Source organism: Nelumbo nucifera, chromosome 4 (genome assembly GCF_055504915.1).
Source record: "Nelumbo nucifera cultivar China Antique chromosome 4, China Antique-T2T, whole genome shotgun sequence".
Classification (NCBI taxonomy): domain Eukaryota; kingdom Viridiplantae; phylum Streptophyta; class Magnoliopsida; order Proteales; family Nelumbonaceae; genus Nelumbo; species Nelumbo nucifera.
In genome coordinates, this window is record NC_142652.1 from 10,010,266 (window position 1) to 10,072,171 (window position 61,906).

General features: G+C 36.5%; 4 protein-coding genes and 1 pseudogene across 19 annotated transcripts; all 5 read left to right on the forward strand.

Annotated features, from left to right (window-relative positions):
• Positions 1–3,572: 3,572 nt before the first annotated feature.
• Positions 3,573–7,337, forward strand: NRT2.5 (nitrate transporter2.5). The gene is made up of 2 exons (XM_010250269.3): positions 3,573–5,278; positions 6,588–7,337. Exons 1-2 carry the CDS (start codon positions 4,134–4,136, stop codon positions 6,961–6,963), a joined length of 1,521 nt encoding a protein of 506 aa, XP_010248571.1. The 5' UTR covers positions 3,573–4,133; the 3' UTR covers positions 6,964–7,337.
• Positions 7,338–17,287: 9,950 nt separating this feature from the next.
• On the forward strand, positions 17,288–32,789 carry LOC104591438 (G patch domain protein). 5 transcript variants are annotated; one of them, XM_010250265.3, is made up of 6 exons: positions 17,288–17,616; positions 17,924–17,990; positions 22,009–22,063; positions 28,939–29,113; positions 31,790–32,087; positions 32,254–32,789. In XM_010250265.3, exons 4-6 carry the CDS (start codon positions 28,945–28,947, stop codon positions 32,570–32,572), a joined length of 786 nt encoding a protein of 261 aa, XP_010248567.1. In that variant the 5' UTR covers positions 17,288–17,616; positions 17,924–17,990; positions 22,009–22,063; positions 28,939–28,944; the 3' UTR covers positions 32,573–32,789. The 5 variants fall into 5 exon arrangements, with proteins under 5 accessions (XP_010248567.1, XP_010248569.1, XP_010248568.1 ...); XM_010250267.3 differs by lacking the exon at positions 22,009–22,063 and having other exon boundaries at positions 17,294–17,616; XM_010250266.3 differs by lacking the exon at positions 17,924–17,990 and having other exon boundaries at positions 17,295–17,616.
• Positions 32,790–36,258: 3,469 nt separating this feature from the next.
• On the forward strand, positions 36,259–39,927 carry LOC104591437 (uncharacterized). Of its 9 annotated transcripts, none has more exons than XR_734254.2 (6): positions 36,261–36,620; positions 37,341–37,407; positions 37,801–37,928; positions 38,484–38,918; positions 39,190–39,664; positions 39,755–39,927. XR_734254.2 is itself a non-coding variant. In XM_010250261.3 (6 exons), exons 3-6 carry the CDS (start codon positions 37,381–37,383, stop codon positions 39,590–39,592), a joined length of 993 nt encoding a protein of 330 aa, XP_010248563.1. In that variant the 5' UTR covers positions 36,261–36,441; positions 36,520–36,620; positions 37,341–37,380; the 3' UTR covers positions 39,593–39,927. The 9 variants fall into 9 exon arrangements, 7 of the variants coding, with proteins under 7 accessions (XP_088758617.1, XP_088758620.1, XP_010248563.1 ...); XM_010250261.3 differs by having other exon boundaries at positions 36,261–36,441; positions 36,520–36,620; positions 39,190–39,927; XM_088902491.1 differs by having other exon boundaries at positions 36,259–36,620; positions 38,529–38,918; positions 39,190–39,927.
• A 1,945-nt stretch (positions 39,928–41,872) lies between these two features.
• Positions 41,873–53,576, forward strand: LOC104591436 (uncharacterized). Of its 3 annotated transcripts, none has more exons than XM_010250257.3 (5): positions 41,873–42,457; positions 49,633–49,702; positions 50,337–50,747; positions 51,408–51,748; positions 52,801–53,576. In XM_010250257.3, the coding sequence occupies exons 1-5, from the start codon at positions 42,380–42,382 to the stop codon at positions 53,011–53,013; spliced, it is 1,113 nt and encodes a 370-aa protein (XP_010248559.1). In that variant the 5' UTR covers positions 41,873–42,379; the 3' UTR covers positions 53,014–53,576. The 3 variants fall into 3 exon arrangements, with proteins under 3 accessions (XP_010248559.1, XP_010248560.1, XP_010248561.1); XM_010250258.3 differs by having other exon boundaries at positions 42,167–42,457; positions 49,633–49,784; XM_010250259.3 differs by lacking the exon at positions 41,873–42,457 and having other exon boundaries at positions 49,672–49,788.
• A 2,404-nt stretch (positions 53,577–55,980) lies between these two features.
• On the forward strand, positions 55,981–59,078 carry LOC104591435 (pentatricopeptide repeat-containing protein At2g13600 pseudogene; annotated as a pseudogene). The gene has a single exon (XR_016085998.1). The product of XR_016085998.1 is annotated as a pentatricopeptide repeat-containing protein At2g13600 pseudogene (transcript).
• The last annotated feature ends 2,828 nt before the right edge of the window (positions 59,079–61,906 follow it).

Consider the following 61,906-nt stretch of genomic DNA (forward strand, 5'->3'; position numbering starts at 1 on the left):
TTATCTTTCACCATACAACCAAATCAAAACACAAATTTTGCATTATAATTATTGGAGAAAATGGAAAATTTCAAAATTATGTGTTTTGGAGTCTGATTCATGCTCCTTAAATAATTTGTGAAGATGTACGAGGAAAAGGTATGTACTGGTTTAGAGAAGGCACCTTGAAGTCATAATTTCAAACATTGTGACTATTTAAAAAGTAGTTAACAGTTAGTGACTGTTAACTTTGAATTGTGCCTCTTGATCACATTCGATCAAATCATGACCGTCAGCAACGCACCAAAACCAAAGCCACCCATCACGAGAAGTGCAAGTAAAGTGCACCTCTAAAGTGCCTCATTGCGTCGCACACACGCATATGCGTGTATTACACGGTATCGAATCCCCATACTCTCCTCTACTAATTCTAAGTGGTGTAAATCAGCTCCTATTAAAATACTGAAAACAAAGCTTATAATTTTCCAATGTGAGACAAGTTCAAAACTGAATTTTATAAGAAAAAAATCAGTTTTTTCAATCAAATGTACAAGTGCAATTTCTCATGTAATTGACCAATCAAACTCATTGAATTTAATCTCTTATGAGATTAAAATCCAATAATAATCATCCGACAATACTTTTTTCATCATCGAATGCATTGATTGTATGCAAATATCAAGTTCTTCACTTTTGCTCAAATCTGGATCTGGTGTGCCATTAATTTCTTGTTCTTTCACTTAGGAATCGTCAATTTCCAGAGTAAGCCCATTTGTGGCTTGACCAAAAGAACAGGATATCTGAGAAAGTAGTACTCGCCGGTCTTCATGGAGCCATTTCCGGTGGCGTAGATTGTGACTGGGGAGAAGTGCTTCCATTGCATGCCTGGAAGCTTCTATGGTTCATTTGCAAAACTTAAGAGCAAACTCTAGAAAATCATCTCTTCTTTATCTTATGTTTCAACAAATGAACCAGATGAACGTTTATAAGCCATAAACCATACAAATCATCATTTGTATTTCAGAAAATCTGCCGAAAATCATAGACTTAACAAATATAGTATCTCCCCCGCTAGAAGCTATTTCTACACAGCTGGGGTTCTTCAGAATTCCTTGGTTGGTGGCAACTAGTTTCCTTGTTCAGCGCCTCAGCGGTGATCATAGATAGATAGAGAGAAGGGAAATTCTGAACACTTTTGACATTTTAAATCGGAATTTCGTATCCGTATTTTAACCCAGAATTGAAAAACTTACAATCCGTTAAAAAGGCAGAATTTAAAATCAATATCTCGAAACTTATCTCTGTCTTTTTATGTTTTTTGATGGGTAACTGAGACTTGTGGTTGTGGAGTTAGCCTCCTCAATTCCTTTCTCAAGGAGAAGACAAAACTAAGCCAAACACCAAATTTAAGAAGCTTTTTATGTTGAATAAAAAACTCCAAAGCCCATAAATAATATAAATCATATTTGTTCTAAAATCAAAAGAAAATAAATATATGTATGGTTTCTATGCATCCTATATTTGGATTAATTGCAGGTAGGACAAGTTACAGGAAAAGGCACAACAGCATTGGACAAATCTGGCATGGTAAAAGATAAAAGCTCGGAGTTGGAAAGGTGAGAAGGAAACTCGCCAAATGTGTTTGTTTTTCATCTATTTTTATTTATTTTTTCTTTTGAAAGAAAATAAAAATACTTTTATTTAATTGGAGATTTCACTGTTTTGGTCGATTGTGGGTTTAATACAACCTAGTAATCCTTAACGTGTCAAAATATTACTAAATTGGAAGAGAAAATCCTTTCGAGGCCAAACGCACTGATCTGGTCTGCAAAACATCCATGTACTATAACTTACTCCACCAAGCTCATGTACAGTTTTCTCTTTAACTAGTAATGAATAATGGAAGTTGCTTTTTTGCCAAAAAAAAAGGAAATTTTTCTAATCAGAACCCTGTATTTTGGCTTGAGTGATAGTTTGGTCCCCCAACATTAAAATACAATAATTCAGTAATAGAACTTTCAAAACAATTCAGTCGTTAACTAGTTTATTAATAAGCTGTTAAGTGACATTTAAAAAGTTAAAAATGCTAAATAATTATATTTATCAACCATTCAAATATTAACGATAAAATAAATAATCCTAAATTCTAAATTTTTCTAAATATTCATCAACTTTTTTAAATAGAAAATGTTAAAATTTGAGACTGTTCAGTTTTTTATCAAATAGTTGATGATTGATAAAAAGAATTAAATGACATTTAAAGACATTTTTTACTTTTCAAATGTCATTGACGAAACAATTAAAGACAGCTACTGGATTCTCACATTCTGAACTTTCAAATATTAGATTCTCACATTTTGAAATTTCTAATACTAGATTATCCATTTTAAAGTTTTTTTGGGACCGAACTGTCACTCGAGCCGAAATGAATAATGTTCCCAAAAAGGAAAATTAAAGGAAAGCGTTCGTCAGGAAACCGGTTGCCAGAAAATCCACTCCCCTGTCAAATCTCAATAAATTACCGGAAAGATTCCGAGTTGAGTGTTCGTCAAGCCAAGCGGAGAAGGCTTATTCGTTATTACTGTTCCCGAGTTAAGTACGGAATCTTTTCGGGGGCATCACATGGATGCCAAACTTGTGGGAGGTACACGACGACAGCTCAAGAAATCTACAAAAGTTAAATATAAGATCGATTGCTCGATTGAGGTTGGATATTATTTCTGTCCTTTTCAATCATATCTTATGAATGTCCTCATTCGCTTTACCAAAAATAAAATAAAATAAATGTCCATTCTTACAAAATGACGAAAACATCCTTATATCGTACCAACTCTACTGCTGTGCTGCCTTAATGTGCCCCAGTCGAACCCATATTTACAATACAGTGGGAGCCACCATAGCATCTAAATCATGCCCAAATGCAAAAGATCCGACGATTCAAATAACCCAATTCAGGAGATGGATGGAAATGAGTGGTCAGTCACTAGTCAGGAGAAAAAGAGTGAGGGGCGTTTTAGTCAAATGAAAAAGGGGAAGGGAGATCACAATCGCATCCCAAAGTCAGGGTTCAAAAACCAAAAAATCACGCCGCCTCCGCAGTTCACAGACTGTGGGCGAGAGAGATGCAAGAAAGTCAAAACTTCACAACTAGCTTGGGGGGTCCCTTATCTCCAACATTTATTACTATACCTCTTCAGAAGAGCTGTTGAGTGTTGACCCTCTTCAGAAATCTTTAGATTAGAATCTTTAATCCCTGGGATTTCTACAGTAGGCCTACGCTCCATCGTAGGCAATGTAGTGGACTCTGTGTACCTGCCAAGATTCGATCTCTGAAACCTAAGGGTTCTGCAATGCAGATTCTGTAGAACGCTACACAGAAGTCATTGTCTACAGTACTGTGCCATTAATTCCCGATAAAAAGATTCAAATCCAATGGTCTTACTAGAGAATCTATACCTCTGGTTGTAGATAGATTCTAGGACTACTGAATAACCTCCCCAGTCCCTCCCATGCCCCATCTTTTCGTACTGAATTAGAGAATTGACGCAAACATTTGTAGTTTATGGGCTGTATGCAATTAAACTGACATTAGACTCCGAAGTCCGAACCAAACCAACCCCCACCCTGAATTTCAACTTCTTCTTCTTCCCCTTCCGAAGCCAAAAGGATCATTGAGACTCCGCAGCGGCTTGGTTTCAACTCTCCACAGCTCTCTTCTCACCCTCAAAAGGCCACAAGTTCAAATAAAGAATTCAAATCTCGGACGCAGAAAAGAAAACGTCGACGGAATCTTAATCTCTCCAACCATCAAAAGGCAGAGAATACTTTTTAAATATTCAGTAAGCTCCTAAATAATGGTTGCTTCGTCTTCTGTCATTAAAAATGATATAGAAATTAGAATCAGCGGGGACTTTTCATGAAGAATTTGTGCAATATATATTGAATGACTGAGAGCTGTTGATTCCATCTCCTCTTCTGCACAAGGAGGAAGAAACCGTACATTCATTGCTAGAGTAGAAGTAGAGAGAGAGAGAGAGGAGATAGCTTAAACACAAATTCAAGAGCTTACTATCTTTTGTTCGTCTCCCAATAACTCAATTCTTATATTATATTTCTCTTTGTAAGCCAATTCCATTCATTCGATCCGTCCAAACATGGGCGAATCGAGTCTGCAAATGGACTCTGAGCGTCTGAAATTTGCTCTTCCAGTCGATTCCGAGCTCAAGGCAACTGAATTGAGAATATTCTCTGTGGCGAAACCCCACATGCGAACCTTCCATCTCTCTTGGATAGGTTTCTTTGCTTGCTTTGTGTCCACTTTCGCAGCCCCTCCGCTCCTCCCTGTCATACGAGACAACCTCAACCTCACCGCAACTGACATTGGCAATGCAGGGATTGCATCGGTCTCTGGTGCGGTCTTTGCCCGACTGGCCATGGGGACTGCATGTGATCTCTTTGGTCCACGTCTGGCCTCTGCTTCACTCATCTTCCTTACTGCCCCTGCGGTTTACTTAAGTTCCATTGCTTCCTCTGCGACCTCATTCCTTCTGGTTCGTTTCTTCACAGGCTTCTCCCTCGCCACTTTTGTCTCAACCCAGTTTTGGATGAGTTCCATGTTCTCCGCTCGGGTTGTTGGTTCCGCCAACGGTGTTGCCGCCGGCTGGGGAAACCTTGGTGGTGGGGCCACCCAGCTGATTATGCCCCTTGTATACGACCTCATCCGAGATATCGGTGCCACCCAGTTCACCGCCTGGCGCATTGCATTCTTCATTCCTGCCCTGTTTCAAACTCTATCAGCTTTCGCCATCTTGATATTTGGCCAAGATCTGCCGGCTGGAAACTTCAGGCGGCTACAGAAATCCGGGGAGAAGCCAAAAGATAAGCTCTCAAAGGTTTTCTATCATGGTCTCACTAATTACAGAGGTTGGATCCTGGCCTTGACTTATGGCTATTGTTTTGGGGTGGAGCTGACAGTGGACAACATAATTGCGGAATACTTCTACGACAGGTTCAATCTGAAACTGCATACTGCCGGAATTATTGCAGCAACCTTTGGGTTAGCAAATCTGTTCTCTCGACCGGCAGGAGGAGTTCTCTCCGACATACTGGCAAGGAGATTTGGGATGAGGGGAAGGCTTTGGGGCTTGTGGGTGGTGCAGACATTGGGCGGAGTATTATGTGTCATATTGGGGCGAGTGGGGTCTCTGGGTGCATCCATCACTGTGATGATTGCGTTCTCATTTTTCGTTCAAGCCGCGTGTGGACTGACATTTGGAATAGTTCCATTCGTCTCCAGAAGGTAAGTGATCTGATGCTGCTTATATTCCTATTTCTGGTTCTTCATGTTACAGAAACTTCAGAACCTGGTTTTGGTAAATATATAGATATTCAGAACACCCATCTCTTCTGGTTCAGAAAATACCTTACTAAGTTATAGTGCTTGGATTAGCCTCTCTACACAAACAAGTACTGACAAGGAATTGTCATATCTAACACAAAGATTCCTAGAGTTCATCAAGAGATTATATGGTAAAACACATGCTGATAAACCATATCTAAGATACCAAAGAACAATGTCAACTGAATGAATAATAGAAATTGTTATTAGATACCAACAGATTATCGTCAATAAAAGGAGGTAGTAAGAAGAAATTATAAGAATAAATTTGATACTAGTAGAGGAAGTATATACTGTAGTAAGAGACTCCAAAATGCCACCATACTTCCTCTAATCAGATATATCCATTCAATTCTGTGAGTCATCAGTTTGATCCAGTTGATTGGCACTTCATGGCCTCGTGAAATTGTCCAGTGGCGGGGTAACCCCAAGCATCTGATAGCCAGAAGGTGAGAAAAAATCACTAGAATCATCACATCGGTGTCACATGGGGCTAAAGCAAGTTCAAATTTAGCCTCTGAACTACTGAAATGCCCAAGAAGGTGGAAAACCTCTCCCTGTACCCCTGGCTCTTTGGAAAATCTCAAAAGGTAGAAACATCTATGCAACTTATTTCTTGTGTTCTGACATATTCCTAGCCCCCTGATCCAGTTGATTGGCACTTCATGGCCTCGTGAAATTGTCCAGTGGCGGGGTAACCCCAAGCATCTGATAGCCAGAAGGTGAGAAAAAGTCACTAGAATCATCACATCGGTGTCACATGGGGCTAAAGCAAGTTCAAATTTAGCCTCTGAACTACTGAAATGCCCAAGAAGGTGGAAAACCTCTCCCTGTACCCCTGGCTCTTTGGAAAATCTCAAAAGGTAGAAACATCTATGCAACTTATTTCTTGTGTTCTGACATATTCCTAGCCCCCCCCCCCGCCCCCCCCCGCCCGAGTTGTGAAATGCGTTTTTTTCTCTTTTTGGTTGGGGGAAGGGAGATGCTACTTAAGGGCTTTCCCTCTCTCTCTCCATTTAATTACACCACTTCTTTTGAAGCTGTATCCCTTTATCCCTATTTAAAGTCCATAGGGAGTTCTTTTTTCCCCCCTTCCATTTAAGTTTTCCTCTTTCATTTGGAATAGTAGAATTGTTTCATCTTCCTCTATTATTTCTCTATGTCTAAATTATAGTTCTTTCTTCCTTGGTGTTTTACTTTCACCTTCCAGGTCATTGGGATTAATATCAGGAATGACAGGAGGTGGTGGAAATGTTGGTGCAGTTTTGACCCAATTAATTTTCTTCAGAGGATCCAGATATTCAAAGGAAACAGGATTATTTCTCATGGGTATTATGATTATATGCTGCACTATCCCTATATGTTTGATCTACTTCCCACAGTGGGGAGGGATGTTTTTTGGTCCAACAACCAAAGAGAAGATCACAGAAGAAGATTATTACTTATCTGAATGGAGTTCCACAGAGAAAGAACAAGGTTACCATTTAGCAAGCTTGAAATTTGCAGATAACAGTAGAAGTGAAAGAGGTGGAAAAGTAGACTCCGTACCCACACCCTCTGATGGAACTCCACCAATACATGTTTGAATATACCAGAGTATGTGAAGCCATGCCAAAATCCTCCATAAGGCTTTGCAAGGAAATTGTTTCCAGAAGGTGTATGCAAGTCAAATTTTCACTGTTTGCACTTTAGATTTCAGAATAGGACATAGATTGCAAGTATTGTAAGTCGCGCAGAAATCTCGTTGTGGTGAACTAGTATTATGAAAATGTAGCTCAGTCTATTGTTTATATGAGCTTTTATTAGTTTTTTATTTTGCAATCCTCATTGTTTTTTGAGTTTCTCAGTTTGTAAAACGAAAATACAATTATATGGCTTTCCAGAAGAATGTCAAAAAGTAGCAAGAGTTGTAGCAAATTGATGAAGAAAGCAAGTAAGTGCAAAGGGGTTTGGCTTTTTTTTGTTGTTGTTGTTGTTGTTGTAGTTTTCTATGTACCTGTCTTTATTTTCTACATCTATCCATTTATTTATTTATTTTATTCTTCTCTCACCACACATTTGGTATCACAACAAGCGATGTTTTCGAATAAAAAAAAAGATATTTGTGGGTATTTCATAGGAAACTTCAGAAAATGCATTTTTTTTAATATGAAAAACACTACAGATGACGAAATCTTGCAAATTTTCTGGTCAGTATTATATTCTATTTTGTTTTGCAATTAAGCATAGATGGATACCAACTAAACAACTTTGACTCCATTAACCACCACTTATCTAATGATTTTTCAGATTACACCCCTTATCACATGTCTTGGATTAACCTAATCCATCAATACAAATAGTTCATGCTGAAAATTCAGTTATTTGTGTCTTGGTCTCTTGGAGGATTGGCAGTACAAACTGTTCGATTTTACCCATCAGTGTCATCATGGGGGTCTCTAAACCCATTATATGAAATATCAGAGAGATCCAAAGAAGTAAATTAGGACATGTTTGTTTTCTCTTAATTCTTATCTCTTAAGAGGAATCTTACAGCTTTAATAGGAAATTGAGTGTTCGTTTCCTCTTATCTCTTATCTCTTAAAAAAGAATCTTACAACTTTTTGTTTTCCAATGACACCCCCAAAACACAAACAAAAATTCTCATATATGGGGTTAAAATAGATATTTGACAATTTTCAGAATTTAGAATTCAGAATAACATTCTCTGCATTCAGAGTTCAGAGGAAAGAAAAGTTCACCAATACCAATATACCTCTTAATGTAATTGTTGCACTTTTAGACATCAGATGTTAGAGCAAACTAACAGGCCCTTAGTGTTAAAGAATCGTTGTCATCTCCTCTCTGATCCAACCAATAACCTTTTGAGAATCTCCCTTCACCTCAATTTATGAAAACTTATCAAGTATATCACCTTGAACTTTAATAATTGAGCCAATCTCCACACTGATAAAGACACTATAGCCAGTATGATCACAGAACTTCAGATCTTATTTGCTAGAGTTAGTTTTACTGTTTTAATTTATCTAGTTTAGTTACTGTAATTCCTTTGATAAGTATCTTCTCTAAGTACTGTATAGAGATAGTACATTTATTTGCTTTGATATGCAAAGGCTGTATTTAGGGAACCCCATCACAATTAGTTAATTACGATAGCTGAAAACCTATGAGTTATACAAGTTAGAAGGTGCTGATATTGCCTGCACACTGTGATATTATGATCTGGTTATAAGCCTCATTAGATATTTTAAAAAGAGTGAAAGCTTCCTGCTTTAACGTGATTCCTAATTTTGGTCCCAAAGGTCTGTTCATTTGATCCAAAGGACTTGCACACTTAACCACTACTAGGTTTCCTCAGTTTTCATCTCCTCAAAATATCTGTTCGGGAGTGCCAGGTAAATTCAAAAGGTTGCAGATGACTACATAGGCTTGTATATAATAGCACAGATACTAAAAGCAATCAAGAGCTCTTTTATATGGGGAGCATCAAATTTTGTTTATGAGCATCTTAATAGAAACATTGAAATTGTAATCCTTGGATTCCTTTAAGTTCTTGTCACAGAAAATGATGGGAGACATTCGTGTATCATGTTATTATACATCTGTACCATAATTCGTTCTTTCATATTCTTTTATTTGTATATTTTGCTTATGCCTGAGAAGAGTATTCATATAGTTGTACATATCTTTTGCCCATAAAATAAAGAGATGGTTTGGTTGTCACTACTTCTGAGTTCTGACACTATCTATGCATCAAATTGACAACGTGTACTCATTGGAACCAGGTATACCGTTTTGCCTTCATTGTCAATGGTTTCAAACTTCCCAAGTATACTAATTGAAACCCAGGTCTACCGTTTTGCCTACATTGCCAATGGTTTGCAAACTTCAAAAGTCCATATACAGTTTAAAAAAGCTTCAAAGGCGTGGTTGGAACATTTCAATTGAAAGCCATTACTGGTGCTGGACATGTTCAGAACTTCTCTATTTGTAGTTTAATACATCACCACAAACATTTGGAAATTATCCTTTCCCTGTCCTCCCAAAGACCCCATTATAACGGCATAACTTAGCCCTTTACATAGCTAAGACTTCTAAGTTGCAGATGTATTTGCAGAAGAATTAACTCACACTTGATAATTCCCTAGTTGACAAATTGATGTTATCACCTCATCAGTTTTAACAGAAAGTATAAAACAATAAATAACTGGTATATATTAATTTATCACCTATTATGTACTATATCTATCTATCTATAAAAGTACGAACATATGTGGTTGGGTTTTGGAATTTCCACTAGACTAAAATACCCCATCTCTAAGGTTTGAATCAGTGAAGAGCAATTGTAAATATGTAATTTTGTTTTCTCCTTTAGTGCTTAACAGGAAATGACTCATCTTTCTCATTTAGTGCTTATTATAAAAAATACACGAAACTCCATTCCTTTTGTTCATAAGTGTAAAACAAGTCAAAGGCAAAAATGTTATTTAACATTACCATTTAATGCTTGTTAAGGAAAATACACACATATCCTTCTTTTTGTTCAATAATTGGAAAGCAAACCATGGTAATTGCTGAAATCTCCCTTGAAGTTATTGACCATTGCCCAAACCTCCCCTAAAGTTTGGTAATTATAATCACATCCCCTAAACTTCTTAACACATTTTCAAGTAGACCCCCTTTATAAAGTCTTTTAAAAAGAGGCATGAAAATGTCCAAAATACCCATGTAATTATTATTGAGGTTGGTTTATACACAAAAAACAATATAAACGTTATTAATAACAAAAAAAGAGAGTTTAAAATTGCAATTTTACCTTTAAGCAATTGATATGGAGAGCAACTTTGAAAAATACATCAATCCCGAAAAAAGAGATTAGAAGGGATTGGGGTAGTGACTGATATGAAGAAAAAATCTGGAAAATAAATATTTTGGTCAAAAATAACTATATGGGTAATTTGGACATTTTTATGCTTTTTGTTAGAATATTCTAACTGATGGTCTACTTGTAATTATGTCAAAAAGTTCATGGGAGGTGATTGCATTTACCAAACTTTAGGGGGCTTCATCAATGATCACAAATTTTACAGGAGGTTTTAGCAATTTACCCTTTCATTTATTTAAATTAAAAAAAAAAAACGAAAGTGCATCTTATGTTCTCAATAGCCAATGTTGGGCCACATTAACCACCATTAAAAGATTTCCAACTTGCAAATGGATGATCAATTTATTCTTTAAACTATTTTCTTGTTTTTTTTTAATATTTTTAACCTATTTTCATTAGTTAAGTTCTTGACCATTAAGGTATCAAATGGTTTTCTCTTCTTTATTCCCACCATATAGTGGGTTGATTTTTCACTTCCTTTACCTTAAAGTCCACATCATTAGATGGCAAGATATCTGTAAGAATAAGTGATATTTTTTATAACAGATCATTGTAAGGTTTTCAGCAGTTGAACTTGGATTTATCATATAGAAGTTAATTCTTGCAAAGGTAACAAGAATTCAAATAAAATCCTGACGAAGATAAACGATAGAAACTATTAATTTTATTAATGAACCATAATAAACAAGAATAATAAGAATTTTATTAACGATAAATAAGAATAATAAGAATTTTATTTGGACATATCTTTAAATTAATGAACCATAATAAATGTGATAAATAAGAATAATTTTTATAGATGTAAAAATATAAAAATTTGCAAAAAAATAAAAATATATTATATACTATCATCATCATAGTATTTGTCACATGCAAAATACGTACATAAAAACTAGTATATATATAACAGAAACCTAGGTCTACTTTTCTGCTAAGATTGTCAATGAAGCACTGATATTCCAAAAGTCCAAGGAGCCTAGTAGAATAGTAAACGTGCTTACTTAAGTTTGAAAAGTTTAAAATCTTGATATGAGTCTTGTGCTCTCTTTCTCTCTCTCTCTCTCTATCTATCTATATATATATATTTATATTTATATTTATATTTATATTTATATAACAGAAACCTAGGCCTACTTTTCTGCTAAGATTGTCAATGAAGCATTGATATTCCAAAAGTTCAAGAAGCCTACTAGAATAGTAAACGTGCTTACTTAAGTTTGAAAAGTTTAAAATTTTGATATGAGTCTTGTGCTTTCTGCAACCCAATCTCCACTTCAAAGACCAAGACTATTACAGGGGAACATTGATTTGGTGGTTCAACTATGAATTTATCCATTTGGTTTGCAGTCGGAATTGGAATTGAAATCCTTCGGAATCGGAATGGCCTATTCCCATAGTCTGTTTGGTTCAAATAGGAATGGGAGTGAGAATTGGAATCAGTATGAATGAAATTTCATTCCCAATGGAGGGGTAGGGAATGACCATTCTCTCAAATAGGGGAATGCCATTCCAGCAAGAATGAGAATGGGGTTCCAATTCTGCCCAACCAAACAGCTAGAATCTGAATAGTCCATTCCAATTCTAGACCCCTATTCCTGCAAACCAAACGGGGGCCTAAGTCTTCCAAAGACATGTATTAGTGAGCTTATTAACGTTATCAAGTGCATCATCCTACAACTATAAGTAGGGCTGCAAGTCGGGCCGGGTTAAGTCGGGTTGAGGCCAACCCTATGTTCTAAACCCCCAACCCTAACCCAACCCAACCTACTCAACCCTAACTAATTCCTTCAATCCTAACCCAACCCGATGTCAACTTTGGGTTAGGTTGGGCCCAACCCAACCTTCCCATCCCTTAAAATCTAGTAGAAAAATAAGTATTTATTTATCATGAGTTATGACCTATGACAGAATTTTTCTCAAAAATATAAATTCATGAAATTAACAATAATGAAACATAAAATTATGGAAATAAAATCACTAATAACAATTCATAGGATGAAGCAAATAATTTGAATCTATTTGATAGGTCACACATAAAAATTACAAGATAAAAGAAAAAGACAAGTAGTCAAGTACATGTGAATAACTTAAATAAAGAAAGGCATGATAGTATGTAGGGGGGGCTAACTATCATACATCAAAACAAATCAGTGTATATTATATTATATATATATATATGACATGTAGTAGAGTTATAGACTAGTAGTCTAGTACTATAGGGGGTCGGGTTTAAGAATTTCAACCCTAACCCTTACCTGATCATCAACCCAGCCCAACCCAATCCAACTTTTTCGGGTTGGGTTCGGGCCAACCCAGCCCAAGTTGCAGCCCTAACTATAAGTGAAGCCGTTTGTTAATAATAGACAATAGTAGCTTGCTGATGTAAGAGTATAATGCTTTTTTCTATCTCATACATACTTGAGACAACATGTGTTTAACATTACCCATTATGAATTCAACTTGCTCGAAAATGATGAATGACCTTCCGCCACTGTAATTTTGCAATTGCATGCAAACCTTAAATTGTAGATAGTCAAGTAGGCTGATATATGCGGTAGGAAATGCAGGAGAGTAATAATTTTACCTTGTCATAATGGACAGGATTTTTCAATTTGTAGTTTGGACAGGTTAATATGTTGTTATGGGCAACGACTTTCTTCAAGATTCATTCATACCAAAATCCTTGGTGGTATTTGTTTATTGTTAGGAGGCTTTTTAGCAGATAGACATCGAAAATAGAAACAATTGGATTATTAATAGAGATCGTCTGCATTCATAGTATCTGGGCCACTGTTTTCAAAACCGGATTGGATCGGATGATCGGACCGGAAAAACTGGAAACTGGTCATTTGATCGGTTTCGTTTTCCTTTAAAACCGTTTTTTCCTTCAAAACCGTTGTTTTTGGTCAATAAACCGCTGAATCGGCCGATTAACTGTTTGAATGGTTTTGACCGTTTTTTACTTTTTTTATTTTTTTTCAAAAGACCGGCCATTCAGATCAAATGGTCGGACCGTTTGAACCGGTAACCAGACCCCTGACTGGTTCGATCACCAATTCGTTTTTTAAAATCATGATCTGGGCTACATATGCAAAGATTGATAGAATTAAACTAAGCAAGATTTATTGAGTGCTATCATATACAGGCACATACATCGGACAAAAAAAAATCATACAAATTTCGGTACGTAAAAAATTAAAGCAAAGTGATAGAAATCTATTAGTAAGGATAAACGACTTAAACATAACCTGGATTTTCATAAATTAACTTAAACATATCTTGAGTTTTTATTATGGACTTCACATATGACTCTTTTACCTTTCATTTACTTTCAATTTTTCAAAAAGAAATAACACCTCCACTCTTTATCAATTCCATGCTAACCTTAGGGTAATATTGCAAAACTTCCCCAAGCTCTTCGAATTTAAATTCCTCCCACATGGTATTTATTCTATATTCTTTTCTCCAACAAACTTCCCCATTTATATTATTTTCTCGATGTCAAACATGCCTGTCAATATTTTAGCCTCAGCTAGGCTGAAAAGTCAAAAAGCTTTGTTCTGGTCTCTATTGGATTGTATTCAAAATGCTTTAAAAAGTGATCTTACTAAGGCTATTAATCATTATAATCTTCAGTAAGGTAAGGGGGTGTTATTTTTTTTTTTGGATTTTGAGAGGGGGAAAGTTGTTCAATGGGATTTTGATTCTCATTGACCAATAAACCTATATTCTTTTTTCATATTTATGTGGGGACCAAGGAAGGTTTATTTTCCTTGGTATCACTTGCCTGAGTGGATAAATAACTTTCCCACCCGGGAAGAAAGTTGACAACACTTGAATGGGACAAAAATGCCCCTTTTAATAATGGATTTTTATGGTTAAAATGGTTATTGCCTTATTTACATGGGAAATAAGAGAACATGGGTAAATGCACTTACCCGGGTTAATCTTTCCTATGAAACACTTACCCAGGTAAGTAACTTAACGAAAAGTGAATGGGGCCTAAATTTTATCATAAGTTTTTGCTTTAGGTTTTTCTCTTTTTCTTTCTTTTTGATCTCATTATTTTTTTTCTTTTCTTCATTTTGTAACTTTGGCTCCTATTGGTTGAATGAATTATTTTTTAGTGACTTTCTTCTTGAGAGACCCTTTTTTTGTGCAGTGCCTGTCATCTTCAAAGTTATGCACATTGTATCTCCTTTCTTTCTAGGTAGGGACAATGAAAGGAGATCCCCTTCTCTCCATGCTGAGTGGATGACCAAAGCTCTCATCTGTTAAAGGGAAAAATAGGATTTATAAAAAATTAAATGAGTTCACATGTGATGAGAGGGTATGTTTAAGTCCAATGAGTTAATTCACAAGGCATATTTAAATCTAATCGAAAAAATGTAGGGTATGTTTAAGTCAATTTATAAAAACCTGTTTTAAGTCTTTTACCCTATAGAGGTTTTTGTAGACGTGGAGGAGGTTTAAATAGTTTACCCATTAGTCTAAGTTAATTATTTTAATTTCTATTAAATATTATTTTCTTAATAATTTCTATTAATTTTTAATGGTAACAATTTTTGTTAATAATTAATAATGATTATTAAATATCATTAGCAGTAGTTATCAAAATTATGACTGGCAATTGGGTGGGGCACCCCCATCTCATCCTTGCCCCATAGCTAAAATACCCTATTCCTACACCATTCTTGGTGGTAGGGAGGGTTTGGGGCAAAGCACCCATTCTATATCGGGGACAAGGAAACGATCTAGGGAAAATAATTGATAAATTTTCCCTGCCCTTAGGCAACCACCTAAAAAAACATATAATCTGGGTGTATTTTAGAAATAGGATTATGTGAATTTGGGAGCATTTTAGGATTTGGATATGGAAAATTGGGAGTATTTTAGAAATAGAATTATGGGATCCTAGGGTTTTAAGAATTTGGGAGAGACTCAAATGTGTTTTAGAAATCTAATATTAAATGTAGGGGTATTTTACTAATTTACCATTGAGTTTAGGGTATGGAAGACAATTTTCCCTATCCCTATCTGGTATTCGACTTCTCTGACTTTATGGGGTCAATAATGGAGATTGCCTTGGTGAGGACAAGGATTAATAGTGGTACTCAATTGGGGACGAGGACAAAGATGGGGAGTGAATTCCTCACCTCACCCGACCTCTATATATATAATATTATTATTTATATTAATGTATCAAAAATATATTTAAAATGTTACTTATTTTTAAGTAAATATATTTTCTAAAATAATTTAATTTAAAAATCTATAAGATTTGGATCCCTAACAAGGAACTAGTCTCCATTGATGATCAAGGATTGAGGGTCATTTTTATCCATGATAGAGATTGGGGTGGTCAGGGATAAAGGCATATAGTTCCTACCTTGTTGCTGTTCATAATTTGGGGTAGGTTCAAGGAATTTTATACACAGCCCCCATCCCTTCCCCGTCTCCAAATTGGAGAAAAAAATAATAGTTTCCCCATCCTTGCCCCATCCCCATTTAAGATTGAGGAAAACCCATCCTATTCGGAGTGGGGCCCTAGTTTTATGGGGAAATAATTAATAAATATGGGGTCTTTTTCTTTTAATTCTTGAACAATGAATATGGGGATTTCTTCTTTAGTAAATACCTTACTTTTACTTAAGTGTAACTAAAGTTATCTAAATATACTTAATTAATATTTAAATCAACTAAGTTGAGGCAATCAAAATTACAACTAACTTAATTAAATTACTATTATTGAGAATAAATTACATTAAATTTAAATTCATATATATGTAATCAAATATAATTAAGTTTTTCATGATGTAATCAAGTTAATACTACCAAAATTTAGGTTAGTAACTTAAAAATCATTATTATTTAAATCAAATTTAATCAAATTAATAGTATCTAAATTGATATTTTACCTTATATTCCATTTTAATTATACTTTAATGGATGATAGGGTAGGTTGAGATGGTGGTGATGAAGGGAAAAAGGATGAAGAAGGGTGAGGAAGGAAATACAAAGAGCATGCAAGATATGAGCATTGGGATGTGGGAATTTTAGGATGTGATTAGGTAATTGGGAAGTGGGTGAGAATTTTAGGAAATTGGGGATTGGCAGATTGAGAAATTTTAGGTAATTGGAAAATGGGTGGGAATTTTAAGAAAGTGAAGATTTAGAGATTTAGAGAGATGTTAGGAATAATTTTAACCTTGTTGATGTGACAACTTGAGAGAATTGGCAACAATGTAAGGCATAGAGGCTAGAAACTAAGGAACAAAGGAGAAAAAGGAGTTGCCATCTAATGTGGTCATATTTATTTTAATATATAGGTAGGGGTGCAAAGATCTGATCTGAGATCCGATAATATTTGGATCGAATACGGATAACCCCTTATATGATATGAGAAGATCCATTCCTATTTATATATTTATAAATATAAATGTATATAATACATATATATGTTATTTATTTATTTATAAATATATTATTTATATTGTATTTTTATAAATTTGTTATATTATTTATTTTTTTACAAAAAACATGTATATATATATGAAGAAAATAATTAAAAAATAATTGCAGTTTTTGTTTTTATTTATTTAATTTGATATATTTTAATTTTTTTAATAATTTATTAAATTTAAAAAAAAGTAAGTCGGATTAGATCAGATCCGATCAGATCTAACATACAGTGTCGGGTCAGATTCAAAAATACCTTGATTCGAATCCAATTCGACCTGTTTGCATATCTAACATTTGATGTAAATTTATTATAATGATTATAGTAATTACTAAACCAATTTAAATAGCTTATCGTTATAGTGCCCTTATTAAGGTTTAAATTGGACTGATATATACTTCACCTGGTCTAAATGTCCAGTAACTCTTGTTTCAAATTTGCTAAATAAATACCATGCATCACATGTGAGTCCGGATCTGCTCTCACAAAATGCATGTACTGGCCATACATCGAAAGCATCTCCCTCCCTTCTATTGATTATTTAAGGGAGATGTAGTCAATACAGGGTGTGACGTGACTTTGAAATCGGTGTGAGGCATATTCTGTGAGGAACAGATCTGGCTCCATCGCATGGACATCGATTAGTATAATCATGATTTTAGAAGGCGTCTGACGCGAGGCGGCCAAAAAACGCCTGGCCTCTTAGCCTCAAAAAAACCTGGGTGGTGTTCTAATGGGGGTAAACATGTAAAAAGATGAAAAGCATCGGGTAACAGGACTTAGGGTGGGAGACGAACATATTGGGATTTGGGGTTTCCCCCCTTTTCTTCTTCCTGGTTCGAACTGAATCGTGCTCTCCTCAGCGGCTCAACCTTCATTGAAACGAGGATCAAGGTGAGTTTTTCCTTTTTCTTTCTTTCTTTCTTTCTCTTCTTCTTCTTCCGTTCTGGCGCAACTGCGCAAGGGTTTCTCCCTTATTCCATTCGTCTCCTTCTTCTTCTTCTTCTTCTAATTTTTTATCTTTGTAATTTTCCTGCGATTATTTCTTGTCTACAGCATAGGTAACTCCAAGGTTTGAGATTTTATTTGAAATAGAAACTGAAAACAGAGTTTTGCTTCGAGTTTCCCATCGTTCCATCTTCAATATTCAATGTAACTTTTTGTTTTTCTAATTTTTTAATTTTCTTATAACACAAAACAGAGTTTGGTTTGAACTTTGAAGTCTGTAACTGACTAACAATCGACTAACCAAGTGATCAACGGCCAAGGTAAGTTCTTATTCTTCTTTCTTAATTCATAACTTTCTATCGTTAATCTGTTGCGGTTAATTGGTTAGTGTTACATAACTATAAAAATTTTAATTTTTTTTATTGATAATTGTTATTAAAAGTTTAAAAATTAAAACTGTTGTTATGGTCATTCTGAATGCCTTTTTTATTGCCACATGAAGAAGAAAATGAATGGAGTCCGAAACTATGGTTTTAGTGATAAGGGACTTGCTCCAAAAGAAATGGATGTAATTTGAATGATCATTGGAAATTTAGAATTTAGAAAACAGGATTTTAAATTTTGATTTCAAAGTTCAAACCAGGTTTTGATCTTTAATTAGGCTTGAAGCCTTGAAACTAGAATTTTAATTGAAACATTGGTAATTTTTTTATTCACTTGGGAATTAGAGAACTTGCTTATGCTAATAGGAACAAATTCTGGTTAAATTTTCATAACTGGATGAACATGTTTGTTATACCTTGCTTGCTAGTTGGTACTTTTAATGAGCTTACCTACTAATTTAAAAATTTAAATGTTTTGCCTAGTTTTATAGGTAGGAAGTCTATTTATTACAAGAAATACATTTCAAAAAAAAATTATTGTAAATTTGTATAGTAATTTGCAATTTTGAACTTCACGGATTCATGTTTTGTAAATCGCTATTGGATTGCATCAGGTGTGTTCTTCATCCCGTCTTCTTTTTCTTTTTTTTTTCACCTTTTTCTTGTATATTTTAGAATTTGTATTGTGGTATCAAATTCTATATGGTAATTGGTAGTTACTAGTTATTTTGATTATAGTATTGATTTTTTAGTGCTTAGATTTCATAAGAGTAATCTTGAAAAATTTAAACACACATTTAATAGTTATTGGACCATTATACATTAAATAAGTCACACATAATTACATAAAATTTCAATTATTTATTTATTTTTATGCTTTTTATTAATTATGAACTATGCCCATAATTTTTAATTTTTTAGTTTGAGGCTTATGCCTCGCCTCTTTGGCACCCAACCACCCCGCCTCCGCCTTTAGCCTTTTAAAACCTTGAGTGCAATGTATAAAAAATAGAAAATAGAAAAAAGAATTAAAACTTGAAAGCAACAAAAAATTATGGCCCCGCTTGGCTAGTAGATCTTTTAAGTTTTTTAAAGATAGAAAGACGAAAAATTGATCTTTTCTGTTTGATTGCTACTAGCCCGGTAGCCTAGAAGACAGATTCGCACCCTACAAAGGGTGCTCCATGGAATCTCCAACCCGTGTATTATGAATCTCCCCATGTATGGGAGGTGTTCCCAATGCACTCTGAGATGTGAATGTGGGGCGCCAATGATCTCAATTTTTGCAGCTTCCAAGCTTTTTGACTGCTGTGGGCTTTTGAAAAATAACCCATCAACTACCCCATGTTTGAAACCATTGCAAAAAAATCCTTTCCATTCCTTCATCGCAGAGAACTGGAGAGAGTTCCCATCCTCTAATATACTCCCCTCTTCTTCTACTCTCAAATGCTGGATAACAGTACTTCTCTACGCAGGTCACTAAAGAGAGGAATAGCAAGCACCAAGAAATTTACTTGAGATTTTCTAGCAGAGAGAGAGGGAGGGAGTTTTTTTTTTTTTTAATTTAGTTTCAGATTGCAGTTGTATGGTTAATTGTCTGGAAATTGGGGTTTTTCTTTAATTTTCCTCTAACTAGGAAATTGTTCCACGTTGCTACATGGGCTCTTGGGTGCTCTGTGGGGTTGCATTGGCAAAACAACAGATAGATAGGAGAGGAGAGAATATTGTTTTACTTTCAAAGATGCTGAGGATGAATCATGTATGTCAAACTGATGGACATTATGGGGTTTGTTACATGCTGTTTCTGCAGGTAGTCATGCCTCTAGTCCTTACAAAAGTTCTTTGAATACGGGGACTTCCATTTTGTTGTTGAAAATGCATCTCAAAATGTACCTATGAGCTCCTCACTGGCCATAGATTACATTAGTGACTCTTTTTCCCATTTCAGACTGGCCATAGAATTCTTATGTTTTAGAACTCTATCTTAAGTGCATAACAGAAGACAACTGTTACGAAATACCCCACCTTCAGGAGGCGTCCATGATTCATAATCTGGGCTACTGTTAAGAGAGATAGGTCTCTCAGGACCTAGCACTCTTCTAGGTCCTGCATTATCCTTTCTACTCCACCTCTTCACCTTAGTGACAGATTACAGCTTGGATGAATGCCACCGAAATAGCTCCTAAATAGCACTCTTCTAGCATACCAATTGTAGTGGCAGATTGACATGTTTAAAGAACACTACAATTGTGTTTGTAATACAAAGAAACAAACCCGAAATGTTGCTGCATATCATCTGATTATGAGGTCAAGGAATAAGCTCAAAAACATTAAGATTCAGTGCGTGCATATCATCTGAAGCAAGACATAAGATTGTCAACTTAGATGATAGTTTTAAGTTAATAAATCAATTGATTAACTCACTGAATTTGTATTTGTATCAATTAGTACTATAAGATGAAGTGAACTAGTATCAAAACCTTGTATATGGTGTCTGAGAGCATAAAAATTGCTGGTTGCCTTCGTCACATCATGTGCAGAACTGTATCTCCTGATCATATTTGTATTTATCATTTCTGTTAAGAGCAAAATGCTAAAAACTACTGATAACAGTCTTGCTTACATTTGAATTTCTTTGTAAATTCCTCAAGTCTTGCTTACATCGCCCAGTTAACTATAAAATTACTGATAACAGTCTTCATGTATTTTTGAAGCCAAACACTTAATTACGTCTTTCCTTTACTATAGCAATCTCAGGACAGGACATACCCAAGTCAGAAACACTTCGATTTACAGCCAGTGTCAAGTCAATAAAGCAGTCATTTGGTTCAGTCCTAAAATCCCATAGACCCAAAAAGAGAAACAAAAGGTTTATTGATACTATTAGTTTCAAACCATATGAAACTGTGCATTTGTCAATGCCCACAGTGTTAAATGCATTTTTTTTTGAGAAAGTAAATCTGGTGGCTGCATCTTTCGATACACTCAAGTTCTTCCCCAACACTTACTTTCCTAGAGTAACAAAGCATCAACATCCAGTGGCTGCACTCTTGAATCTTGACTGCATATATCTTGTTAAGATCAACCCTATTTGGAACCTTTTCCAAGGCGAAGAAGGGAAAATAAATCATGCAACATAATTCAAGAAAAAACCAATCATCATAGGATTTGATCCATGAAAACCTCTACATAGCCCCAACCATCTTCAACATCAGGTCCCTCCTAGAGTCCTAGTACCCATATATGACTGTAGATACTATAGTAACATTTGAATGACTAGAAATGGATCTAAGAATATGTCTACTGGATGCCACCAAAGGGCCACAATGATCATAATCCAAGTGATGCTGCTTATTCTCAAGCAGCCAGGTACAAGAAGCTTGGTTCCTACAAGTGTACAGTGAATTTGTTAATGTATCTGCACATGGAAGAACCTAGAGGAAAGTGACCATGAATATATGCATTATGTTAGTAAATGAACTTTGAAAAGACAATACATTAGCACCAAATAATTTAAGTTGAAGATTGAAGGCAAGACTAGATGACCGATGACACTGCAAAGCTGCTTCTTGAGGACAGTTGCAATTTCCCACATGCAAGGACAAACCAACAAATCCGTTCTAAAGGAATCAAATATGTTCTGGCCAGATTGACCTCTAGCTGGGTTGGTTTAGAGCTATCAACCAGTCAGGTGGGTCCAGATCAGCTTAGACTAATCTTGAACTGAGAAGAGCTCCCTGAAGTCTAATATATTCCTCTAAGATGTTCGAGTCAAGTGACTTCACTTATCCTGTTTGGTTTTGTGACCATGTTTTTATAATATTTTAGCTAATTAGAGTAAGTATTTGATAACTGAAGTATCACTGATTTGTCTAACTAAAAACAATTTGTGTTGAACATGTACAGACTTGCTTCTCTATTTGAATTTTATTCTTTTCTTCTTCTTCTTCTTCAGCCTGTTCAAGGTCATAATCAGCATTTTTGCTTGCTCAAGGACATAATCATAACAAGTATGGTTTCACCACCCATTTAATGGATGTTAGTTTGTGTGAATATATTTTATTGGTTTATACATTATGATTCTTGCAATTGTAACTCATTTTTTTTTTTTTTGTTTTTTTGGTTGGTATATGAATGATACCATTATAGATGTCTACTAGTGTGGTGAACAACATTGCATTTGATAGTGCACCAATTTGTCAAGCTAATTGGACTTTGGACCAAGAAAACATATTCATAGATTTGTTGGTTGAACAAGTCCAAAAGGGTGGGATGACTGGTTTAAAGACCAGTGCATGGAATGAAGTTAAAAATGGGTTTTTTGCTAAATTTGGATTGAAGTTTAACACAAAGGCTTTTATCACTTATTGGAGCTACTCGACTACTCCTAGGTTTATATGGATGGCTTCATTCTCAATCCTATCCTTTCTAGTTTTTCCATTCATCCATCTTAGCATTCACATTTATGCCATTCTCATTTTCTGAACATGTTGTTTCTTGACTGAGATACTAAGGAATTGGGCTGAAATAGCATAAACAGATGTGCCCAAAGTTCTTGTAAGCATGGAATGGAAGCCACGAGCACGGAACAAACTAAAACTGAATTTCGATGGGAGTTTTCTTTGCAACCCTGGAAGGGCAGGCATAGGGGGTGTGCTTAGAAATTATCTGGGTGTGGTGGTGGCACTCTACTCTGGATCAATAGGTTATGGTGACTCAATACAGGCTGAATCTCTAGCCCTACTTCAAGGTCTAAAGATGGCTGAGCAGATAGGAACAGCAGACTTAGAAATTGGAGACTCTCTATTGGTCATCTCTTGGGCCAAAAACATCACATCAGCACCTTGGAAGCTCAAGTTTATTTTCAAAGAAATTGACACACTTGCAAGGAAGTTCAGCTCTCAGTTTGGTTGGGTTAAAAGGGATGCAAATGGGATGGTGGATACCCTAGCAAAACAAGGGGCAAAAAGATCTTCATTGTATTGGGAAGAATTGTAACTGATTGCTGGAGATTGCAATTTCCTATGCAATCTTTAGCTATTGTATCTTAATCTCTCTGTTATTAATGAAAGATTTTTACTGATAAAAAAAACATGTTGTTTCTTGACTGCCCAACACCACCAGTTCCATACAACATGGCTGGCCTTAACAATTGTTTTATAGAATTTCCCTTTTTTTTGATAATTGAAAGATAATTTTGTTAACCAAAGAAGATAAGCTGTTACATGCATCCCTTGGAGAGGCGCAAGGTGCAACCTCATTACAGAAAAACAAGAAAAGGTTACAAACTTTCCCAAAATAGCTCTTCCCTAGATACCCCTTGTTTGGCAAGAGAGTCGGTGAAAGCATTTGCCAACCTACCCACCAATCGGACTCTAATTGTCATGTGTCTTGTTAACCATCTGACTTTTTTTTTTTTTTTTTGAGCTATAGCTCCAAATAACTGAATCTGGGTTCAATAAGCAACTTGCAGTCACCTTAGAGTCCCCTTCAATCAATAATTTCTCTACCCCAAGTTGGTTGCAATCTGAGTTCCTTGTACAACAACTAGCAACTCAGCCCTTGTAGAATCACTTACTCCCATCGGGCCTGAAAACAGTGATAAGATACTGCTCTCTTCCTCAGTTCTCAAGACTCTTCCAATGCCTGACAGTCCCGGATTGTCTTGACTCCCATCAAAATTCAGTTTAATAAAACCTTTCGGAGGAAGTGCTCAAACTGCTACAAGTTTATTTTTCTTAGATGATATGTTAGCTATTACAATCTAATTTCTCCAAAAGTCAACAAAGGAAAAGGGAATAAAGGAGTCTAGGGTTCTTAGCCACTGTATAGCTCTAGTTAAAATGCACTCCTTCACTACTGAAAGGGTTCTCTCCTTGTCATGAAAGATTCTAGAATTCCTTCCCAAATAGTCCTCAACGTGGCTACTCCGAGGCATCTCCACATGCTTCTCCCTTTTTTTTGTTGGTCAAACAAAGGTAGACGGGCTAAACAACAATTTTACTTCTGATGGCAAATTCCATCTACTACCAAACAATTTAGACATCCAATCCCACAGGGTTGCAGTGAAGGGGCAAGAAATCAGTAAGTGGTAGCAGATGCACCTACCACACAAAAGTCTAGATGCACCCCTCCATTTTGCCAATCTACTGTAATTTTGTGTGACATCCTAGTTAATCTCTCCCTTGTTATGAATTATTGAACCAGGGTACTAGAGATGGTCACATTGAGTTATCTCTTGGTTTCCAATCCTAAGTGTATCCTAATTTACACTCCTATTATTAGTAAATTTACATGCCATATACTCTGTTTCAGTCCTTATTTTAAAACCTCTTGTTTCTAGGGAATTTGTCCTTATTTTAAAACCTCTTGTTTCTAGGGATTTTGCCCATAAACTTAATTTTGCATTTAATGATTTAATCCTTCATTAGTTTCATGTCATCACTTAAGACAATGTCATCCACAAACAACATATACTCTGTTTAGTAAATTCATCTATGATCAGTGCAAATAGGTAAGGGCTAAGTGCTGAACCTTGGTGAAGATCCATCTTAATTGTAAAATCTGAAGTCTCTCTTATTGGTGTTCTAACATTGGTTGTTAGAAGAAGAAGAAAAGCATAAAATTCAAATAGAGAAGCAAGTTTGTACATGTTCAACACAAATTGTTTTTAGTTAGACAAATCAGTGATACTTCAATTATCAAATACTTCCTCTAACATTGGTTGTATAACTTGCTTCGCCCCCAGCCCCTTTTCAAGACCCACCTTTCAGCTAGTGCTATGCATATTCATTCTTCTTAATATACAAGATTTTTATTAAAAATAAAGTAAAATGAGATCCTCTTTCCTCTTCTTCCTCCTCCCCTTCCTCTTTCCTCCTCATCCCCCTCCTCTTAAGGAGGCATATGGCTCCTTGTGTTTGAGAGGCTTACGTCTTACGTCTCTTACATTATTTTGAACTGTGCTTCATGCCTCTAGGTAGTGGAATGCCTCATGTCATGCCTTCGTGTTTTAAAACATTGTTATTCACAAGGGAGCCAACTCTACTTTTGTCTCATCGATACCCATATCCTCAGAAGCTACACATCCTAAGGACTTTAAACCAATTAGCTTGGTGGGTGGGTTCTATAAGATTATTTTTGAAGTTCTGTCCTTGAGTTTGAAAGAGGTTCTGTCCTTATTGATTACTCAAAATCAAGGAGCTTTCATTCAAGGAAAACAAATCATTGATCAGATTTTGATTACGAACGAGTCTGTAAAAGAGATGGAAATATCATCTATCAAAAAAAAAAAAAAAAGAGATGGAAATATCAAAGGCCAAGGGGTGGGTGTGCAAATTAGACTTAGAAAAAGCCAAGGATGGCTAAACTTAGGTTTTCTTTATGATTCCTAATTCATTCACAATCAAGAATTAAACAAATATTATAAATCCATAGAACTCCTTCCTTTCCTTTTTTGTCCTTTTAATACAAGACATCATTCATTAAGATGACTTAGCTCTTATTCTCATGCTATTTATTGATCCATCTGATCTATTGGGTTGGGCCATCTAATGGTGCAATCTACCATGTGTTTGTCCTCTTCTTCATACCAAAGGGAATCCGCCATCTGGCATTGGTAACATGTAATGTGTTGATAAAGTGGGCTCCAAGTAGTTGTCATGTCTGATATTAGATTTTGTCTAACCATGTTTATTTTGTGACATGCTGAATATAACGAGGAGGTGGACTCCTAAATATTAACTGTCCATATCTGGTGATAGTTTGATTTTAGGTTTTGTTTTTCATGTGATATTAAACAACATCTATAGGATAAGGAGATCAACCAAAGCATTTAGCACATGGGAAAGACCAGTGATGCATATAATGGGTTTAGAATAATGCTAGTTGGCATTATGTATCATATGAAATGGGCTGATGTGGTTGACTTTAATTACATGTCATGTAATCAAATGTGGTAATGGGACATATTTCTGATACCCAGAGGTAGTATCAATTTTCAGGCATTCTGAAATATTTTCAGCAAACAAGTTTTTATAGAAGGTGCATAAATTTCAGACATCAGGAGTTTTCTTTTACTGAAATTACTAGTAGATTTTTCAGTACTTGACAAGTTATAAATTTCAGTAATTTTAGGACTGAAAGTACCAACAGATTTTGAGTATTTTAATAAGCTATAGAATTAATATTTTAGAAAATAAATTATGTTCCAGTTTTCATTTACCAAACAGCATGTTACTTGCATTTCCTGTGATACATGGGTGCATTCTTGTTGCCTTAACAGGAACTGTCCAATCCATTGAACATTTGAACCGACATGATGATCTACCGTCTTTTAAGTTTCAAAGTTTAGAACTTTAATTTTCAGTTTTTTGTTTACCAATCATTATATTAATTGCATTTCCTGTGAAACAGAATATATTCTCGTTGCCTAAACAGTCCAATTAACAAAACGTGCACACTGATCTTTTATCTTCAAATATGCTTCTAATGTAACATATCTTTAGGAAGCCACATATAAGCATTGACACAGCTCAAGTAACTAGAAAGAAAATGAAGAAATAGCTAAAAAATGAATAAAGAACAAAGAAACCAGATAGAACTTTATAGATAGAAATTGATTGCATGGAGATGCAACAACATTTGGGAACTCCTTCACCCAAGAGAACTCTTTCACTCTCAAAAGTAAAGCTAAATATAGATGCTCATGCTTGAAGTCTTGTGACTTTATTTAGAAAGAAATATAGTTATTGGAGCATTTAAAGCAAAACTAGCTATTAGAAACCTGATGAGGGCGGATTTGGCCCTCCAATGACATTGTGACACATGGCACCTCAGAACAACTAGGTGACACCTGGAACCACTCAGGCAACAACTTGCCAAATTGATGGTGTCCAACCTGGCGGCTTGGCACATGCGCTGACTTGGCGACCTGCGAGACGTGCTCGCCGACAAATTCGGCATGCATACCCCACGATCCTTGGAGGTTGGCCCTCGTTTCGGAAGATGGTCAATGTGCATGGTAGTTACCTCCGAGGATTTCAGACCAGTTAGACACGACCTCCCGGAGATCTCGGGGGCGGTATGTGAGCAAGGCCTATATAAAGGCACCAACCCCAATGACAGGGGGGAAGGGAGGCAAGTAAGCAAGTAAGCAAATTCTAGCTCTCATACTTTGCGATTTTTAGCTCGCAGTTACTATGAGAGTACTGACTTAAGCATCGAAGCGACCTCACCGGGTTAGCCACCCCGGGTCCTCTGATATTTGGTTCCTTGCAGGTCTCTAAAGAGCAACGAAGCTTATGGCCCATGAACGTTGCACATCACACATCCATACATCACATGCAGGGATAAAATTGATCCAATCAATTAATATCTGTAAAGCCCATTATTAAGGCCCATATTAATTCATAATATTACTAATTAATATTATCTAGGTATATGGGCTGAATAGCAAAGAGCAATTCGGCCCATATAGCTTTCTCTAGTTAATGGGCTTAAGTAGTTTTAACACATTAAAACTGAGCTTTATAGGTGTGGGCCGAATTAGGTCTTGCAATTAACTATCAATCCCTTGACCTAAGAGTGAAAAATTAGGGCTGAGAACAGCCCCCGTTGAACCACAGATTCAGTCCAACCAGTTTGGTCCAATCTAGTTCGAATGGGTCTAGGGTTTGATCTTTTAATTCAAGACTCAATTCAAGATTTGATCTGAAATTAAATTACTGATTAAAGACAATCAAGAATCAGTACTAGGGCTGTTCGCAGATCTGCTTCCTGCAAAACAGATGTTAGATTACAGTTTGCAGTTTCACAAATTGCAAATCGCAGATAGCAAAACCCTAATCTGCGAAATCTCAATTCCGCTTGCCGCCAGGCAGCCCTGCACCTGGTCAGCCCGGCGCCTCACAGGCAGCTCGCCACCTGGTCAGCCCAGCACCTCACAGGCAGCTCGGCACCTAGGCAGCTCGACACCTAGGCAACTCCATTTCGGCCTCTGAGTCATTGGCCACTTGGAAGCAGACCAAATGACGAGGTACTTAGCCAAAAAAAACTGATACTTAACCAAAAATCGATTCTTCAAAACCCACTACAGAACTAATTGTTTGAAACTCACAAAAAAGTAGTTGCTAGGAATCCACTAACCAAAGTAGCTGTTGGAAGCCCACCAAGGAGTTCAAATGTTGTCCCATTTGTCTTCTCCTTTGAAAAATGATTTGTTGCTTTTCGGAGCATAATTTTAAGTTGCATCAATCTCTTCTTAATAAGAACTTGTCCTCAAGATTTAACATCTCCATAAGAATAACTTACTGTCATTCTTCCATGAATTCTTTGTTACTAACTTTTTATTAGGCAATTAATGATTTAAACCTTTAGGTCCCATTCGTTTATTGGTAAGTCATTTACCAGGGAAATGCACTTACCCCCGGGTAAGCACATTTACTTGTGTTCTTTTGATCATAAATTTTACGCAGGTAAGCTAAACAATTGAGCATTTTCCCCACAAATTTCATTATTAGAAGGGACAATTTTGTCTGATAATGTTTTGGCAGCTAAAAAAAGTTAATTACCCACTTGGGAGATGGGTATACCCATGGGAAGCTGGAAGCACGCTTACCCGTGGGACCAACCGTTACCAAAAACAAATGCTGGATTTTTGGTCAGTGGGAACAACTTTTCTGTTGACTAGTTCCCCCACCCCCCCATTTACCGAAAAACGAATGGAGCCTTAATGCGAATTGGTAATTTCACTATCTTTTCAAAAAAACAGTAGATTGTAGTAGCTCATCATTTTCTGAAATACATGAATTGTCCACTCGTGTATAATATCTTGTTTTCACTAGATAGTTGAATGCTGACATGCAGTATGTCACTTGTTTGTCAGGGTCAAATGGATCTGGAGACGGAGAATCAAATAGCTGCAATACTCATGAAAGATGCAGCAGAACTGCGGCGGCAAGCTGAAAAAGAAGGTGTTCTTGCCTATCTTCGTCAGCCGAAAGTAAGGGGTCGACCAAATGCACGTTTTTTAACTGCAACTGTTCTTGGTGTGCAACAAGGTTAGTGCTGCAGTTCACTACTTTCTTTTAAATGCCTTAGGAAATGTGTATGAATTGTGTCAGGTAGAAAGGATAACATAGGAATCATATTTTTTAATGTACAATAATCTCTAGCTTCTTATAAGTTTATTTAGGCCCTGTTTGATGATTAAGTACTTGTTAAAAGAAGTGCTTGTTTTACAAGTACTTCTTAGAAGTACTTATTTTAACAACCACTTAAGGCTGTTTGGTAACCCACTTTTCAAATCACTTATTTGGGTGGGAATGTTTGGTAAACTCCTTTCCCCATAAGTGCTTATATTGACACAAATGACAATTTTAGCCCTCCCCCAATTTAATTCTTTGTTCTTTTCTTTCTTTATTTTTTCCTTCATTCAGTTCCTTTGGAATAAATTGTGGGCAACATACACAAACAGGATGACATACCAATCTCACATCATCAAGTTCAGAAAACAAGAAATAATGGAGCAGTGGGCAAAACAATCAAAGCAAACGTCTCTTACATAAAGAAAAAAAATCAATACGTGAATCTGTTCAACTTGACATTTTGCTAAACTTTGGAACCCATTTGCTGTTGGTTCCTGAGAAAAACCCAAGAATGGAAAAAAAACCAGGAAAAAAAAACAGAGATCACAAGTGTAGATCTACTAATGGAAAAAAAAACCCATTTGCTGTTGGCCTCACAAATGGAAAAAAAAAAAACAGAGATCGATCTTTGTTGAGTTTCAAGTTAAAAAAAACAGGAAGAAAATACAGAGTTTACAAGTGTAGATCTACTAAGCTCTTGCCGCCGGTGGATGGACGGTGAATTTGTCGCCGTTCGAACAGGAGAGTTCACAAGTGTAGATCTACAAAGAACAGGGGGTTCAAGTTAGCAAAAAACCAAAAAAAAAAAAAACGATTAAATGAGAAAAAAACTTCAGAACATAGAAGAAAGAGGCCAAACGACGGGCCCGTCGGCCATTGTTCCTCACCGCTGATCGTCGTCGGTGGACCTGCAATTGGTGCGCCGCTACTTGGGTTTGAGGTTCGAATGAATGGAGGAGGTATAACCCTTGTAGGGGTATTTTAGGCATTATAAAAATTTATCAAGGACATGTTCGTCCCATTTTTTTGGAGAAATACTTAAAAAAAGCCAACTTGAAGTCACTTTTTCAAAGAAGTACTTTAAAATTCCCCACTTTTTTACCAAACACCCATAAGTACTTTAAAACCACTTAATGTGTGGTCCAGTGATTTAAAAGGCGTGCCTAGGCGCATAGGGGAGGCACATTATTTTTTACGTGAGAAATAAGAATTTCAGACCCTAACATAGACTTGTTCGGGTTTGCCTCGAGGGGCGTGCTACAAAGGCGTCTCATAGAATCAAGAATGCAATATGTTTTACATCACATTAACTACTTGAAGCAATGCAATTAAGGAAACAAAGAGATTGTGGGTTTTACATGCTTGAAAATGCTTTATATGTTTGCTTTTATTTTTAAATTTTCATTTGAATACACTTTACATGTTATGTTTATGTATTTTAATTTTAGATAATATGTTTTTAAAATCATATTAACATTATGTTTAATATTTTTAATTTTTCTTTTTGCATATTTTAAAAATTTTTTGGCATTTTTTTTGGAAGTTTCTGACCTTTTTTATTATTTAGCTTTTTTTTTGTAATTTTGTGCCTTTCTTAAAAAGGCGCGTGCCTCGCCTCGTGCCTTGCGCCTTAGGCACAAATTGGCCCTTGTGCTTTTAAAACACTGGTGTGGTCCCATGTCTTAAAAGAAGTACTTCTTAAGTGTTCTCAAACACTACCTTAGAGCCTGTTTGGGAGTGCTTATCCTAATAAGCACTCATGAGATTTTGGTGAAAAAGCACTTATTTCAAACAGGGGCAGTATGGGTATTTTCAAAATGACATGGTGGGCCAAGATGGGCCAGAAAGGAAATAAGCACCTACTAAATAAGTGCGTAAACACAAATAAGTGCTTATTTTCGGGGATAAGCACTTATTCAGGCTTATTTGCCAAGTGCAAATAAGTGCTTATTGGTGTAGTCCTGGCCCAAAATAAGTGCTGATTTGAAATTGTATTCCCAAACATGGGCTTAGAAATTGTATTCTTTAATAGAAATGGTTGATTGCTTCTCATTTTCTCAACAATATTTTCTTAGCCATTTCCTTTTCCAACTCATGCTAAACAAAGCCTTGTTGATCATTAGGGGAAGAACAAGACCAAGGAAAGAGTGTATGGATGCTGTAGCTAATGTAATAGAGGATATGAACAGTGATTATTGTGTCATTCTGTCCAGAGTGGAGAGTTTGCCTTTTCTGTTTGAACCATGTCAGTTGAGGATAAAGGGAACCTCTTGGATTTTCCCAATTATTGGGGCAATACAATCTGTTGGTGTATGAAACAATTAACAGAAGTTGGATGCATGTAGTTTTCCATTTCATAGAGCTCCTGGGCTTATTTTCAGCCAAGACATGGCCCACTATTTGACTAAATTGATTAATGAGGTCAATGGTGCTTGGTGCCCAGAGAGTAGAGGTCAGACCCACTTGTGCATTGTGTGCAAGGGGGGTAGTTGTTGGAGCCAGGTTTTGTGCATTATATTTCATCCCAGTGCCTTCTGTGGTGTTTCCTTGTTTGATTTATTTATTTTTTTTGAATATGGTTCTCATCAGCAAATCGAGCTGCTGAAGTCAATGAAATGTGGCGAGTCCGGCAGAAAGAGCTAGAGCTGGATGATAGGCTGAAAGAGAGATCAAGAGACAAGAGTAGTAGTAGGAGGAAGCACGGGAACTACAATGGCTTTGACAAAAGGAAGCATGGGGACTGCAGTGACACTGTCAGGAGGCATGAAGAAACTGGTAAAAATGTTGATCCTTTATGTACATCAAGCAAAAGAGTCGTTGAAGAATGCTACTCTAGCGATGAGGGAAGCCTGCGGGATGAAGAAGTTGAAGAATTTCTGCACTCAAGGTTCTCTTTCACTTCTGTGTGTCTATTTTTTCGCCCCTACCCTAGATTGCAGCCTACTTTGTTTCAATTTACAAAATGAATAGTGCATTGTGCAATTTGAGGTTGTGGTGTTTTTCAATTAGTAATTCTTTCAAACTTTGGCTCACATTCTCTTTTCCGAAAGCAGGGTCAAGCGTGGTAGAGGTGCTGTAGGATCAAGGGTGGATGAAACAGGTCCTTATCTTCAACCTTCTTCGTGTTCCAACTCCAAGGATAAGCTTTTAGCAAGCTCAGATGTACGGCTAAAGGAAGAATGGGAACATCGTGTTCTTGGACCAGAGAAACCTTCTTTTCTGAAGTCTCACGAGTCCTCGGAAGACGAGCCTGATAGGAAAATCTCTGAGAACTCAAAAAAGCATCATTCTAAGAGTAAGCACTTATCAAAAAAAGACAAATGCCGTAAAAAAAAGAAAGAGCAGAAATCAAAGCATCGCCACAGGAGTTGAAGATAAATGACTTGGATAACTGAAAAGTCATTGCAATTGTGTAATATTTTTCAAATCCTTGAAAAGTCATTGCAATTGAGTAACATGTTTACATCTTGGATTGTGAGCATTGTTTGTTTTGTAAGCTGCATAATTTTCTGCTAGTAGTTGTACAAAGCGCAACCTTTCATCATGTCTAGGGTTATGATTATATAAAAAATAATCAGGCATTCACTAAGGTAGCAATGGAACCTTCGGTAATATACTACTCCAGTTAGACTGGACTGGACCCATTTACAGTTCACCTCTGAAATATGGCTGTTGAAATGGAGTGAAGAAATAACCTTTCCAGCAGCATAGATTTTGCCCTTTATTTGGTGTCTTCAGGCTTGCTATCTCAATACCCATTACCCAATAAAGAGCTTTTCATGAGTGGCAACCGAGCCACGGGCCAGAATTGCAAGCAGGAATGCTGAGTTACAATTAAAAAAATGCATCGGTGGATGGTTAGCTATCGAGAATTCTCTATACAGATGTCATTAAGGCTGTGTTTGGTTGCAATGTAAATAGATTGCGTTGATGCAAAATCATGGCAGTGCAAATGATTTAAGTTTTGCAATTTAAATAGATTGCGCTGATGCAAAATCATGGCAGTGCAAATGATTTAAGTGTAAATTATGACCTATTTCTGTTTTAAATTTTAGTTTTTTTGTTTGATTGCAGTATAAATAAAATAAATTAAGACATGAAACAGAATAAAGTAAAACCCAAAACAAAATTAAATAAAAATTTGTATTTTTCATTTGTGTTCAATTGCATTTGTACTAATGCAAATTAAATTGCGTTGCAACCAAACACAGTTAAGTTACAATAATAAATGGTTATTTCTATTATCTTTCCTTTGAATAAATAATGAACAAAGACCAATATTTTGATCTTTCCTTATTGTTTCTGGATCAAAAACGGTGACCAAGATTTTAAAAGCTGACCTGGAACCGAAATCATTATGGCCATCGGTTTCCGAAACAATTGTTTGATTGCCTGGATCAATAGGTCATTAATCAAATCAATGGTTTTTGGTCAAATATCAGGTTAAAGGTGAAACGGAACTGATTGCTTGAAACCTTGAACAATTCTTAGGTCAATCGATTCAATTATCCGATTCAGTCCGGCTTTCAAAACCATGAATGTGACTCAAAATATTAGCTCCTCAATATTAGCTATATATGTATTCACATTGACCGTGCTTGCTTTATATCTCACCACTTATAGAGTTCGAAGTAATATTATTATAGAGTTGAGGATAGTATTGTGTGCCCGTTTGGGAGGGCTTTCACGCAGCTGCTTCCTGTTGCAAGGTAGGTCTCACATGAAAGATCATGAAGTTATGTTTATTGAAAACCTCAAAAAGTCCAAAACCGCTTATATTAAACTGAGAAATTAACTTTGTGGTTCAACGTGATACACTCAGTATTTAAAGGTGTTTTGAGAAAAATATTCATTTAATTTATTAAATAATATAAAAATATCTATAAAATGAAACTTTGAAAAAAAACTAGAAAAATAAATCTGTATTGTATAAAGCACCCATTAATAAAGATGTATTGATATTTTGAACCATGATGGTAGTTTTTTTGAGATTAGGGATGGCAATTTTCCCCATCCTCGACAGGGACCCAACTTCCTTGACCCGATGGGGTTAGGAATGGAGATTGTTTTGGCAGGGCGGGGACAGGGATGGGGATTGAGGTCCCTGCTCTGCTCCGACCCCGGTTATATATATATTAAATATATATTATTATATTATACATATTTAAAATATTATTTATAATTTAAAATTTTTATTTATTTTAAGTAAATTTATTTTTCAAAAAATTATTATCTTAAAAAATTTTGGAGATTCGGATTCCCAAGGGGAATTCATCCCCGTCAGATACTGAGATGAGAGTTAATTTCAGAACCAGGGTCGGAAACAAGAAATATGATCCCTGCCCTGTAGCTGCTCCGTTGCCATTCCTATTTGACATGGATCAGTCAATGCAGCTCAATCAGCGTTAGACTGATTGTGTCAAGCATGCTAGGAGTCGATACTGATATCATACTCTAATTCTCTTTCCACTTCAATTGGCAACAACATAAACAAGTTCTACAGCACAGTTCCACTGTTGAGCCCAAGCTATCCCACCCACTGTCAATTGACCTATTTCCTTGGTCTCTACTGTTCTTTTGTTTTTTATTCTTCAACTGAAATTATAATCAATGAAAGAAAGAAAACAAGCCCAACTTGAACCATCTAAAAGGAGAGAGGCGAAGCGAGACAGCAGAGTAACCAGCAAGTTACAATGAATATTATCTTTTTCTTCTTTGAAGAGGTTAAGGCGGTGTTTGGAACCAATACTGTTTTTTGAGAGACAATTTTTAGAAAACGGTATTGCATTGTCATGCTATTTGTTCAGAAAACATTAAACATTTCTTTTTTCTTATTTAGTACCATTGTTGTTGCTATCATACAGGCATTTTTCAATGCCATGTTAGCATATTATTGTTAACAACAATAAGAAAAACGAGAAAACAAAAAAAAAGCGTTTACTCATACCACACATTTTCCGATTTCCAAGATGTCTTAAGTTGCAAGTGGAATTTATCTCCCTATATTTAATTATTTGAATTCATTAGGAATCTTAAGTTGCAAGTTGAATTTATCTCCATATATATATATATACATATAAAACAAAAATTGATTAAAAAGTGTTTGCATTTTTTTTTAATTTGTATAGACAATTTCACTTTTTTCCTTGTTAATAATATGCTAAATTTTGTACTCATAGATAATTAAATTGGATCGAATCATATTTCAATTTCTGATATTCTTAGTAAATTCAGAATCAAATAGATATTTGAAGATCCTCGGATCATCCTATGAGATAAGATATGGGAGGGTTAAGTCTTTTTACCCCTCCCTCCTGGTTGTAATTTCTATATTTCTTTTTATAAAATTTCTGTTATTAATAAAAAAAAAGATTAGATATGAGATTAAATTGATATTTATAAGATCCGTCTTGGATAATTGGATAGGATATAGGATTTACATTATTGGACCAGATTTGGATATAATTCAAAGTCATTCAAATCGAATTGATCCATTTGCATCCTACACAAAATTGGAAAATTGTGTATGGTTAGGGCTACAAATAAGTCAGATCTGATCCGAACCCGATACCAATCAGTTAAGAGGCAGATTCGCATATCTCCTGATACTAATACAAATATTGGCTGATTTGATCCATTGTGACGCGATCTAATTCCTTAATTATGAAATATTATATATTATATAATTTACATATTATATATTTTATATATTATTTTTATATTATATATTTTAATATATTATTATATTATATAAATATAATTCTAATCAAGTCAAATATCTGATAAAATATTCGAATTCGAATTCTAATCATGCCTTTGAAAATCCAAAAGAACCTTATCGGATTTTATTTACGGATAGGATAGGGTGTGCCCTTACCGAATCCAATCCGATCCGTTTACAGCCCTATACCCTTTGTGTGACCGGCCTTTTTGAACAGATGGGATAGGATATAGGATTTACATTATCGGATTGGATTCGGGTACATTTAGATCCATTAGAATCGATCCGATCCAATCCATTTGCATCCTCCACAAAATTGGAAAATTGTGGGTGGTCATTGGACAGAAATGGGAACCAACCATAACTGTAAGCGTCCCCGCCACAATGACAATAGGAGCCGAATGACGAAGAGGATGATAAAGCGGCAATAGCGTTAGTCCTCCCCGTTTGTTTTTTTGGTTTTCAACCGCCTTTGCTTTCCCTCTCGTGTCTGGTTTTATTCTTTGTTCGAGACAAAAAGGTTCTTCTTCAAAACCCTAGTTTCAAAATTCTATATTCCCTATTTTTTTTTATTCGCTGAAGGGGTTTTATTTCGAAGCAAAAAGCAATCTTTCGTGGGAGAGACGGAAGGAGAAATCAGGTCACGTCTTCTTCGTATCCTGAGCTTCAACGAGCTGATGGTTTCTGGTGCCCTAGAGGGTACGTTCATACGCTCATACCCGGGTTGAAATTTGTCAGTATTTGATAGATAACTTTTTCTTTTGTGGATGTTCTGGGCCATATATTTTATCTTGTATATTAATTATTAGGGTTTTCTTGTGAGGTCTGTATATTAAATGTTATAGTAGTTTTTTTTTCTTCCTTTTTTCGCAGGTCGAATTTTCGTTCCTTTGGTTGTTTCATTGGAGTTTTCCCTCACCCATCGTTTGTGTTCTCCCATTTTTTTCTCAAGTGCTTAGCTCTTTTTCCTTAGGTGAACCTGCTGTGTGTTTTTGGGGTTCTGTTATTGTTTGTGGTTGTTTGAATAGAAAATCTGGCTTTCCTTATTTGCTGAGAAAATTTTCTTTCTTTCGTTTTTTTTTTCAAAATTTTAGTTTCCTTGATATCAAACATGTTAATATTGTAAGTTGAAAGTTATAGCGATGTTGGCTTGTAAGTTACCACCCTGCTTTATTGAGAGTGAGTCTTGGTAAACTCAGTTCTTGGGTGTGAGAGAAAGAAGAAACTTGGGTTGTCATATCCAGTTATGGAATTCAACGGGGATTCATCTGTTGTGTCGGCAACTAAATACTGTGTTTTCTCTTTGATGTTGTTATTTGTTAATTTGCTTGTTTTTGCTTACACTTCGAGTGCTCTCTCGTTTATTTATGGTGTGGGGGAAGTAGATGATCCATTGCTTTTTGACTATTGGTATGTTAGGCCTGGTTAAGTAAATGAATGGGTGCGTGAACCAGTCACAATGGCATTGATAACCTACCAGATGCAGGTACTTAAGGAAACCATGGCTTGATATCTACGCAAATATTTTTGTTTGTGCTTTAAGTTTTTATCTCAATGTAAGGAGCTTGTGGAGATTTTTATGGATCATTTCTGTATGGATGAGTCAAATCACATTTTTACCTCTATACTTATATGAAATGTTTTCTATGCTATTGGATTTTGATCAACCTTTTTTATTTAAGAAAAAATCAAATAATTCATCAACTTCTCAAAGTGCTGGAGCCCTATTGATCACCATATGTCCATATCTAACATGCACTTCAAATCGTCTATATGCAATTTGTGGCTTTAACCCCATATCAGAATTTTTTTTTTAACTTACTAATCCCTCTTAGTAGGCTGGTTCGGTTGATTGTTATTCCTATTTATTGCTTTTCAGAGTTCTTATGCCACCTTTCCATCGAGGTCTTTATCATGGACCAGATGCATGAAATTGAAACCTGTAGCTCTTCGGTTGGTTGGGAAATTGGATAGAAGTGCAGCATCAAAGCACAGCCTTTGTTTAAGGTATGAGATGCTCGATATTTATCTATGCTGCTTGCGTTCAAGTTATTTTTCTTTCTCTAGATATGGATTATGAACCCATGGCTGAAAAGTGAAAAGTGACAATGTGTCTACCAATCCATGGTTGAAACTGAAAACTTTTAATTGGTTGGTGAAATTGGACAAGTGCTTAGTTGGGTGCAGGATAACAACTTATGATCTAGATCTATTAGATTCAGTAGCAGGAACTAGCCTATTAAAGGGGGTGTTCGTCACAATTATTTTTGGTATATCTTTCTTCCTTGGCAAATTAATGAAATTCTTTTAGTGTCACTGATCCCAAAAAAATCTGTCAGATTTATCCATTGCTAGGTGCACAATAAGCAACCTTTGCTACCTTTTCTTTATCCCCCTAATCAATACAAAGGGAAATATCCATTGCTAGGTGCACAATCAAGTACATCTGCCATATGCATTAACTGACATTCAGCATTTTTTCTAGAGAAAAAGAAAGTTTACATTAGATTTTTACCCTTTCTGGCTTAGATTGTATGAACTAATATAAAATTTTTCCTTCAGCATAGGTGCTCATTGTATGCTTGAACCGAGTAAAAGAAATTTCAGGGTCAGAGCCTTCAAAAGCAGTGCCCAGGATGATGAATCAGGTGGATGTAAATTCCCCAAGAACAATGTTAAACTCTCCTATGCACCACATGATGGTGAAGAAACAGTGACAGAACCAGCAGGCATAGAGAAGATATATAATTCAGAAGATGGTGAAGATTCACTAGCGGGATCTATAGCCATACATGAGCTATTCAATAAATGGCTGATGATGTTGCGCACACAATCATTGAATCAAGCACCAAATGGGATTTTTGAGGGACCGCCACAAAGTGATATCTCAAAATGTCACAATGGGACCCAGAAACAGGAAGCGATTAAAATTTTCAAGGCAGCATTGTGTTACTTTATGGGACTTCATGCAACAATTAAGGTCCCTCTTGTGATATTGTAAGTATTACATTCTTACATTCTTACATTCTTAATCCTGAGAAAGGGTTCTTTCTGATACCCTAATAATATAGTTGTGGAGTCATCATTTCATGTTAGCATCCAGTTGCTCATTTTTTTGTACAGCCAACAAATTATAGTTAAGATTATAAACATAAAGAATTGTTCAGTTCTTTTTTGCTTTATTGATTGACCATTATATAGTTTTATGAGCTTGGACAATGATGGCAATGGTGGATCTGTAACTGAGTTATTGACACGTTGTGTGCAGCATCCCTTGGTACCTGTCAGTTAATGTGGTTTATGGGCCTAAAGTCTCGAAGGAATTAACCCCTCTTTGGGTATTTGGGCCACTGATCGTGGCTCTCTACATCAAGATGCTCCGAGGACTCTGTGCATTATATATTTTCAGCTTCAAGCAGACCGTGCAAGTCTTGAAGAACTTACCAACCTACTACAACTATGTGGCCCGGGGCAAGCTCAAGGAAGATCTGCTAGCGTATTTCTGGCAACCTGTGGTTGACATTAAAAACATGGACCACAAAGAACTGTTTAGGAAGAAGCTGAAAGAGTTAGAAGCGTGGTTGGTGGAGAAGTACTTGGATTTCGTGGAGTCAATATGGCCGTATTATTGCAGAACAATCAGGTTTCTAAAACGGTCTCATCTCATTTAATTTCAGAGATTGTTGTGTGTCTTGATTGAGGAAAGCGGGAGGAATGGTTTTACCTTACAGCCTTTCAACGAGGTATTGTTAATGGAACGGTTCTGAATGTGTCCATTAATCAATGACGGGGCATTTTTGAATTATTTATTTAATTTCATTTATGTTTGACAGGAAGCAATCGTGGCTTAGAAAATCAATGCATCATCTTTTGCTATTTTACATTTGTTCTTTCGGCTCCGGTTTGGGAAGAGTACGCTTATGGAGTTGTACACCGATTGATTTAAATTTTTGGACCGTTGTAAATCTGAAGTGCCAATATATCAATGTAAATAGTTTTTATTGAAGTTATCGATTATCGATAAAATGGAGTTTAACATTGATTTTCGATGTTAAAAATCGGACCAAAATGTTTAATTACACCATTCCATATTTACACGAAGGTTCTAAATATCTATACATCCGATGTGCCGGTAGGGGTGTATCGGGCAGTATCGGTACTTTATTTTATTTTATTTTATTTTTGAATCCGGTTTAGGGGGGCGGTTTAAGGTTCCTCTGCTCCCTGAACTGGTCAAAATCCCGACATATATTTTCTGTAGGGGCGTATTGGGGGTGCTTCCGATACGATTTTTGAACCTTGATTTACACCACAAACAAATGCAATGTAATGTAGAAATAAAAGGTTTAAAAATACGCTGAAATATTTGTATTTGCACTCTTTTCAAAGTGAGTTTTATTTATTTATTGGCTACCAGCAATTTCACATTTGTTATGGTGCATGCTAAATTGCTAACCTCCAGCCATTTCACATTTTTCTTAACCTAAATTTCCTTTCATTGTTCGATGGTGTCTTTTCTAATGTTTTTTACCTGTGGTTGATCCATTGATTCGTCATCTGAGCAAGAAAGCAGGCTTTTTTTCCCCAGCTCAGACCCAGCAAATTGAAAATAAAATCATTGGCTTGGTCAAAACATGTCGACCTGCACGGTTGAGACTGGTTATTGGTGAGCCATTTCAAATGGTTGACGGTCAGTTAAGATTATTAAATTTTATTTATTTATATTTAAATAATATTTGCCCTCAGAAAATAAATTTTTATGGCTTTTAATTAATAAACTCCCGATAAAAGATAATGTAAGGTTAAGTTTGGGAATATTTAAAAATACATATTTATTTGAATAAACACTTATTTTTCGGCTGAGATTACATTAATAAACACTTATTTGCGTTTAAGAAATAAGCCAGAATAAATGCTTATTTAAGAAGCCCAAAATTTGAATTTATTTTTAAGTGTTTATTTCCTTTTTGACTTATCTTGGTCAGTCATGTCATTTTGAAAATACCTGTACCATATTACTCTATTCCTGTTTGAAATAAATGCTTTTTCACCAAATATTCAAGAGTGCTTATTAGAATAAGCACTTAATTGTCCCGAACTCCACCTAATTAGAAGAGGCTTAATTGTGATTTTGAGTGTCAAATCTGTGGAAATCGAGAGGAGGGCCACATAGTTGTTTCTTGCTAGATGGCCTCGGTCCCTAGTGGAAGACCATATCCCTGGACCGAAAATGGACCATTAGAATGGTGGAAAGATATCATAGCAACAAAACGTGGCAAACAGCTATGCTTTTATCATGTTGGTACCTTTGAACGAATAGAATGCTGCCTTGAAAATCTTCACAGGCTATAATATAACTGGATTTGTTACATAGGTGGCTCGTTATAAACAGCATGGTGAGCAGAAGATCCGGATTCTCTCTTTTTTATTGTGAAATGAAGAATCTTGTAGCAGCTAAAAGTGTTGCGGGATTTGTCACTTGGTTTGGTGCTTCCACTAGTTGAAGGTATTATTACTGGTCACATAGCATCCAGTCAAAACAGTGAGAAAATGGAAATATCTCTCGTACATATATGTTAAATTTAGTTCCTAATGTACGTTTCATACTTTGTACATATTTTGTGCGGTTCAAATTGAGTCAGGTTGGGCTTGAATCGGACTTGGGCTACCCAAAGCCTCAACACAAGCCCAACCCAAATTTAGATCATGCAAGAGACCCCGAGTCTTCTAACCCAGGCCCATCCCGCAACTCGAAAACTCAGGCCCAACCCGTGTAGGGGAGACGAGAACAGCGCTCCCAGCCTCTAGAAATCGAGATTTGAAAAGGGATCAGATCGCTTCGTTTGGGCGTCGTGGTGTGTAAGGGTTAGGTTTACCGATGACCGATGAGAATTGGACCGTGTCTCCTTTCTTTCCATTTCTTTTCCTTGTAGAAAATCTGAACCATTTGATGAATGAACACAACACAGGCAGGTGCTGATCAGATTGTCGTATATGCGGTGCACATATGGTTTTGTGGGCCCAATAAATTGGACGTCCGAGATTTATGTTTATCTTCCTCGGTGCATTTGTCGGTTAGGAATATATGCGTCCCTATCCATCAGCGAAAGCCTTTTGGCGTCTGGGTGAGAAGAAAAACAAGAAAAAAAAAAAGAAAACCAAAGAGCAGAGAAAAAAGATTTACATATTTTTAGTGAACAACAGTGAGAGCCTGTCTAAAATCTAAATGGGGTTTGCCGTTTAATCGAGAACATAACAAAGAGAAACTTTCTTTTGTTAGCTGCAGCTTCAGAAGTAGTTTTGGAAACTTCTTCATTCTTTCACATTTCTCTTCATTTTCTTTACAAATCTTTCAAGTGGATATCTGCTAATCCTTAAAGTCGAACGGGTTCGAGTCAAAATCGACGGACATGAAGGTTTTAGTTCTGTAGCAAGCAGTTCTTGCCTTGGCTACAAGAATGACTATTCCTCTTGGGTCTTCTTTGTCTTGGGTTTCTCCATCTCTTTCTCCTCCTTATTCCAAAGGATATTTGAAGGTATTCCTCAACTTCTTTCATGGTTTTGTTTATCAAATTATCTCAACTTCTGTTTATACTTTATACTTTTTTTTTAATCATATTAGGGTACAGTCTATCAATGATGTTTTCGTTAGGGTTCTTACCGATATGTGCAATCGGAGATTGTGTGGTGCTGGAATCCATGATATACGTTATTCTGACTTCTTTGAGTTTGTCGTGGTTGTCTGTTAATGGTTTAAATACCAAGAACTATGGTTGGCTATCGCTAATCGAAGCCTGCAATCTGCTTCCTAAGGAAGTATGCTTTATCGAGTCTCTATACAGAGGTGGATGATAAGAGTTTTAGTTCCATAAGTGCTCATATTGCCTTTCCTTGTCTGGTTTTCTCTTGCCTACTTGCAGTTCCTGTCTCTAGATATTCCTTTTTATAGGTTGAATCATTTCAGGTTGGTCTTGATAGTCCTTTTATTAGAAACACATAAGGAATGTGTTATAGGTATCTTTTTCTTCTGTTTTCCTTTTCGACTAAGGAAATTATTCGTGCACACAAGCCTGCTTTGGTAGCATAAAGGAAAAGTTACTCGCAATATATTCCAATAGTGAACCAGTTATTGTCTGCGTCTATAGAAGTTAAGAAATCATGGTATCTGTTCCTCATTTTTCAAGATAGTTTTTGGATTTGTTCTTGACCTGTAACATATGTAACATCTTTTGGTGGCTACCTTCTTTGGTTGTTGATTACTGGATAAACAGAACCAGTATGTATAGGAGGGTGACATATTTGGTGGCACAAAAGGTTCCACATACAAGAACCAATTTTTGGTTGTTGTATCAATTTTTTGTGCTAAGTACCTCGTCATTAGGTTTGCTTCCAAGTGGCTGATGACTCAGAGGCCGAAGTGAACTTTTGTTGGATGAGGACCTGGATGCCGAGCTGACCAGGCCGAGCTGGGGGCAGATTAGGTGCCGAGTTAATTGGGCCGAGCTGGGCAGGTTAGGTGCCGAACTAATTGGGTCGAGCTAGGCAGATTAGGTGACGAGCTGACTGGGCCGAGCTAGGCAGGTTAGGTGACGAGCTGACCAGAGTGCCGAGCTGCCAATTTGTTACCGAGCTGACTAGAGTGCCGAGCTGCCTGGTGGCGAGCTGGATTGATTGTTGAGATTCATAGTTTAGAGATCTGCAAGGAATCAATGTCAGAGGACCCGGGGTGGCTAACCCGGCGAGGTCGCTCCGATGCTTAAGTCAGTACTTTCATAGTAGACTGCGAGCTAAAAATCACAAAGTATGAGAGATAGAATATGCTTACTTGCCCCCCCCCCCTCCCATGTCATTGGGGTTGGTGCCTTTATATAGGCATTGTTTGGCGTGGGCTTCATGCACCATATCCGAGATTTTCGAGAAGTCGTCTAAGTGGTCCGAGATTCCTTGAGGCAACCGCCATGCACGTTGACCACCCTCCGGATCGTTCGGCACGTGGGCCAACTTCCAAGGATCGTGGGAGTGTTAGGATATGCATGCCGAATTTGTCGCCGAGCATGTCTCGCAGGTCGCCAGGTTGGTGCTTGTGCTAGGCCGCCAGGTCGCGCCTGTGCCAGGCTGCCAGGTCGCGCCTGTGCCAGGCTGCTAGTTCGCGCCAGGGCCAGGTCGTGCCAGGGCCAGGCCGCCAGGTGGGACACCATCAACTTGGCTAAGGCAAGTTGTTGCCAAAGTGGTTCCGGGTGTCACCTAGTTGTTCCAAGATGCCATGTGTCACAATATCATTGGAAGGCCAAATCCGCCCTCATCATGTTTCTCATTTTTCAAGATAGTTTTTGGATTTGTTCTTGACCTGTAACATATGTAACATCTTTTGGTGGCTACCTTCTTTGGTTGTTGATTACTGGATAAACAGAACCAGTATGTATAGGAGGGTGACATATTTGGTGGCACAAAAGGGTTCCACATGCTTTCTTATCTACTTCTTATTAATGGGGAAATTTTATTCTGCCATTTGGCCAGGTCAAGCTCTTCTATAGATTCAAATGTTGAGGCTTTCAATGTTGTAGCAATCTATGTGGAAAACATCCATTTGGTAATCGGATATGGGGCTGATATTGAATGGGAGGTGATGACATGCCCAATTGCGTGACTTCTTTAGGCCTTCATCTGAGGAACATGCTGGTTTAGCCATGTTATCTCTACACATGGCTGAAATATATGATAAGTTATTTACACAAGAAGCTTGAGGCCCTGAACAACCTGTTTAGAGAACTTCTGTCCATATAGGTATTCTGAATAATATTTCAATCACAGATGGTAATTTCTATACACATTCGGAAACACAAAGTTTCTGTATTGCAAGTTAGTCAATAGTCATAATATTTTGCAGTATAGCTGTCAAAACAGAAAGGCCTTAACTCTAGTAGTTCTGTAGGCAATTCTATTTTCTTAACACCAAGAAGCAGGACAAATTTTTCTTGTTGACCTACCCAAAAAGAGGACCTGATGTCTTACATCAACTACCAACTTTACCCTTTTACCTGATTGGCAGCTTGGAGAAAAACCTTCTTAAACTGGGTTATCAATATGGTGATTAAAATTAACATTTCGTCCTCTCTTGAACTCATTTTGGGTTTAATAGATACATTTATCATCAATAATAAACATCCTAACTACAATATGAGTGAAAGTATACAGAACTATAGTCCAATTGTAGTGAAAGGTACAGGTATGGTGAATACACTACTTACAATAAATAGAGGAGCTTCTTTTTTTTTTTTTTTTGGTGGGTGGAGATAGTGGTTATGTCTATAGATTGCAGAAAGCATGATAGTGAAAAGAAATGGGCCAGGAAAAAGACCTTGTCATAAGACCATGGGTCAGCAGCTCATATTTGCATCCCACATGCCATATATAGCCCATATGCTAGGCCCATTCCAGCAGTGATGGCCAGCTCAAGTGGGGCCCATACAGGTTCTCTCACTCAAAGATTTGAGACTCATGCAGCTTCTTCAATCAACATTTTGATTTGACATCATATCAAATAAGGATTAAGAAGATATTTTAGATTATTTCTTTCCTTGTTTAGTTACACTTGGTGAAGAAGATAATTATATTGTACATCTCAAAAAGGATTGAGTGCTCATCTATATATACCATTGTAAGTTTTGTAACGAGTGTTTTGAAATGATGAATAAATGAATTTTGAATTGCTCCTGCAAGTTGATGGTTTGGTGCTGACTTCAAGCGTATGAAGATACTACTCCTTCATCTTTAGGTGTCAACTCCTAGAGGAACCTAATTGTGCTGATTCCATTAGGACCTATCTATTGTTTTTTTTTTTTTTTGTTTTGTCTGTTATTAGCTCATTGCTGAATATTATTCTATTAAATCTCTGCCTCAAGATTCCTGGTCTGTTTATTCTTTTTATTGTTCTACACTTTTACAATGTGGATCATATCTCTCACTTCCCTTTGCATTTTCTCTTCTCTGTTACAAAATTCCTGCAATCCCCTTTAAAATAGTACCGCATCCATTCTCACTGCCATCTATATTTCTACAAACTTGTAATCACTGTGGGAGCTCATTTCCACCCTACTTCAATTCTGCGTCACTTGTTTAATCAATTTCCAATCACTTACAGATCTGTCTGACCTACTTTCCAGTCTCTCTCAGTTCTTCATCTTCAATCATCTAAAGCACCTTTACCTATTGGATGGTACAAGTGAGGGATTTTGGGTGGGTTTGCTGTATCAAAGCATGCTCTGGAAGAGAATAGAATACAAAACATTTTGGTCTTATATTCAAAAGTAAAGAGAAAAAAACTGTTCTTATTATTACTTCAGAACGAAAAGACATTGGAGAGATATTTATCAACTAAGAGCAATAAAAGAAAAGCATATTGTGCAAGTAAAAAAAGGATTATATTCATTATTGCAGAGTAAGGATAAAAAAGAAAGGATAAAGAGGCAGAAAATTGTCTTTGTTTTGTCAATGCCTTTTTTTATTTAATTTAATTTATTTTTTTTACTTTTACACATGCAGATGCACATCTTGTAAGCTACACCAAATTCCCAGGAGTGATCCATTGTTCAAAATTACGAACTTACTATTCTTCTACTTCCTTCCTGTCTCTAATGATAAAAATTAAAAACTTTTTGGACCTTTATAACCAATAGAAGAGACCTGTATTCTGCCAAAAGTTTTTTTAAGGAGTTCCTTGTATTGTGTGTGTGTGTTTTTTTAAGTTTTTAATTTTTTATTTTGATAATTATCCTTGTGTTGTGGTTCTGCTTAATCAAAATAGTTCTGGGGGTGTTCTTCTATTTTTTGTTCCATGCATGTCATTTTGTGTGACTGCTGAATTGTTGGTCTTTCCCTCTTTCCATGGGCCCGCATTTTCTTTTCATCTATTAATAATATTGCTTTTAATCTTGTTACTGATCAATAAGAATTGTACAAACATAACACACTATTTATGAAGTGATGATTATATTATAACCTTCTTACTGTCTTCACTAATTTCTCCAATCATCTTTGAATCTTGAATCAGAAATTTGCTAGGTGGCAAAACTATTTTTAGACTTGACAAGCATAGGGGGCGTTCTACAACATGAATTGGTTTTTTTGTTGCTGGTTCTAAAAACAAATCAAAACCACGTGGTTTGGAAACAGATTGTTTCTCAAAATAAGAACACAAAAAACATGTTCTCAGTTGTGTGTTTGTTTTCTGTTTTCAAAACTAAAACCAAAAACATGTTCTTGAATCTGGTTTCAAAAACATATTTTTTTTTATCAGTTATTCTAATTATTCTACTTCATGTTCCATGAAACATATGATTTCTATACTAAAAAGATTGTTTTTGTTTTAAAAACCTATATTTTGTTTGTTCCAAAAAATGTATTGTTTTTGAAACAAAACCTACTTGTTTTTTCTTTTGAAAACAAAAACAGAGTTCAAGAACATGTTTTTGTTTTTTGCTGATGTGGCGATTCCAAAAGCAAAATGAAACAAAAACATTCATGTTGTAGAATGTCCCCATAATAAACCCTCTGTAAACTTGGGACTGTATTTGCACATATGACATTTAAACGGGTTTACTTGACCATAGTAGACCTTCTTTGTTGATGAACCTTGGTTTGAATTTTCATTTTGCTTTGCATGTGGCTTGTGTCTGGATACTTTGGCTAGAGCTTACTGGAGAAAAATGATTATTTAGAATTGGAAAACAAGAAGGTACATCTTGAACGAGGGCTTGCAACTCCTAAACTTAGAATTAAAAGCTCCACCTATGTTGGTGGAACTTCTAATTCCAATGGTTTTTAAAGTTGTCTAGTATCAATACCATTCTGGTGAATCAAAGAACAAAATTTTCATATATGCTTCACTAGAAATTTAATTCCCATGGCAGGTCCAATCCATAGTACCTATTACCTAAAGGCCAAAGATGGCTTTAGTTATGTAATAAAGCCACGACTTGAAATTTAATTCTCTCTCTCTCTCACACACACACACACAACTTCAAAGTTATTATTATAGTTATGTAATGAAGGTGAGGGTGGGCCATTGCCTCACTAGGTATTGAGAAGGAGGTGATGTAGAATCGGGATAGGGTTTCTACAAATTTCAAACTAGTGGTGAGATTTGTTAGGTGAAGGGGCTTTAGGTGATTGAAGATGAAGAATATGGATGGGAAAGCAAGTAGACAGCTGGATGCCCATCAAAGAATGAGCAAAACTCAGAAGAGAGAGAACTCTTGCTGTTAGGATCAATGTTTTAAAATGTGGAGGCGTGACATGAGGCGTTCCACTACCTAGCGGCGTGAGGGATAGTTCAGAATTTAAGAGGCGTAAGCCTCCTGAACACAAGGAGGCGTAAGCCTCCTTAAGAGGAGGGGGGTCAAGAGGAAGAAGGAAGAGGAAGGGGAGGAGGAAGAGGAGGAAGGGGGATCTCATTTTTTCTTTATTTTTAATAAAAATGTTTTATATTAAGAAGAATAAAGATGCACAACACTAGTTGAAAGGCGCACCTCCAGGTGTATGCCTCCCACGTCTTTTAAAACACTGGTTAGAAGAAGTAATGGGGGAGAAAGAGATAGGAAAATAGAGAATAATTCCTGGTAACAACCAGGACTCTAACTCTTAACACAACTCTAATAACACTTTTGTAATCCTACTAAAATTGACAAGGCACCTACAACTAGAAAATAAATTTAAAAACCAAAAAATAGCAGAAAATAAATTCTGCAAACAGCTTGGCTGATGGTTTAGCTAAACAAGGAATTCAGAGGCAATCTATGTTCTGGGCTGTTTTGCAAAATGTGGGATAGTTTCTTTTGGGCTTCATGCTTTAGCCCACAACTTTTCATTGTAATTGCCTTTTAATGTAATGAATTAAATTTTGTGTTGCTGATAAAAAAAAAATATTCTATCACCCAAGTTGGTATATCTGATTCTCCTTTACAGCTTCAGGCCCTTGGGGCCCTTGATCATTTGATTGGAGAGGCAAAGATCTTGGTGTCCAAATTGAACTGCCGGATCAAGTTGGTATCTAGATCAGCAAATTGCCTTGCTGATGCTTTAGCTAGAGAAGGTGATATAAGAGAGGATTTTATTTGGGGGCCCTGGGCCCTGTTTTTAATTTTAACATAGTGTAAATGTAGAAATTCTTTGAGGCAGTCTAATGCAGTTTTTGTTCTGGATCTCCTTATCAATCTCATTGTAGTGAGTTCTTTTTTTTATCATGTCTATGTGCCTACATGTGAACATCAACTGTAGTATACCTTTTTTTTTTCCCTCTAGAAAGATAAGCTTTATGGGTTCTCCCTATATAACCTTTCTACATGTATCTTGTTCTTGTGTTTGATTTGTCTCTTATGGGCCTATTGTTATTTGTTGCCATTTGATTAAGTATCAAGTATTGCACAAATACGCATGTATTATGTTCACATGTGTGTGTTTCCACATGTGAACATCAACTGTATACCTTTTCTCTAGAGAGATAAGCTTTATGGGTTCCCCCTAAATAATCTTTCTACATGTATTATGTTCTTGTGTATGATTTCTCTCTTATGGGCCTATTGTTATTTGTTGCCATTTGATTAAGTATCAAGTATTGCGCAAATGCAGTTATTAAATATTCCTTCCAAGGGCTTTCCTTAAAGAAAACCTTATCTTATTTCCTCATTGCTAACTCTCATGCTTTACTGTCCAGCTAAATCTATTGCGAGGATGCTTTGATGGCGGCGAGCGATGTGATTTGCAGCAGCTGAGTAGTTTTAAGGGTATTTTCATAGTCTCTTAGTAGATACTGAGATTTAAAATCCTGGTTTGGGCAGTTGATGCAACCTGGCTGAAAATTCACACGTATGTAAGATATATAGACTTAGTCTAGTACAATTTGTTGTAAATTGTAATTTGAGACCTTTGGTTTACTATACCAGTAGTCCAGCACCAAGTTCATTTCTGCTATTCAAACAAGATAGAGTAGGCTTGACAGGCTTGACCGCACTTATACCACCTTGGATGTTCAATTCCAATAATCCCTTCTATTTTGAACTTATACCACAATGACACGATGCCATTTGTGGCAGTGACGGCATCTTATGACTACATTGGAGCTGACTATGATCTTGCTCAGGCCCTGCAAGCCTCCAAACATTCTACAAGTTAATAAGTTGGGTTGCTAATGTGGCATTGCTAACACTTCAGGGGTTGGATCTGATAAAATCCAATCAAAAGACACCTCAGTTGTTGGTAATACTGGGTTTTGTAGTCTGTTGTACATGTCTTGCTTGTAGCAGAACAGAAGGCCTTTTGTTCTAGTTCATATACTTATATCTTAGGGCCAGAGTAGGGCTGTCAATGGATTTGGTGCTAATCCACATTACTAATGCTCAGTTCTTTATGTTCTTGTAGCCAAACCAAGCCAACTCATGTGTTTATCATGGAAGAAAAACGATGTATCATGGAAGGGAAATGAAAACTTCTCACGGAGGCAATTAATTCTATTTGCTACTTCAGAAGGTCAGTCGTCAGATGTTGAATTCAAGTCATATGCTTCTCAGCAAGAAAACCAGCATCAATCTGAAGTGAACTTTGGTGAAGGCACTTCCTATCTCCACTTTGAGGGAACCAGGGGAAAACCTGGTCTTATCTCGTTTTATGGTTACAGAAAACAGGAGGAAATACTTGTATCAAGACTGAGAAATGATAAACAGAACCTTCTGGTGTTTGTTGGTCCAGTTGTTCTTGTAGCTTCTTTCATTCTACCATCACTTTATTTGCGCAGGATACTTTCTGCTATATTTGAGGACTCCCTATTAACAGGTAAATATACTCGTACAGAATAATTTATATTGACAAATAAGTCTGAATGTAATAGGTTTAGGTCATTTTTGTTACACAAAGATCAGATAACCTTTGGCAGATGTATTGACTAAACAAGTTGCGAACAGAGATCAGATTCTCTAGTAATCCCTCCCCCCCTCCGCCAATATAACAATGGGTAAGGTAGCAGAGGCTATCTAGGGATGCTAGGGGTGCTTGATACATTTTCCTTTTACACATTTCATTCTTTTACCACTAATCAATATAAGTGGAAAGTTACCAATAAAAAAAAAATAAAATGTTTATGCAAAAAGTTAATTGTCAGAACAAAAAAACTGGGGGAATCTATCATCTGTAAGTGAAATGTCAGGACACATGCAACCCATGGATGGTTTTCATCTGAAAGATCCTAACTGAATGGAGGACCAAGCCAAGGGGCCCTTATTGTTCTTTTAACATTTGAAAGAATGTGAGAAGTGGGGTGTTTATAGTTGTTGTGTTGAGTTGATTCTGAATAAGAAGGTATTGTAGGTGCAATCTATTTGATGATGGGTAAAATGCCCTTTTATGGTGACAAAAGAAGGAATAGCCAATATCTTTTACATTTTTAACCTTTTTTTTTCTTTTATTATTGTTCTTACCAAAAGTGTGAATTTGCAGATTTCCTCATATTGTTCTTCACAGAAGTTCTCTTCTACTGTGGGGTTGCTTTCTTCCTTCTACTAATAGACCGTATGCACAGACCTGCTAAGATAGTTTCTCCCAAGAGTAGTCAATGGCAGAAGACCCATCTGGGGCAGCGGATCTCTTCTGTTGCTGCCTTAGTACTTAGCTTGATAATTCCTATGGTGACAATGGGCTTTGTCTGGCCATGGACAGGGCCTGCAGCTTCAGCTACTCTTGCACCATATTTGGTTGGGATTGTCGTGCAGTTTGCATTTGAGCAGTATGCCAGATATTTGAAATCACCTTCACGGCCTGTCATTCCTGTTATCTTTCAGGTAAAGACTTCCATGATTTGATCAACTTTTGTCAACACTAGCAATATGTTCTATCTTGTTTATGAACTCCCTCCCTCTTTTTTCACAATATCTGATGTTTTGAATAATTGTTTCATTTGCTAATAGTACTTCTATGAATTGTGTCAACTTTGCAATCATTTACACAGTTGGGCAGTTCACATGGAAATGCCGTCATTATCATCATTGTTGTCTTGATCACATAAATGATTTTCTTTGCTTCTACCTTATTTAAGACCATGTTGTCCCTAAAGTTCTGCTTTGTTCTGATGCTTAGTGAACCCAACTGTTGATTTCTCTCTCTCTCTCTCTCTCATATGAGTGTAGCATGTTTTCTTTTCTTAATTTTTAGAGTTCTTTGATTTCGTGAGTTACACTACAATCTCTTTTTCTTCAAGTGCTTATTGATCTTCTGTAGAGACACTTCATTGGTTTATCCTGTTGGTTAGTAAACTCTGCACTAATCCATCTCATCATTTTTGTCCTGACTAGATTCATTTTTAGATACTACCTGTGTTTTGATGACTTGTTGTAGCTAGCTAACACAAATATTATCAGCCAAAGGTCAAGGTCATCACTTCATTATTGAATAGGATATGATGCTCGACTGTTCTTAATGGATTATGATGATTATAACAATAATAATGCATGTTTGATATTATCAGTGTTGGATTTTTTTGGTTTTAGGGTACCGCTTCTCAAACCTTTCTTGACTTGGGCAAACATAACTTGTCTACCACATTTGCTTAGGGTTTTGTGGTTGGTATTATCATTGTTTATTTACCAGTTTTAATTTGTAAATGTTTTTCTTGAGGTGACATATTTATATGCTTGTTGTGAACTAATACCAAGCAATAACATTTTTTATATTGATTAGTAAATTTGGATTCTTGGACACAGCAACATTTTGGGTTTTCCAAGTTCTCCATATTTCATCCCCTCTGCATGAATTAAGGCAATGTTAGAGTTGTATTATGTATGCCTTTTCCCTATATCGTGATTCCAAAGGAGAGTGCTTATTTTGAAACTTTCAGGTTTATAGATTACACCAGTTAAATAGAGCAGCACAGTTGGTGACAGCTCTGTCCTTCACTGTCAGAGGAGCTGAAACAACTTCACATAACTTGGCTATAAGCAACTCTTTGGGAACATTGATGAATGTTCTTCAATTCCTCGGTGTTATCTGCATCTGGTCACTCTCAAGCTTCATTATGAGGTTCCTCCCTTCAGCTGCCATACCTGAGTGATAAGTATCTCTCAAAAATGTTTGTAGCAACATCCTTGTATTCTACAGAGAAGATCTGTGTTTATTTTCGTTTTACTTGAGGTGCTTTAGAATGGGAATTAGACTGTTGGACCCAGCTGCTGATAAAGATGGCATTGCTAGAGAGAGAGAGACCAAGGACAGAGAACAGAGCTAACTGCCTGCTGTAGTTTCTTAGTTCAAGTAGGAATGAGAGTTGTGATCTTGTGGTTGCAGGGAAGAACATCAACCAATTTAGTGAAGAGCAATTTCATTTTCTGGTGCATTGCTGCATTAGATCACCGAAGTTGAGAATAATTGAGTCCAAGAATGCTCCAACATCCTAAGATGGATGCATAACCTGCATGAAGAAGATGAATTGCTTTAATTGGGCAAATTTGTTTCTATTGCATATTTTCTTATGTAACTCAAAACTGGGGGTGAATCTGGTGATTACCATCTTACGGTTGAGGTGTACTTGTTATGCCTCTTTAGTAATCGTCAAAGCAAATGGACAAATTACTTGGGATTTTTTTGATCAAGATTATTGAGAATTCATTTGAATCAGTTGATTCTGTACATTGCATATCTGATTATTTACTTTCTTTTGTTGATGTTTTGATGAATCGATGGTTATTACTTGTTACTTTAGTGTTTCTCTACGGCAATGATCGGTGACATGCGAGAACTTTCGACTTCAAAATTTGGACTTTTGATTTGATTATGAGCAATATAAATTCAAATAATATAAGTTATTACCATTTGAGAGCAACCTCTTTTTTTGGTCAATAGTCCATCGCACATGCATTTATTTTCAGTTTTCTTGTGTTTTTAGTCCAAGCCTTTGTTTGGCTGACCACCAGGTCTGAGAATTTGTCCTCCGATTTTTAGAACATTGGTCATTCCTTGGTTCATTCAGGTTAACCATGTAAGTCTTTAATTTCTCATTTGGTTGGATTGATTCAAGATTATTGGTCGAATGTTTTGTTGAACATTTTTATCGAGTGATTTTTGACTCAAACAACTTACTGAGGGTGCTTTTTTTTTTTTCCTTTTTTTCGGAGCATTTTTAATGGTACCTAAATGTCTTAAACATGAACAAACAATTATGCATTGGGGTATGTTCATAATGTACGGTGATACCAAATAATCAAACAAAATTTTTTCTTACATTTTGGACTTTTGATAATAACTGCTTTAAGGGGGTGTTCGACATAGGGATGCAACTTGGGCGGGTCCGACTGACCCAATCCAAAATTTTACATGGGCTGGGTTTGTATTTTTGGTCCTTGAAGCCGAGTTTGGGTTTAAGACTTTTGGACTTTTTTATTTGACTGGGTCTGGACCTGCCCTTAGGTAATTAAAACCTAGTCCGATCTTATCTTAATCCATACCCAACCCAATTATACATTTTTAGGAATACTATATGAGAGCCCTCAATTTTTTATTTCAAAAAAAAAAAAACCCAAAAACAGCTGGTTGGTAAAATTTTAATCTTACTTGCACCTGGGTTGGGAGGTTATGGTCTTTTGGGTTGGGGGATGAGTTACCCCCGTTGTATAACCCTTCAAATAAACCACTTCGTTATCGAATACCCCTAATCAAATTCTTTATTATCCGGAAACCCAAGTCTTGGAGTTTCAGGGTACATTTGGGTAATAGTAATATTATTTATCAAGCAAACTGATTTGGGTACCATCCCATTTTTGTTATTGGGAAGCCCATGCTCACACTGTTCCAACAGCCTTGTAACATTACATTGAGAATATCTTCTCACCAAATAAAGCACACAAATACAGAAATATTTTCAATGTAAGGCATGTAAGGCTGTAAAGGTTATTCGAACAGGCTTTATCCCTTCAATGGTATAGATTTGCCTCCGGTTTTTTATCAGAGAGTGGATGGTATGTTCTGAAGCATTATAAACATGATGGAGACTTATGCCACAAGTAGGGGTGTTTACGGGTTGGGTTAGATTGGTTTGAGTCATTTTTTTCAATCGACTCGATTCAGTTGGTTTATTCATTGATTAAACCAAAACCGATTGACCCTGAAGCAATCGGTTTGGGTAGGTTTGTCGGTTTAGTTGATTTTGTATATATTTTAAACTAAAATATCTATTTATATTTAAGTTTATTTCTTTTTAGTTTTTATACAAAACCAAAATATATATTTAAATCAATTAATTTTTTATGTAAAACTAATTTTTTTATTAATATATATTTAAATTTATACAAAACTTAATTAAATATTGTACCATTATATTATATTTGTATTGGTTTTATGTTTATAGTTTTTATCATAAATAACCAATTTTTTTAAAGTTCAAACAAAACACAAATAAAATATATCAATATTTAACATATAAGGTAGGGACTAATTAATAATTACTTAAAAATATAGGACCGGTCAGTTTTCATACATGAATCCTTCTTCCTACTGTGGAGTCTTTGTTGCTGTTGAAAAGACAATGGGCATTTGTTTTGCTGGAAATACGTACGGATTCATGTCCATTTATTTCTACTTCAGAAGTTGTTCGTTTGTACATAATTTTCTATTTTTTTTAATTTTTTGTTTTTTTTTTGAATTTGAAAATCCAGATTCCTTGGTGACAAATTTGATCGACATTGGAACCATTTGGAGAGATCAATCCTACGATACAAAGCTTTAGAAATCTCTCAGTTTATAGTATTTGGAATTTTCCACCCTCAACGATATTTAGCACTGAGTTAAGTTTGACCGAGGAATACCAGGGAGTTAATGATAACTGTTTTTCACCGGCGACTGTTATTGATCGGCATAACACCGGTTATTTATTTTAGTACCCATTTAAAAAAGGGTAAAATGGGTATTTTAAAAAAATTATGTACCGGTTAACGTTTTCCGTTTGGATAAATGACGGAAGAGAGATTTTAGTTAAATTTTTTAAAAATTTAAAAGAGGTTTTTATTAAAATAAAACTACAGAGAGGATGAACAAAATTACAAGTACCTATCGGAAAATTTCCCTAAAATTTTAAGAGAGGAGAATGAATAAAAGCACAGTCGCACTCAGACTCAGTAGACTTGAGGTTGGTCTGGCATGAAAATCGCCGGACATCCCACTTTAAGCTATCTCCCATTTTTTCACAGGCATCGTCAAACATGGCCGAGATGCCCTTCAATTTCTCCTCAACCTTTGTCCGGTTTGTCGTCAAATACCCTAACTACCTCCTCTCTCACCAAAAGAGTCGTTGGAAGTCTCATTTCCATCAATCCAAAAACAGCTTTCCAAGCTTATTTAGAGACTTGTGTCTCTCTGTTGAAGAACTTTTCCAATCAAGGCCTGGCCAGAGAAGGGAGAATCCTTCATGCGCATCTGCTCAAAATGGGTGTCTCATCAAATAGATATATAGCCATCAAGCTCTTAATCATGTACTTGAATTGCAAGAAAACTCTTGACGTTGATAGAATCTTAAAAGAACTTGGAGAGTTTGATATTGTGGCATGGAACTGCATGATTTCGGCTCATATTGAGAACGGAAATTTGGAAGGAGCTCGTCGTTTGTTTGATGAAATGCCCAAAAGAAATGAAGTCTCCTGGACAGCGTTGATTGCAGGTTTCATGAAATTTGGAAGAGTGGATGATTCAATGTGGTATTTTGAGAGGAATCCATTCCAGAATGTGGTATCCTGGACTGCTGCAATTAGCGGGTTTGTTCAAAACGGCTTAAATTTTGATGCCTTAAAACTTTTTCAGGAAATGCTTGAAAGTGGAATCCTGCCAAATGAGGTGACTTTCACATCTCTCGTTAGAGCTTGTACAAGCTTAGGTGATACAGGATTAGGCAGGAGTGTTTTTGGACTGATTGTCAAAACTGGCTTTGAACACAATATATCGGTTTGTAACTCCTTAATCACGTTGCACCTTAGGATGGGTGAGGTTGATTTGGCAAGGATGGTTTTTGATCAGATGGAGGAGAGAGATGTTGTTTCTTGGACTGCAAGCATCGACTTGTACATTAAGACAGGCGACTTGATGGAAGCTCGTCGGATCTTTGATGAGATGCCCGAGAGAAATGAAGTTTCTTGGAGTATGATGATTGCAAGATATAATCAGAGTGGTGAGGCAGAAGAAGCATCGAAACTCTTTAAACGAATGGTTCATAATGGGTTTAAACCAAATATCTCTTGTCTCTCCAGCATTCTTAGTGCATTGGCCAGCCTTGAGGCTTTGCTACCAGGGAAAAGCATTCATGGACATGCCATAAAAGTTGGGATTGAGAAGGATGTTTTCATTGGGAGCACTCTAATTGACATGTATTGCAAATGCGGACAGACTTTAGATGGACGCCAAGCCTTTGACTCAATTTCTGATAGAAATTTAGTTTCTTGGAATTCAATGGTTGCCGGTTATAGCCTGAATGGCCAATTAGAAGAGGCAAAGGAGTTGTTTGAGCAGATACCCAAGAGGAACATTGTCTCTTGGAACACAATTGTTGCAGGGTATGTTCAAAATGAACACTGTGAACATGTATTGGAGGTCTTCAATGAGATGCTTTTATCTGGAGAAATTCCCAACCAATCAACCTTCTCAAGTGTCCTACGAGCTTGTGCAAGTTTGGCCTCGATAGAGAAAGGCAGGAACCTCCATGGGAAGATCATTAAACTCGGGATTCAGCAGGATGTGTTTGTGGGGACTGCACTTACTGACATGTATGCTAAATCTGGAGACATTGTGAGCTCTAAGAGCGTCTTCAATAGGATGCCTGAAAAGAATGAGATCTCTTGGGCTGCAATGATTCAAGGGCTTGCAGATAATGGTTTTGCAGAGGATTCTCTTATCCTGTTTGAGGAAATGAAAAGATCAGCACGTGTTGCTCCTACAGAGCTTGTCTTTTTAGCTGTTCTTTTTGCTTGTGCCCATTGTGGGTTGGTTGACAAAGGGTTTCAGTACTTCGAGTCAATGGAGAGGATTTATGGTATAAAGCCAAGGGGTAGACACTACACTTGCATGGTGGATATGCTGGCTCGATCAGGGCGCCTTAGTGAGGCTGAGAAGTTCATTGAAGCAATGCCTTTTCAGCCTGAAGCTAATGCATGGGCAGCTCTATTAAGTGGATGTAGTATTTATAAGAATGAGGATATGGCGGAAAGGACTGCTAGGAAGCTTTGGGAATTGATGGAGGAAAACTCTGCTGGTTACATCTTGCTTTCAAATATCTATGCATCAGTTGGGAGATGGAATGATGTTTCAAAAGTAAGGAAGTTGATGAGAGAGAAGGGATTAAAGAAGATTGGGGGGTGTAGTTGGGTTGAGGTTAGAAATCAAGTCCATTCTTTCTATTGTGAGGATGGATGCCACACACAATCAGCTGAGATTTATGGTATTTTAGAACTTTTGATGTCTGAAATGATGGTTTTCCAGAACTTGCAGAGTTAATGATCTGAGTAGTGGTTTTGAAGTTGTTACTTGAGAATAATTTCAAACATTGTTGCGGGTTGTAGATTAAAAAAGACCATTACTCAATGTTGGTCCTAGCTATTTAGGATCTTGGGAGGGGTAGGCTGGATGCGGTCCTAGCTTTTTTTTTTCCTCGCACAAAATGGCTTCCCTCAGAATTGAACCCATGTTCTGATGCTTACCCAGTCTGAGATTTTCCCATTACACCAAGTAATGGCCCCTCATTGTTGCGAGTTGTAAATATCACCGATGAACTATGGAAATTCCTGGAAGTCTGGCAGTTATCATTTGTTAAATTTACAGTCACTTGATGCTTTAGGCAATGCAGCATTGGAGCTCTTAGAGACGGTTCTTTTTGGGAATTCTAAGGAAATCCAAGTGAAAGTGATGCTTATGGTCTTTCCTGTTGAAGAGGTTTCTTTTGTTACATTCTGCTTGTATCTAGAAGCTAGCATACACAAGTTGATAAAAGAATAATATTCTTCTTGGAAGAGATACTCAGTATAAACAGTAGGAAGAAGGATGACTCAGTTACAGTAAACAATCTTATTTACTTAAAGATGCCCGACTTTATTTTTGAAGTTCTATTTGTAATTTTGTATTATAACAGAATCATATTATACTAGCAAATTGAATCTTTATTCAGTCATGTGTATCTTACTCTACCTCTAGCTTTTCTTCCTAACTTCATTTACTGTTTCAAATTCAAGTTGAACTGTGGATTTAAACAAGAATTCTTAATTACATGTGGTTTCCAAATGCCCCATGAAGAAAGTCTTGTAATGCCTTTCTTTGTAATGGGGTAGCCGAGGCTACCCAATCCTTTTCTTCTGTTAATAAAATCTATCCTTGGTACTGATAAAAAAATGCTCCATGAAGAAAGATTTCTACTTCTGAATGCTTGTATATGTGTGCTTTTTTGGGTAATCTGTTTGTGTCAAACGTGTATAAATTTGGACTTCCATGCAATATGAAATCTTTGCAATACCATGCATATATGACACTGAAACTTTCAGGCAGCCTCACATCAATGTAACCACCAATATCTTTTGCAAAACCCGATTGATATTTTTTCCATTTTGTTGATTCATTGGCAGTAAACGTGCTTCTCCATTAGTTTGTTTTATACAAATATGCTTATGTTAAGCATAGTATCATTATCACATCCCATACCTTTGAAAAGCCTTGGAAGATATATACACGAGTAGAAGGATATCTTTGATGTGATCTTTTGGTTCCTGTAGTCTAATGAAAAAAAAAAAAAGCTTTGAATAACCTGCACTAAGAAAACAAAAATTTCTGGTCAAGCTTATATTGTATAAAAAATCAATATTGGTCCCAGCTGCTATCTGGATAACAATATATTATTTTAGCTAATTATTCTGCATTGCATTAATGAAAACAATCAATATTTAAATAACAAATTCACGGGCATTCGCTACTTAACAAATATTAATTTTAAAAATCTTTTCCTAGCTAGCCAGTTTGATATAAATAGAGCTTCCTAGTTTTGCTTAAAGAATATTAACTCTCACAAATCTATCCACGTCTCAAGCCAACAAGAAGATTGGTCTAAGTTCTTGGTCCGGCAACATAAACAGTCTGAACAAAAACTGGTCTGGTCTTATTTCCATCACAATGATCACATATAAGTTTTTCTCGTCTTCATATTTATGCTCGAAGCAAATCATATTCATAGCTCGTTTAAGTGGTAAGTCCTCCCGCCTTACAAATTACAATAGCCTGCTACTCGTTCCTTTTCGTCCTTTTCTACATTATTGACTATACCAGACGTTAGATTATTGGTCATCGATCCCTTGTCTCATTCCATAAATCGACATATATCGGGTCCATCTGTTCTGCATTGAACCAGATTAAACTAAAAAGAAGTTGGTCCACTACTGACCGACAAATCGGCTTTTAAAAGAAAAGGAACAGAAGCTGGAGACTATGAGAGAGAGAGAGAGAGTAGCTAGTGAAGGCCTTTTCTCATGTTGGAGAGTTATTTTTTTGTTGGCTTAAGAAGGGTTTCTCAACGTCACTGATGAGAGGTAATTTGGTCCTTCAATGATATCACGACACGTGGTATTGTAGAAAAGTAGAGTAACATCTCGACACCATGTAAGCAGACCCCAAGAGCACTTTAGACACTTCACAATTACCCTGACGACCTCAGCACCACTCCAGTAGGCCAAAATGTGAACAACTAGGCAAGATCTCAGGTTGGCGTAAGAAGCAACCTGCTTCCATTGATCTGACTTGACTCCGGTTAACGACCTGCTTGACGTGTTGAGTGACCTTTCCCTTAAGCGGGCTATTGCCTTCAAATTCCTTGGGATCACGATGCTATGTTGGAAGATCCGATTATCACCTCGCTCGCTTTGACGGGATTGGATAAACGTTGCTTGCTTACGTGGAGTTCACCTCCAGGCGTGAAACCACCTCCGAACTAGACGGCCCAAAGATCTTAGACGCGTTTCATGAGGTTCATAACAGCTCGCCTATATAAAGTCCTCACCTCTAACTCCACAAAGTACGCATGATTTAGCTTTCGCAATTCTCTAGCTCTCTTGCTTCCTTGCAAACAATTACTAGCTCGCTAACTTAAGTATTGTAGTGCCCTCCCTGGGTCAAGCTACCTGGACACTTTGATGATCACTTTCTTGCAACTCAACCAAATGACCTACTCAGTTAGATGTTTAAACTATTTGCCAACAGGAAACACCAAATCGCACATCATCAATGACCAATAATGGTATAAGAGTTTGTTGCACCAATATTGATCCAAAACCCACTTTTCTCCATTCTCAAATGCTCAACTTTTCCTTTTACCGAACAACATCATCATCATCATCCTCATCGTCATCATCAACAACAACCATAATCAATACTAGTATATAAACATAGAGAAATAAATAAAGAACGCACAATGGTTAATTAATCCATATTTGATAATTATATATAGTTGGAACCCACCAATACAGACTCTGTCCCAGTTCATAGAGACGCGTACATTGTGGATGTCCATCGTAATAACATGGCTAGAACTAGAAGTTCAGGATATGTGAGCTCGGTGGGACTGTTTCATGGCTTGATGATATGGGTCAGCCAGTGGTCCGTACTTGGGCACTGCAGCCTCTAGGATTGCAATTTGCAACTTTGCAAGTAAGCTCTTTTGCGGTTGTCAACTTGAATACTATACTCGTAATTATATATATTGAAGGCTGCCCACAATCTCTCTCTCTCTCTCTCTCTCTTCTAGACTTGGATATATTTGCAATATAAAAATTGTTATAGAAGGAGTGAATTGTATTCTTTATATTTATTTACCCTGTAGAAATAAGATGAGCATGTACCGGAAAGCTTGAGAATAGGGGATTGAGTGGATATCTGATGTGGTTTCCGGTGCCTTTTGAGTCATATATACCGACTACAATTGCATCGCAGATCAGAAG

Bases quoted from the DNA above. Each gene is read 5' to 3' on its own strand.
- NRT2.5 (XM_010250269.3), top strand. From the start codon at position 4,134: ATGGGCGAATCGAGTCTGCAAATGGACTCTGAGCGTCTGAAATTTGCT. The intron at 5,279-6,587 runs GTAAGTGATCTG...TTCACCTTCCAG, and splicing joins GTTCCATTCGTCTCCAGAAG to GTCATTGGGATTAATATCAG.
- LOC104591438 (XM_010250265.3), top strand. From the start codon at position 28,945: ATGGATCTGGAGACGGAGAATCAAATAGCTGCAATACTCATGAAAGAT. The intron at 29,114-31,789 runs GTTAGTGCTGCA...GGTTCTCATCAG, and splicing joins TGTTCTTGGTGTGCAACAAG to CAAATCGAGCTGCTGAAGTC. The intron at 32,088-32,253 runs GTTCTCTTTCAC...TTCCGAAAGCAG, and splicing joins GAAGAATTTCTGCACTCAAG to GGTCAAGCGTGGTAGAGGTG.
- LOC104591437 (XM_010250260.2), top strand. From the start codon at position 37,381: ATGGCATTGATAACCTACCAGATGCAG. The intron at 37,929-38,483 runs GTATGAGATGCT...TTTTTCCTTCAG, and splicing joins AAGCACAGCCTTTGTTTAAG to CATAGGTGCTCATTGTATGC. The intron at 38,919-39,189 runs GTAAGTATTACA...CGTTGTGTGCAG, and splicing joins AAGGTCCCTCTTGTGATATT to CATCCCTTGGTACCTGTCAG.
- LOC104591436 (XM_010250257.3), top strand. From the start codon at position 42,380: ATGACTATTCCTCTTGGGTCTTCTTTGTCTTGGGTTTCTCCATCTCTT. The intron at 49,703-50,336 runs GTATTTTCATAG...ATGTTCTTGTAG, and splicing joins GCAGCTGAGTAGTTTTAAGG to CCAAACCAAGCCAACTCATG. The intron at 50,748-51,407 runs GTAAATATACTC...GTGAATTTGCAG, and splicing joins TGAGGACTCCCTATTAACAG to ATTTCCTCATATTGTTCTTC.